General features: G+C 41.4%; 1 protein-coding gene across 1 annotated transcript; it reads right to left on the reverse strand.

Annotated features, from left to right (window-relative positions):
* Nucleotides 1-4,840: 4,840 nt before the first annotated feature.
* TSPAN16 (tetraspanin 16) lies at nt 4,841-38,268 on the reverse strand. Its single transcript, XM_056822717.1, has 8 exons — nt 37,737-38,268; nt 32,092-32,334; nt 30,986-31,192; nt 30,012-30,086; nt 18,360-18,467; nt 17,456-17,593; nt 13,443-13,526; nt 4,841-5,349 (listed from the first exon to the last, which is right to left on the reverse strand). The coding sequence occupies exons 2-8, from the start codon at nt 32,146-32,148 to the stop codon at nt 5,287-5,289; spliced, it is 732 nt and encodes a 243-aa protein (XP_056678695.1). The 5' UTR covers nt 32,149-32,334; nt 37,737-38,268; the 3' UTR covers nt 4,841-5,286.
* Between the last annotated feature and the right edge of the window lie 33,821 nt (nt 38,269-72,089).

Here is a 72,089-nt window from a genome sequence, read left to right on the forward strand (position 1 = left end):
TGTACTTCCTGTAGACAGGGGATACTAGGCAGGGATGTGGAAGGTCCCACCTCTTTACTTCCAGTATTGAGCTTGGTGGTGGTAAGGTGGGTGTTTGAACTGGCTGATCAGCCATGGGCACGTGGTCTTTATTTTGTATCTTCTTTATTCTTTGATTTCTAATGATCATTAACAAATCTCTCAAATATAATATTTTTTATCATTGAGATTTTAATTTTTACACTAACCCTTATCAGTCTTCTGCTTTAGAATCCGTGAAATTAGAATTCCCTCCCCGGGGACTCTCTTTCCCAGCTTCCCATGTTCCTACATGCTAATGTAGGGAGGATATAAGTTTTGTGTAGCTCCACCCTCACTTCTTCCAGAAACAAGGCTGTGGAGGTCCAGTGAGGTGAGAAGCAGAAGAATTTTACTCAGGTTTTACTTTTATTCTTTTTATTTCTTCTACTTCAAGTGATTATTAATAAACGTTATAAAATATAACACTTGGAATTATTGGATATTAATTTTAATCGTACAAACCAATACATAATATTGATTCTAAGGTGGAAGGTAAGAGTTTTAAAAAAATGTCTATGGGACATCCAATTTGAGATGTCCAAAAGGCATTTCAGAGATTAGAGGTCAGGAAAGAGATTAAGATTGGATATCATATGCAGTGATAATTGAAGCTGTTGGAGTTGATGGGTGAGATTGTATAGAGGAAGAATAGTGGGTGTGACCTAGAAGGTGTTCCAATCAAGAAAACTAAGAAGGAAGTCAAACAGATAGGACTAGAATTAGGAAAAGAGAGGTGTCATAAAAACTTTGAGAGGAAAGAAGATCCATCAGGAGAAGCTAATCAGCAGTCTCAAAGGCTCTAGAGATGTCAAAAGGATTGAGAAAAGCCCACTATATTTGACAATTAAAAGAACATTGGTAACTTTGAAGAAGACAATTTTAGTTTAATGATTAGGTCAGAAGCCAGATTGCAGAAGGTTTAGAAGAGAGGAAGGGGAGGGAACTATCACAGGCTGCTTTCTCCAGGATTTTAGCTGAGGAGAGGTGAATTATAGGCTGATAATAGCTAGAGGAGACAATAGGATCAAAGGGGGCTTTTTAAGACATGAGGTTACCTGTAGGCATCAAAAAAGATACAATTAGATAGGAAGAATTGAAGTCTAGAGAATGAATGGAGATAGCAAAGGGGACATCCTGCTGGAGAAGATAGGAGGAGATAGAGTCTAGGATGAATTTAGATAGGTTTACTACAGCAAAGAGAAAGTCCTCACTTCATGGGTGAAAGAGAAGACAGTGATGGAATGTTTTAGTGATGTGAGATGAGAAGGAAAAAATCAGAGGAAGTAATGGTTGCCAGGGGCTCCTCCCATGCTGCCACACCATTCAGTTTCAATCAGATGGGCCTTCCAAACCTTTTGAACTCATGAGGTCTTCTCTAAACCTAGATACATCGATCGCTGGATTAAATGCCTCAAATCAGAGAAGAAACACAAAGGAGAAACAAAGGCAGGGTTTGTTTTTTAGCTTTCATATGCTAAATATTGCATAAAAGTAGGGGTGGATAAATAGGCAAGTCACAGCTTCCTTGACCCCCTTGTCCAAAAGTACTGTCACAGTTAGAAGAAGAGCTGCTGAGCGAACAGCCCCTCCTTTTTATACATGCACTGAGTTATCAGTTCTTCCAGTCCATGAGGAGACACTTTCCATCTCAAAGTGTATCCATTTAGCCCTGAGTCCCATGTGTGGACAACAAACTTGGCTAAGCATTTATTACATTTGTGCCCTGCAATAAGCCATCCTAGTCAATCCCTGTCTTTATTTTGTATATATGGCCTGCAACTAGCCACTCTGGCTTTGAGTTGACCTACATTTGTATTTACCTGGTTTTTCTTAAACCTTTACCTTCCATCTTAGGATCAATACTATGTACTGGTTCCAAGGAAGAAACTGAGGCCAGATTCAAACCTAGTACCTTCTGTCTCTGACCTGATTCTCAATCCAGTGAGCCACCTAGCTGCCCCTTTGTTGTTGTTGAGTCGTTTTCAGTCGTGTCCAATTCTTCATGACTCTATTTTGGGTTTTCTTGGCAAAGATATGGGAGTGGTTTGCCAATTCCTTCTTCAGCTCATTTGACAGACAAGGAAAATGGAGCAAACAGCTTAAAGTGACTTGTCCAGAGTCTTACACCTAGTATATTTATTTACCCATTGAACATCTCCCAACCTTACTTTCAAGAATCAAGTATTATTGGACCAATGCTGCAAGCTGCTAAGGACACAAAGACAAAAGTGAAAGGGTGTTTACTCTTAAGGAGCTAACATTCTGACTAGGGAGACTACAGATATATATGAAAGAAAGACAAAGGAGTTTAGGTTGGGAAAGGAATATTATCAGTAGAGAAGGGGCAGGGAAAGGGTTGCATAGAATGTAGTACACAGTTTTTTATTGATTTTTTTTCAATTACACGTGGAAACAATTGTTTGATAATTGTTTTCTGACATTTTGAGCTTCATATTCTGTCCCTCCCTTCCTCTCCTCCTCTTTGAGCTGGTAAAGAGTCTGATATAGATCTACCACTGCTTTCATGCAATTCATATTTCCATATTCCCTGTGAAGTGATTGAAAATACATATTGCATAGACAATTAAAAAAAAACTCTTGAAGGGAATTGTGCATTGGCTATGGGAGGGGTGGGAGGGAGGAATAGAATATGAATTTTTGTAACCAAGGAATAATGTTTGAAATTGACCAAATTAAAATTTAAAAAAAATTTTTTTAACTCTTGAAGGAAATGTGCTTTGATCTGCAGTCATATTTCAGCAGTTCCTTCCTTGGTTGTAGATAGATAGTTTTGTTTTGTTTTGTTTTTGTTTTGTTTTGTTTTTTATCATGAGTCCCTTGGAATTATCTAGAATCTTGTGTTGCTGATAATAGTTTAGTCCTTCACAGTTGATCATTGTACAATATTGCTGTTACTGTATACACTGCTTTCCTGGTTCTGCTCACCTCACTTTGCAGCAGTTCACATAAGCCTTTCCAGGATTTTCTAAATTCATCCTGTTCATCATTTCTTATGGCCAAATACTTTTCCATTATTATCATTTACCACAGCTTATTCAGCCATTCTCCAATTGATGGATACCCCTTCAGTTTCCAATTATTTGCCACTCTAACAAGAGCTGCTAAACATATTCTTGTACAGGTAGATCCTTTTCCTTGGTACATAACTCCTTTGGCAAATATGGGATTGATTCTAAGGCTGTAGTGAGGCATGGGGAAGGGGAGAATGGGACAGCCAATAAAAAGAATAGGATAGAAATATGCAATGGAAATATGCAATGCATTGTGGATAACTAAAGACAGTCAGGTTGGAGTGTTTAAAGGGAAGCAGAGTATAAGAAGACCAGAAAAGTAGGTTGGAGTTAGGTTGCAAAAGGCTTTAAATGCCAAACAGAGTTTATATTAGATCTAAAAGTCATGACTATTGGAGTTTGATTAGGCAGGTGGTATGATCAGACCTGCCCCTTTAGGAAAATCACTTTAGGAATAGCAGTTGTATAAAGTTCAAGTTGGAGTGGGGAGAGGATTAAAGCAAAAAACAAAAACAAAACAATAAGGAGAGCATTGCAATAGTCCTGGAGAGAGGTGATGAGACCTGAATTGGACCAGTGGCTATATATAGGGAGGGCAACACACATGTGAGAACCTTGGGAATGTGGATGCATTGGAGAGGAGAAGTCCACGAAGCTGTTGGGCTGGCAGCCACAGGGAGTAGGGTGAAGCAGGATCATCCTTGGTGCCTCACCCAGTGCTTCTCCAACCCACCCATCCCAGAGGTAGCCGGGGGCCACCTCTCTGCATTTTATTCCCTCCCAGAGAGGGTCTTAGTCATGAGCCGATGGCAGGGCAAAAACATGCTCCTCTCTAGCACATCTGACCTCAGAGAGGGGCACCCCACTGGAAGAACCAAAGGACTGGGCATTCATCAGCAGTACCTACATGGAGAGCCCAGTCCAGCCCCCAAATGTCACCCAGCAGCTTCTAGAAAAAAACTAGAGGCAGCCAAGTGGGTCGATGGAAGTCAGTCTTTAGAGGCCCTATCCAGTTGCCAAGTGCCCACTGGTGCACTCTCTACCTACCCACCGTCATCCTGCCTCATGCCACTCAAGGGGGTATTTGGGCTCTCAAAGAACAATTGTGATCGCTTCACCCAATTAACTTGTCTTGACCGAAATTGAGGGAAAGGGAAGGAAGGGGGAGGTTATCCTCAAATGGAACAGTCCAAATGTTGTCCCCCCTCCTTCCAGAGTATCAGTTTTATCTACAAAAATTTCTGTTTCTGGCTCCTGTCCTTCACTTCCCCATCCTCCACCCCGCAAAACCTACCTTTCTGTCTGATCCACCCAAAGGTAAGACTTTGGCCGTGGGGTAAGGGAAAACTTCTCTTAACCAGTCATTTTTAGATTCAGAAAGAATGTGGTTCAAAACCTGCCACCAAGATGTGCTCTGGCTATGTGACCCTGGACAAAGCTCTTAGCTTCAGGGTGTGCATCCACAAAATGGGCATAATGATAGCATCCGCTTCACAGAGTGGGGAGAGTTACATGAGATCTTGTGTGTAAAGGTGCTTTGAAATCCTTAAAAAATTGTGTAAATGACAGCTATTATTACCTTGCAGAGTTCATCTGAGAATCAAATGACAACGTATTCAAACTCTCCATAAATCAGTGACTATAATAACTATTGTCTTCCACGCCACTCCAAATACTTTACCGCCAAACGACAATCCTAAAGTGCAAACGTTTTTGTTTTTTTTTTAAAAAGAGACTGACACTGTATATAGAAATTAAGCCCATTCATTACACCCAGAAGATGCCGGTCAGCACCCACTGATATTCCTTTACTAGACTTTGAACTTTCCAGAAGTCCAAAGAAAAGGCACACAAGAACACTTTCCAGTCCAAGAGAATGTTTGAGATAGCTCCATTATACTGTGCGTGTGTGTTTTTAAGAAGATGATGTTTAAATGATGTTAATAACTTTTAGTAAAAGAAAACTCTTACAATTTTCCAGTCATAGAGAATGGACATCAGATTCCATCAATGTCCATTATCTGGTGAAAAGAAATGCATGGTACCCATTCTTCAGCCCGTGAGGCTTTGCTGCTCTAAGCTGAATACATAGCATTATTTATTAATACAAAGTAGCATTTTTCATGCAGTAAATATCATCGCTTAGATGTGTGAGGTTCTCACAGCAGGGAGGGAGGCAGTACCAGCAGAGATCTCAGTCATATGAAAGATCATCAATTTTGAAAAATAGGATCATGGAGATCACCATGGCTGCCACCTGAAGAGGAAGAAGAGCACAAATACCATCCTCAGTGCTGGGTTTGATTTGTACTTGCAACTTGGACTAGAATTACATTGGTTTATTCTTGGAAAATGTGTCCTACACAATGAAAAGAATCAACCCCTACCCTCTAGCAATTTCTTCTATTCCTGATCCTTTTCAGACTGGATTCAGGCCCTATAAGTCTGCTGAAACTGTCCTCCAAGGTTGTTGATGAGCTTTCTTTAAAAAAGAACAAACAGGGGGCAGCTGGGTAGCTCAGTGGATTGAGAGCCAGTCCTAGAGACAGAAGGTCCTAGGTTCAAATCTGGCCTCAGACACTTGCCAGCTGTGTGACCCTGGGCAAGTCACTTGACCCCCATTGCCTAGCCCTTACCACTCTTCTGCCTTAGAGCCAATACACAGTATTGACTCCAAGAAGGAAGGTAAGGGTTTAAAAAAAAAAAAGAACAAACAACAAACTCTTACCTTTTGTCTTAGTATTAATTCTAAGACAGAAGTGTGGCAAGGGTTAGGCAATTAGGGTTAAGTGACTTTTCCAGGGTCACACAACTTGGAAGTGTCTGAAGGCAGATTTGAACCCAGGTCCTCTCAACTCCAGGATTGGCACTTTATCCACTGTGCTAACTAGCTGCCCCTATTGATAATGTCTTACCTGGTGAGTTCAATAACTTCCTCATATCCTTGACCTCTTTGAATTTTTTTATATTATTAACCCTTCCTTCTTCCTAGTCACTCTCCTCTTTTGGCTTCCATGACACTTCTCCCTCTTCCTTGTTCTCTTTCTGCATGTCTGATTGCTCCTTCCTTTTTTTTTATTTTAATTTAATTTTTTTAAATTTTATTTGGTCAATTTCAAACATTATCCCTTGGTTACAAAAATCATATTCTATTTCTCCCTCCCCTCCCTCCACCCCTCCCATAGCCGACTCGCAATTCCACTGGGTATTACTTGTGTCCTTGATCAGAACCTATTTCCATGCTGTTGATGTTTGTACTAGGATGTTCATTTAGAGTCTACATCCCCAATCATATCCCCTCGACCCATGTAATCAACTGATCGCTCCTTCTTGGGCTCCTCTGCTGGACTTAATTATTAATCCATTAATTTAATTAATTATCAATTAAATATAGATTAATTCATCTTCCACCAAGCTTGTGTCCTAGCAACTCTTCCATCACTATACCTTCTCTTGGACCGTTTATTAGCTCCCAGAGTCAAGTCTCATCTTTAGGCAAATCTATATATCCAGCCTCCATCTCTCCTGAACTCTAGCCGTGTCTCATCAAGCACCTTCTGGTTAGCTCCTTCCTGATTTTTGTCAAGAGTTCAAAACAACATGGCTAAAATGAAACTCATGTTTTCTTAAGCCTATCATTCAGACAGCTCTATGTCTGATGAGGGTACCACCTCTTCTCCAGTAATCCAGATCTGCAGTCATCCCTGACCCTTTCTTCTCACCTTCAGCTCCCAAATCCAAATTGTTGCCCTATTCCCTCCATGTTAACACCACAGCATTTCTCATAGCCATCTCCTTTTCTCCAGTACCTCCACTTAAAAAGCCACCACCTTATTTGGGCCAAACTATTGTAGTACTTTCCTAATAATCTTTCTGCTTCTAGCCCCCCACCCCCACACACACCCCTCCACCCCGCAACACCCCCACTCTCAAATGTATGCTCTACACAACTGCCAAAGTAATCTTTCTCAGGAATGAGTCTCACCATGTCACACCAGCCCATTCTCACCCTCAACCCTCTCAAATTTACTGGCTCCCATTGATGCCAAGATAAAATATAAACTCCCTGGTGTTGAAGGCCCTCTAGGATCTGGCTCCCATCTATCTTTTCCAAATTATCTCCTACTATTTGGCTTGAGAGGGGCAGCTAGATGGTGCAGGAGATAAAGCACTGGGCTTGGAACTCATCTTCCTGGGTTCCCATCTGGCCTTAGACACTTCCTAGCTGTATGACCCTGGACAAAACACTTAACCTTGTTTGCCTCCATAGAATGAGCTGGAGAAGGAAACGGTAAACTATTTCAGAATCTTTGCCAAGAAAACCCCAAATAGGGTCACAAAGAGTTGGATAGGACTAAAATGACTGAACAACAACAAACTCCCCTTGATGAACTCTAGGAAACCTGGACTACAAATCTGTTCTCTGAATTCTGCACTGTCCCCAGCCTCTATTTGCACAGGCTGGTTCCTGGACATGTTTGGACTGCACTCATTCATCTCTGCCTCTGAGGGACTTTGTTTTCCTTTACGGTTCAGCTTTATGTCCTCCATGAACCATTTCCTCAGCCTCCCAGGTATTAGAGCTCTTTCCCTACTGAGTTTCCATGAATAATATACTTATTTGTATACATGTTGTTCCCCCACTCCCAACAATACAATATAGGATCCTTTAGGACGGAGATGGTTCTGTTTTTTGCTTTGTATCTCTAGCACCTTGCACAGTTCCTTGCACACTTAATGAATGTTTGCTGAATTTATTTTAATTCTAAGTTCTGTTATTTAGCTCCATACTTCGATAATTCCCTTTAAATGAAATGATTAGCATGGAAATGCTATAAGGAACAACATCTAAAAGAAACAACAATCATGCAACCGACATTCCCAAGTGCCTCCAGAACCAAATTTTAAATGTAACTGGGGAATATTTAACAAAGAAAGTAAAAATACAACAAAATGTAGATAACACTACATTTTAAAATTAAGTCCATACCCTGCAGCAGGGATCCATATATCTGGATTAGTGACCCTAGGTTCTATTTGAGTTTGACACCTCTGCACTAAAGAGGCAAAGGAGGCAAAGACTATGCCCATGGAAAGCAAGTTCTAGGTTCACTTTCTTGCCTTTCCAATCAGTCAGTCAATGAGCATTTATTGTCTACTATATGCCAGGTTTTGTGTGAAACATTACAAAGAAAGTCAAAAGGGCAGTCCTATATTCAAGAGGCTCATCATCTAATGATTACAAGTAGTAGTAATAATAATAATAATAGCAGGACAAGCTAGGTGGCTCAATGGATAGAGAGCTGAGCCTGGGTTCAAATCTGAACTCTGACACTTCCTAGTTGTGTGACCCTGGGCAGACCACTCAACCCCAATTGCCTAGCCCTTACAACTGTCTAGTTTTTACTGGTCTTCAATACTTAGAATTGATTCTAGGGGGCAGCTGGGTAGCTCAGTGAATTGAGAGCCAGGCCTATAGACAGGAGGTCCTAGGTTCAAATATGGCCTCAGACACTTCCCAGCTGTGTGACCCTGGGCAAGTCACTTAACCCCCATTGGCTAGCCCTTGACACTTCCAAGACAGAAGGTAAAGGTTTAAAAAAAAAGAATTGATTCTAAAACAGAAGGTATGGGATTTAAAAATAATAATAGTATTTCTATATTATAAATTCACATATTTACATGTACTCTCAGTAGACCATTCTTTGACTTTAATGAGAAAACAAAAGTCATTTGTTGTGATCTCCTTCTTCTTTCCTATATTATATGCCAATACCACTTGACATTAATACTAATTTTCTCCCTCTTTGCTCCAGTCTCTGAAGAGAGGGCTCTCCTCTCCAAGGTGAAGCCCTCTATTTAGCCTCTTGATTCTATCCTTCTCATCTCCCCATGAAGTTTCACCCCTAACACTATTTTCAATCTTAACTCTCAGCCATTCTCTGAGAGCTGTCACTTTTCTTCTCCTCTATCTTATACCTGCCTGAAATCATCCTTCCAGTAGTTCTTCCTTCACTCCAAGTTCTAATGAAAGATAATTTTTCTCCTTGCCAAGGCCAAATCCTCTACATGTAACCTAATCTCTTCCCCCTCCTGTCTTCTCCAGTAGAACATACACGCTGTTTTTTTAATCCTTACCTTTTTTTAAATCAATACTATATATTGGTTCTAAGGCAGAAGAGTGGTAAAGGCTAGACAATGGAAGTTAAGTGACTTGCCCAGGGTCACACAACTAGGAAGTGTCTGAGTCCAGATTTGAACCTAGGACCTCCTGTCTCTGAGCCTGGATCTCAATTCACTGAGCTACCCAGTTGCCCCCTCATCTTTCTTTAGCACTCTTCCCCTTCTTGGTTCCTTCCCTGCTGCCTGCAAAGGCTCCCAAGTTTCTTTCATCTTTAAGAAACTCACTAAGTCCTCCTATTGCCTGCTATCATCCTATTTTTCCTTCTCTCATCCCTTCCCAATCATACTCCTTAAAAATACTGTCTACATTCATCCCCCCCCCATTTCCTCCTCTCTAGCCCTCTTCTGAAATCTGACTTCCAACCTCATCCTTCAACTGAAACTACAGTCTCTACAGTTATCAGAGATCTCTTAATTGCCAAATCCAAGGGTGTTTTCTCAGTCTTCATCATCAACCTCTACAGAATTTGACAGTGTTGACTACCTTCTCCTCTTACATACTGTCATAGGTTGATATCTCTGGGTCTATCTTGGATAAAGATCTGAGAGCCCTCCTCAGAGGTTTCTCAGTCTATCTGAGAACAGGTCGAGTGCCCTCACCTCTACTTTCTTTTAGTTTCCCATAACAAGATTGTTGACCATTCCATGAACCTCAGATGATTCCTGGAACCATTATCTTGCCCCAAACATTATCTTGCCAGCTGCACTATCTATATCCTTGTTGCACTTTCCCAGGGACCCGTCTTAATGGTATGACTTCATTCTTTGTGATCTGTACCTTTAAAAGTCCTTAGCTTCCTGCAATAAACTGTATTTTGTCTGCCATCAGTGGGCAAAAACCCTTCTGCCCTCACACTATGTCTGTTATTATTTTGATTCTTATCTTTTCCCTTGCCCTTACTTACAGGCAAGGTTCCTATAATTTCTACCTTTGTTATTCCTCTGTAATTTTCCTCAATCCTTACCTGTGGAACCCTGGTCCCAGTCTTGCCCCCCCCCCCCCCCGGGGCTTTAACAACATGCTTTCTCCCCTCAGATCTTCATGGCTTTGCTCCTTATTGGTCCTCCTCCCAGTCTGATTACACCATCTCAGTCTCCTTCAAAATATCATTACCCTATTCACTAACTATGGGTCTACCCCCAAACCTTTATCCTGGACCAATATCTTCTCTTACTCTTTAGATTCTCCATCTCTTTAATCTCATGGTTCCCGTCATCATCTCATTACCAATGAGTCCCAACTCTATATAGTAACTGTATTCTCTTTTAAGAGTTCTAGTCTTACAAGACTGCCATTTCCAACTAGATGTCCCACAGGAGTCTCAATCTCAGAGTCTTCAGAGTAAAGCTCATTATCTTTCCTCGCTAGGTCTTCCCCTCTTCCAGTCCTCCGTATTTCTACTAAAGGCACCTTGCGGGTCACGCAGGCTTAGAAACTTGTTGTTACTCCCTAGCTGCTCTCTCCTTGACTCCACCTCCAACCATTTAGTTGCAAATACTGGATTCTGTGCCCAGGAGATAACAACTCTCCTATAAGTCCCCTTCTCTCCACTCCCAAGGCACCACCATAATCCAAGCCCTCCTCACCTTTACATATGCCAAGAGTCTAGTAATTGACCTCCCCACCTACATTTTCTTCCCTCTTCAATCTATCTGCCACATAACTGCCAAATTCATATTCCTGAAGCACTGGTTTGACTGGTTTGAGCCCTTCCCCTCCCCCTTGAAAAAAAAATCCCAATAATTCCCTCTTGCCTCTGAGATAAAGCCCAAGCTTGGTTGGCACTGAAAACCCTAAACAGGAAAAAGCACTAGCAATGTTTGGGAAGTTTGTTGCCAGTTAGCTTTTTTAAGGCTTACTCTTATATCTTCACGCAGGACTCTTCTGCACATACTCTATGTACCAATCAAACTGGCCTTTAAAGAATAACGCTTTTATTTTTTTCTCAGTTGCATATAAAAACAATATTAAACATTTTTTTTAAATTTTGAGTTCCAGCTTCTCTCCCTCCCTCCTTCTCTTATCCCCTCCCTGTGACAGTAGGCAACTTGATATAGGTTCTCTCTCTTTCTCCCCCTCTCTCCCTCCTCTCCTCTCTCTGTCTCTCTCTCTCTCTTTTTCTCTCTCTCAATAGGAAATAAGTTCCCTGAGGCAGGAACTACTTGATTCTTTTCTTTCTATTCCCATTATCTAGCACAACATACATAGCAGGGGCCAAAAAAGCTTGTTCAATGAGTGAATAAATGGCACTAAATGTCTCCACACCAGTGTAGGCCCAGTTAAATTTAGAGAAGCTGATCACTGAAGGATTGACTGCCAACTGATAGATTTTGGATTCAGCAAGTTCTAGGAAGTGATAACTCTGTTGATGAAACTGGTGAAATTATAGATCATGGGATCATAGATGTAGAAAGGGAAGGGAAGGGGCAGCTAGGGGCATAGGGGATAGAGCACAAGACCTGGATACAGGAAGACTTGAGTTCAAATCTGACCTCAAGCACTTCCTAGCGGTGTGACCCTGAGCATGCCACCCAGCTGCACCTTGATTTTGTATTCTCAATACTTAAAAAAAATTTAAAGCACTCATCTTCTATACTGGAATCCATACTAAGTATTTGTTCCAAGGCAGAAGACCTGTAAGGGCTAGGCAGTTGGGGTTAAGTAATTTGTACAGGGGCACACAACTATGAAATGGCTGAGGCCAGATTTGAACCCAGAATATCCCATCTTTAGGCCTGGCCCTCTATCCATTGAGTCACCTACCTGCCCCTAAATAGGTTTTCAAATCCAAATTATGGGAATAGAAACACAGAAGAAAAACAGCTGCTTGATCACATGGGTCAATGGGGACATGATTGGGGATGTAGACTCTAAATGATCACCCTAGCACAAATATCAATAATATGGAAATAAGTCTTGATCTTGACCCAGTGGAACTGCACGTTGACTACAGGAGGGGTGGGGAGAGGGGAGGGAAAGAACATGAATCATGTAACCATGGAAAAATATTCTTAATTAATAAATTAAATAAAATTTAAATAAATAAATAAATTATCCAAATTATCTGATGTCAATAGTGCCCTAACAAACCCAAATTGTCTAGCCCTTGCCCATCTGAGTTGCTACTATATCAGAAAGCAAGGGGAAAGAAAGAAAGAAAGAAAGAAAGAAAGAAAGAAAGAAAGAAAGAAAGAAAGAAAGAAAGAAAGAAAGAAAGAAAGAAAGAAAGAAAGAAAGAAAGAAAGAAAGAAAGAAAGAAAGAAAGAAAGAAAGAAAGAAAGAAAGAAAGAAAGAAAGAAAGAAAGAAAGAGAGAGAGAGAGAGAGAGAGAGAGAGAGAGAGAGAGAGAAAGAAAGAAAGAAAGAAAGAAAGAAAGAAAGAAAGAAAGAAAGAAAGAAAGAAAGAAAGAAAGAAAGAAAGAAAGAAAGAAAGAAAGAAAGAAAGAAAGAAAGAAAGAAAGAGAGAAAGAAAGAAAGAAAGAAAGAAAGAAAGAGAAAAGAAGAAGGAAGGAAGGAAGGAAGGAAGGAAGGAAGGAAGGAAGGAAGGAAGGAAGGAAGGAAGGAAGGAGGGAAGAAAGGAAGGAAGGAAGGAAGGAAGGAAGGAAGGAAGGAAGGAAGGAAGGAAGGAAGGAAGGGAGAAACAAAGAAAGAAAGAAATGTAAGGATCTTCAGAGGGAATCTAGTACAATCCAGATGACAAAGCCCAAGATCTTATAGGCAGTAAATAGCAGAGACAGGATTCCAACACAAGTCTTCTAACTTCAAATCCAGCATGCTTTTCATCATATTATGTTGCTCCTTTTTGATTTTTAAGTTATGTAATTGTATATCTCAAAGTTCCTATAGTTGAGACAGGATTTAGGCCTCTGGATATTAGGTTATTAAAAGTCAGGAAGAGGCAACAATCAATTCTAAATAATAGTTTATCTTCCACAGGGCCTATTTTGATTTTTAATAATATCCCACTTTATTTGGTTTATTTCTCCATCCTAGAGAAGCTGTCAGTACTAATCTGAAGTTCCAGCTCCTATCCTTTCAGTGCCACTGGAAATTTCATAAGTACAAGGCAGAAAATCAATGGTCCCATTCCTAAGGTCTCCAACTAAACATGTCTCCAAAATTTTCTTTGGCAAACACAGACAAAATTTTGTAAGAAGAAAACAAATACCTCAAAGATTAAAATTCCCAAACCAACACCTCCAATCAACTTTTTGTTCTTTTGCAGGGATCTCTTCAGTTTATACAAGCATCCCTAGGAGGAAAAAAATGAATAGATCAATATTTTCTACTTCACCCCTAAGCAGATCATAACATTTGATTTTGTACTTTTAAAAAAGTCTTTCCTTCTCTCAAAAATCGATATTAAGAGGGGGTAGCTGGGTAGCTCAGTGGATTGAAAGTCTGGCCTAGAGATGGAAGGTCCTGGGTTCAAATTTGACCTCAGACACTTCCCAGATATGTGACCCTGGGCAAGTGACTTGACCCCCATTGCCTAGCCCTTACCACTCTTCTGCCTTGGAACCAATACACAGTATTGTTTCCAAGATGGAAGATAAGGGTTTAAACAAACAAACAAAAATTGATATTTTTAAAAATCGATATTAAGTAACATAAGAACAATAAAGACTAAGCAACAGGGGTTAAATGACCAAGATTTTGTTGTGGAAGAAAAACACCTAAGTTTGTAGTGGGGTCTCACCCCAAGAATGGGAAAACCAGGAGGCAGCTGAGTAGCTCAGTGGATTAAGAGCCAACCCTAGAGACAGAAAGTCCTGGGTTCAAATCTGATATCAGACACTTTTTAGCTGGGTGACCCTGGGCAAGTCACTTCACCCTCATTGCCTAGTGCTTACCACTCTCCAGCCTTGGAACCAATACACAATATTGAATCTAAGATGGAAAGTAAGAGTTTAAAAAAAAAAAGAATGAGAGACCCAAACTCCATTCAATCCAGAAGTAAAAGAAAGAATTTTATTTTAAGAAGAAGTTTATAGTGTTATAATAGCCTAAAAGCAAGTGGAATAGTCTGGAAGCCTTAGCTTCCAGGTAACCTTAGGGCTGATGGATAAGCCCAGAAACCAGTAGAATAACCTCTCCAGAGCTGATGGAATAGCAGCACTCCATGTGGGGAGTAGCAGCTCCAAGCTCTCAGGGTGATGGAGTAGCCCAATGGCTCCACCCTGCCACCAATCAGGGCTGGCATATTTATTAGGATCTCAGCTAGTCATCCCCCATTCCAGAGAAATCTTTACCTCTCCTGAAAACCCTGGAAAATGGGTATGGCCAAATTCAGGTGGAGGTGTGTTTTGGGGGTTTGACATGTCATAGGGAATAAGGAGCATGCGTGGGTTTGAGAGGTTCTTCCAGATTGCCGGAGTCCCCAGTGTGCAGGTCCCTTGTCCCCCATTGTCCACCTTGTCATCATTTATCAATGCGGGAGAGGTCTCGCTGCCCCTCAGGAATGAGAATATGGGGAGGGGAGGCAGTACATTAGAGAACCACTATAGCTAATTCATTAGGTCTTATAGTTCTGAACTAAAGTAACTATCAAACAACAGGAGTAATTAATAAAACAGATTAGGCACGAAGCTGATGCCCTGTATAGAATGTTTTGTACCAAGTAAGTACACAGGATGGGACTCTGTAATTCATGCTTGACTAATGCTGAAACTATGGATTTCGCAGTTGATATCTAACTAGTGCGAACTGGTGAGCAATACAAGATTTTAGAGTATAAGAGTCTTGTTCCTATTACTGCCCCTCACTGCCTGCTGTCTTCCCCCCATCGCTTTGTACCCAGATTCCCCTGTCTCCAGGTCTGGCTCTATAACCACTGAGCAACCTAGTTGCACCTGATTTTTTTTACTAAAATGGGCAAAAATTATAACAATATATTTATTTTTAAACCCTTATTTTCTGTCTTAGAATCAATACTGTTTCAGTTCTGAGGCAGAAGAGCTATAAGGGTTAGGCAATTGGAGTTAAGTGACTTACCCAGGGTCATCCAGGTAAGCAGTGTCTGGGGCCAGATTTGAACCCAGAATATCCCATCTTTAGGACTGGTGTTCTACCCACTGACTCACCTACTTGTCCCTAAATATGTCTTAAAATCCAAATTATCTAATGTCAACAGAGCTTTAATTAGCAGTTTTTCTATGGGGCTAATCTGGAACTTAGACACATATGGGTAAGAGTCAAAGCTTCCAATATATAAGATCATTTCCTACATTGTGATGTGCAGCATGATGTTTGAATGCCACATATCAAAGGAGATCAATACTTCTTTTTAAAAAATAGAAATCCTTCTTCTGTCTTTTTTTTTAACCCTCATCTTCCACCTTGGAATCAATACTTTGGATTGGTTCCAAGGCAGAAAAGTGGCAAAGGCTAGGCAATGGGGGTTAAGTGACTTGCCCAGGGTCACAGAGCTAGGAAGTGTCTGAGGTCATATTTGAACCCAGGACCTGGGCCTGGCTATCAGTCCCCTGAGTCACCCAGCTGCCTTCCCCCCTTACTTCTGTCTTAGAATCAATACTAAGTACTAGTTCTAAGGCAGAAGAGAGGTAAGGGCTAGGCAGTGAAGATCACATAGCTAGGAAGTCTCTAAGATCAGATTTGAACCCATGTCCTCCCCACTGAAAGGAAATTGCCTTTATTGCTTTTATATTATTAATAACAAACCAAGTGATCATATATAATCCTTCAGGTAGATATCTGCAACTATGATTTTGAGAGTTAGATTCAGTTATTAAATTAACTGTAGAAGGTATCAATTATAAGAACAGAATATTAACCGTAATAGTAGAAAGGATGTGGTTTGGTGTGTTAGAATATGATAACAACTAACTAAATGAAGAGCTTCTGTTGGAGGAATAAAAACTTCAAGTCTGTGGAGCTATCAAAGGACCCTGTAACTCATGCAGCCTTGCTCATTTGGAAGGGTGAATACACAGCTGGAGCTGTTATCCTAAAGAGATAATAGGGGGGAAGCTCAGTGGATTGAGAGCCAGACCGAGAGACAGGAGGTCCTGGGTTCAAATCTGTCCTCAGACACTTCCCAGCTGTGTGACCCTGGGCAAGTCACTTGACCCCCATTGCCTAGCCCTTACCACTCCTCTGCCTTGGAGTCAATATTGACTCCAAGACGGAAGGTAAGGGTTTAAAAAAATAAGAAATTTAGGGGGGCAGCTGGGTAGCTCAGTGGATTGAGAGCCAGGCCTAGAGATGGGAGGTCCTAGGTTCAAATCTGGCCTCAGATACTTCCCAGCTGTGTGACCCTGGGCAAGTCACTTGACCCCCATTGCCTAGCCCTTACCACTCCTCTGCCTTGGAGTCAATATTGACTCCAAGACGGAAGGTAAGGGTTTAAAAGAGAGAGAGAGAGAGAGAATAGGAAAACAGCCTTGGCAGATGCAGGTGTTATTTGATCCTGGAAACTTTCTACTCCTTACAGACTCCTCGGTTTTATAACCAGGATAGGCTCCTCTGACTAATTAAAATGCTTTATACTGTATCTTATCTTAACCTTGTACTGGACTGTATTAACTCTTAGCAAATGTAACCACAATGTTACAGCATGTTTCTAGCCTACTCTGAACATCTGGTCTTGTTAATTAGCTCTCAAAAGCCTATAAAACAAACTGTTGAACCTCTAAATGAGGTCTTTGCCACAGGCTGGGCAGGGTGAGACTTCGGACTGCATTTTACCCACAAAATAAAGCCGGATTCTCCAGCTCAGGATTATGGCCCAAATAGTTTCATTTCTAACACAACTCCACATCCGGCTCTCTAGCCACTAAGCCACCTTAGCTGCCACCGATCAATACTTTCCTTCCTGCCTTCCGTCAAGTCGCTAAGCCAGGACATACCCTGACCTTTGCTTCTTGCCACCCTTCATTGATTTTTGTTTTATCAACCTAGTTTTGCCCCTGTGTCTGCCTCCGACGCCTTGCTAGCTGGTCTTGGCTCATTCTCCAGCCCTCAATTTAGAAAAGAATTCTTGGCTCTTGTGAATTCTTCCTCTATCCTCTTCCCACTCTCCCACCCCAAATCAGGAGCCTCGAGTCAGCATGCAGATCAGGAAACAAAGTGCAGCCTGGGAGGGAGAGTTATACTACCTTTGCTTTTGAAAAAAAAATAACTGTTTTATTAGAAACCTAGCCTTAAGCCTCTGTACTTTACCTTCTTGTCATCAGCAATGTCAGGCTCCCGGCAAAGAAAATTTCCTTTGCAGCAAAAGACAGGATAAAAGCCACCATTTTGATCCTGGTATTTGGAGCCATTGAAGTCAGTATAGTTGTTAAATCCACAGCAATTCAGCTAAGAGGAAAGAAAAATGATTTATGGATCCCGAACTTCTCAGAAGGAGCTGGAGCCTCGTATACCGATTGTGTATCTTTTACTTAAAGTTTCAATCTGGTTATATTAGTAGTAGTAAAGGAGAAAAAGAACAAGTTGGCTTTTTTTAAACCTTTATCTTCCACCTTAGAATCAATACTAAGTGCAATTATCAATAATATGGAAATAGGTCTTGATCAATGACACATGTAAAACCCAGTGGAATTGCAGGAGGGGGGTGGGAGGGGTGGGGAGAGGGGAGGGAAAGAACATAAATCATGGAACTATGGAAAAATATTCTGAATTAAATAAAAATTTTCAATTAAAAAAAATAATCAATACTAAGTATTGGTTCCAAGACAGAAAAGAGGTAAGGGCTAGGCAATTGGGGGGGGGGGGTGAGTGACTCAGGCTTAAAAATAATGATAATAATCATAATAAAAAGTCTTACCTTCTATCTTAGGATCAATAATAAGTATCAGGTCCCAGGCAAATGAGCAGTATGGGCTAGGCAGTAGGGGTCAAGTGACTTGCCCAAGATCATACAACTAGGAAGTGTCTGAGGCCAAGTTTGAACCCAGGACTTCCCTTCTCCAAGCCTGGGTCTCTGAGCCACCCAGCTGCCCCCAGGATGATGACCATCTAGCAGGGCTCTTTCCATCAGTGTCCAATAGCTTTTGAGGCCAGGTCGGGACATTCCCTCCATTCTTGGCCATCAGAGAGACTCCCTTGGGATGGCTTAGCTTACCTCTTGCATGGTGTTATTCCACATCTTTGTGATTTCTTCATGCTTGCCATAGTCCTCCTGTAGCGAGCTGACTGCCCGGGAATTAATATGTGCGAACAGCAGGTTTGCCTGGGATGAAGGTACTAATTATGTGAATAATGACACATGTTGGCCATAAACAAATACATCACAACCAGCACTTGCAATTAATTAATTTAATTTAATTAATGATTTTTAAAAACAACACTTAATTATATCTATTGCATTGAATCAAAACAACAGAGCATCCTCTCTGAGAGCCAATGATTTCAGTAATTCAGTTCCACAGACACAGAGACCCACAGAAAACATTCCTAAGCCCTCAAGGAGCTTACATTCTGCAAGGTGAGAACCATTTAACCTCTATCGGCTCCCCTTTGCCGATCTCTGCCTTGGAAGCAATACGCAAGGCAGAAGGGGAGGGTTTTAGATACAGTCGTAGACATATATATCTTCAGAGTAAGCAAAAGGTGATGTCCATGAAAAGCCTATGTGAAAGGTAACACGTGAGCCCCCAAGGATACTAGGGATCAAGAAACAGATGTTACCATAAATGATTACAATTTAATTCAGCAGTGACTGTTAAATGCCTAACCAGCCCTGCATTACATAATAATAGCTCACATTTATATAGCACTTTAAGGTTTGCAAAGTGCTATCTTATTCCTAGCTGTGTGACCCTGGGCAAGTCACTTAACTCCAATTGCCCAGCTCTTGCCACTTTTGGGTCTTAAAATTGATACTAAGGGATCATGTAACATGGAAAAAATATTCCAAATTAATTAATTAAATACATTTTTTAAAAAAAGAGGGGGCAGCTGGGTAGCTCAGTGGATTGAGAGCCAGTCCTAGAGATGGGAGGTCCTACGTTCAAATCTGGCCTCAGACACTTCCCAGCTGTGTGACCCTGGGCAAGTCATTTGACCCCCATTGCCTAGCCCTTACCACTCTTCTGCCTTGGAGCCAATACACAGTATTGATTCCAAGATGGAAGGTAAGGGTTAAAAAAAAAAAAGAATTGATACTAAGGGGGCAGCTAGGTGGATCAGTGAATAGAGAGCCAGGTTTGGAGATAGGAGGTTCTGGGTTCAAATTTAACCTCAGATACTTCCTGGCTGAGTGACCCTAGTTAGTAGACAAGTCACTTAACCCCTATTGCCCAGCCCTTACTGCTCCTCTGCCTTAGAACCAATACATGGTATTGATTCTGAGATGGAAGATAAGGTTTTTTTAAAAAATAAAGAATTGATATTAAGACAGTAGGTAAGTTTTTTTAATGCTATCTCATTTTATTGTTACAAATTCTATTGCATTTTACCCTCATGATAACCTCAACATGTAGGTACTATTATTATCCCCATTTTGCAAATGAGGAAACTGAGGCTTCTAACCTTAAATTCCACCAAGACTTTCCTCTTCAAAGTTATTATTAATGGTCTCTGAGTTGCCAAATCCATTGGCCTTTTCTCAATCTTCATTCTCCTGCTGACTTTGATGCTGATGATCATGCCCCACTGCTTAATGCTCTCTTCTTAAGGTTTTGGGACACCCCCTCTTGCCTGGTTCTTCTCCTGCCTGTCTGACAGCTCCTACTCTCTCTCCTTTTCTGGATCCTTTTCCAAAAAGTGCCTTCTACCCATAGATGTCCCTCAGGGCTCTGTCCTAAGCCTTCTTCTCTTCTCCCTCAATCTACTTCACTTGGTGGTCTCATCAGCTCCCCTGGATTTAATTGCTATCTCTGATTTAATTACTATCTCTGTGCCGATGATTCTTAAATCGATCTTTCCTGCCCTAGCATCTCTGCCGACTCCCAATCTCGCATCTCAAACTGCCATTCAGACATTTCTAACTGGATGTCCAATGGGCATTTAAAATCAGTGTGTCCAAAACACTCTCTCCCTAAAACCTCCCTACCTCCTACCTGGACAATACCAGAATCCTGGATTCCTCATTACCTCTCAACTCCCATCTGTGGTCAGAGCCTATTGATGTCATCTCTCTCTCTTTTTTTTTAAACCCTTACCTTCTGTCTTGGAACCAATACTGTATATTTGTTCCAAGGTAGAAGAGTGGTAAGGGCTAGGCAATGAGGGTCAAGTGACTTGCCCAGGGTCACACAGCTGGGAAGTGTCTGAGGCCAGATTTGAACCCAGGACCTCCTGTCTCTGGGCCTGGCTCTCAATCACCGAGCCACCCAGCTGCCCCCGTCATATCTCTTGAATAGGACCCCTTCCCTACTTTGACATCGCCACCATGCCTGGTTTATTACAATAGCGCAGTCCAGTCTCTCCCCATTCCAATCCATTCAGCCACTAACGTGATTTTCCTCAAATGCAGCTCTGATCATGTCACCCTCTGCTCAACAAACCTTGGTGGTTGGTTCCCCTTTCGCCTCTAGGAGCAAATACAAAAATGCTCCATTTGGCATTCAATGCCCTTCATATCCTAGCCCTTTCCTGCTTTTCCAGTCTTTTTACATCTGACCCCTCCTCCCCCAGAACATAAAACTGGCCTCTTGATTGTCCCACGAACAAGACACTTCATCCCTGAGCTCTGGCTGGGCATTCTCTAGCTGACTCTCTCCAATCCCACGATGGACCTCCCTGGCTTCCTTTTAAGTCCCAGCTAACATCCCACCTTCTACAGCAAGCCTTCCCCAACCCTTCGTAATTCCAGCGCCTTCCTTAGGCTAGTGAATTATTTCTCATTTTTAATATTTCCAATAGACAGCTTGCTTGTTTCTGACGTTAAATCATAAGCTCTTTGAGGGCAGGGACTGTCCTTTGCCTTTCTTTGTATCCCCAAAGAAGGACAATTTATGATACTATTTATTAAGGCATGGAGTGATCAAATGTTCTGGATCCTTGAATAGAGTGTCCACTGAGGCCCTGATGAAATCATGGTTCTTTAGAAGTGCTGAAGTACTCTTCCATCATTATTGGGGGAGGCCAGTGTCTCATTTTGAAGAGAGTGAAAAAGAATAGAGGAGATGGAGGGACAGTAAGAGAGGAATTCCTCAAGTCAGTGAGAGCGTTGAAGGAGCCTGAGTCTTCTGCCTTCATTCTCCAATGTTCTGCCCACTAAGCTCTCTTCCCCCCACCCCCAGGCATCCCCATGAATTGTGGACAGCAGTCATTTCACAATCCACCTCTCTGATGTGGCTGCTATTGACTAGACAACATTACAAAGCCTCCAAAGACAGAAAATTAGTATACTGCACAATGTCTGGTTTGAAACATTAAAGATAGAACCTCAGGGAGGCCGAATGCCCTAGAATTCAGTCAGGGACAAAGTTTAATGCTCATACTCTTTTCAGAAAAAAAAAAAGACCCATGGAGCCTCTGATTTCACAGGAGGTGATATCTAGTTCAATCTCTCACCCAATGCAGAAATACTCTCCAGAATAAGGTTCTCAGCCTTTATTGTGTTCTGGATCTCTTTGACAGCCCATTGAAACCGATGGACCCCTTCTTAGAATAATGTTTTTATTCTAATACATAAAATACATAAAATTAGAAAAGAAACCCAGTTATATTGAAACAGGCATCAAAATATTTTTTTTTAAGTTCCCAGACCCCAAATTAAGAACTCCTGCTCTATCTATAGCTTCTTTGCCATCAAGGCAGGGGAGTTGAGCTGTGGGAATAGGAAAATGGCAGCTGCTATTTGTCCTTACAAAGCAATTGTCCTGAATCTCCTATGTGGAGGTTGCTTATGGACAGCCTATGAAGAAGCAGGAAGAGCCTGAGCCTCTGAGCTAGTTTCCACTAAACAGTTCTTTATATTAGAAAGCTGGCTGTGTGGGTAAGAGCCTGAGAGTTAAAAGGGAAACATTTTTGTGGCAGAGAAGTTTTCTTCGCAGCTCTGGGGGTGCTCTTTGATATCTCTGACCCTCTGTGGATTTGCATCTGGTTTCCTGATGTAATACTGCAGTGGGCAGTATTACAAGCTGCCCAAGATCTTAGGCACAGAAAACATTACTGGGTTTGGATGGTAAAGACTCTTTGTCACAAAGTCAGAGACAACCACATCCTTGGCAATACTTTCTGAGTCCATCCCTAGTCTCTTTGATGTACCTGTGTTGGAGGCTGAGGGAACCTTGACATGGTACTTGAATACTTCCAAAGATGGAAGAGCTCTATGCTTATCAGACAGCTCTGTGATTACAAAGCTCTTCCTTCTATGGAGCTGAAATTTGCTTTTTTATTGGTCTTAGTTCTAAACTCTAAAGTCACTGGAAATATCACCTCCCTCTTCCAAAGATACACCCTCAGTTTTCGAAGATAGCACTCATGTATCTCCTAAGCCACTGGATCACAGAATTTTAAGAGATGGAAAAGAAATCTATCTATGCAACTACTTTATCCATACCAAATTTGGAAACAAAACTCCTTCCTTCCTCCCTCCCTCCTTCCTTCCCTTCCCTTCCCTTCCCTTCCCTTCCCTTCCCTTCCCTTCCCTTCCCTTCCCTTCCCTTCCCTTCCCTTCCCTTCCTCTTTCTTTCTTTCTTTCTTTCTTTCTTTCTTTCTTTCTTTCTTTCTTTCTTTCTTTCTTTCTTTCTTTCTTTCTTTCTTTCTTTCTTTCTTTCTTTCTTTCTTTCTTTCTTTCTTTCTTTCTTTCTTTCTTTCTTTCTTTCTTTCTTTCTTTCTTTCTCTTTCATTTTTAAACTCTTACCTTCTGCCTTAGTATTTCTCCAAAGAAAGAAAAGTGGTGCAGGTTAGGCAATTGAGTTTAAGTAACTTGTTCAAAGAAATATCCACAGTCAAATTTGAACCCAGTCATTCCAACTCCAGACCTAGTGATCTATGTACCATGCTAACTAGTTGTCCTTAAAACACACTTTCTTTTTTTAATTGAATTTTTTTCAATTACACGTAGAAGCAATTTTTGACAATTGTTTTCTGACATTTTGCTATTAAGATTTTCTCCTTCCCTCTCCTCTCCACACAGGCAAGAAATAGTCTGATATTGACTATAGCAATGCTTTCATGAAATATATATTTCCATATTTTTCATGATGTGACTGAAGACATATTACATATACAATAAAAAAAACTCAGGAAGGAAATAAAGTGAAGGATGGCATGCTTTGATCTGCAAATGGATTCCTTCTTTGTCTATGGATAGTGTTCTTTTTTCTTTCTTAAGTCCCTTGGGGTTATCTTAGAACCTTGTTTTGCTGATAATGGTTTAGTCCTTCACGGTTGATCATCATATGACATTTCTGTTTCCGTATACAGTGTTCCCCTGGTTCTACTGACTTCACTTTGCATCGGATTATATAGTCTTTCCAGGTACAGCACACTTTTTAGATGTTTGTGGTCAACCCAACATGGGTCATCCAGGCTCTGCTTGAAGACCTCCAAGGAGAAAGAGTCTACTACCAACTGAGGCAGCCCATTCTACTTTTAGACAGTTCTGGTTGTTTGGAAATTTTCTCATACATCAAGTTTAAATTTGTTTCTTGATAATTTCCATTTAATATTCCTACTTCTGCCCTCTGGGGCCAAACACACCAAGTTCAGTTTCTTTTCAGAAAGACAATCAATCCTTTAAGAATTCTTTTAAAAGCTCTCATGTGTCTTCTCCTGACCAAGTATTACTTCATTTCCTTCAACTGACCTTCATAGGCATGTACTGGAGGCTTTTTACCACCCTCATTGTCTTCTTCTGAACAGTCTCCAGCTTATCAATGTCCCTCTTAAACTGTAGTGCCTCCTGCCAAAAAATGCACTATTTCATATGGGGTCTGATCAGAGCGGAGTATGAGGGGACAGGTGCCCCCTAAGGTATATACCTCTTCCCGTAGCACAAGATTACATTTATTCTTTTGGCCACCCTATCACAGAATTGGCTCAAATTGAGCTGGAGTTTACTAAACCCCCAGATAGATTTAAGATATATTGCTGTCTAACTGTACCTCTCCATTCGGTACTTACAAAGCATATTTATAAGACTTTATACTTACCTCCATTGAATTTCATCTTATTAGACTTGGTCCAGGGTTCTAACCTGTCGAGGTCTTTTCAGCTTCCAATTATTCCATCTACTGGAGTAATTGTCCCTCTTGATTTATATCATCTGTAAATATGATGACCAGATCACCTATAACTTTATCCTAGTCATTAGTAAAGATGTTAAATAGCACAGGATCAAGCAGGGATCCCAGGAGTACATCCAAATACAACTGTCCCTAGTTCCTTCACTTGTCCTCCATGGGATGTGGTATTCAGACCCTTCACCATTTAAGGAATGTCTCATGCCTCCTGAGTAACTTGCTTAAGGGACAAGAACTAGAAGTCAGATCAGCCAAAATAATCTAGGTAGTCTCTATTACACTGGACTTGACTTGATTGCTTAGCTCCCCAAACTAGTTCGTTCTGGGTGGAAGAGCCAGACCCAGCAAGCCACAATTCAGACTGATGTAGATAGCCATGGACGCCCTCCCTCACACTGTGATGACAACACAGGCCAAGGAGATGCCAAGTAAAATACCACACACTTTAGCCTCATGCTTTTACAGCCCTTAGGCATCTCTTCCCCATAAGAGCTCCCCACTCTTTCTCCACAAATGTCTTATTGCCACAGTGCTCTTTTTTAATTTTACTTTTAATTTTGAACTTAAATACCAAAAAAGAGCATATCTATAGTCTCAGTTTAATACAAAAAGAAGATTGCATCTGAAACCATAAATCTTCATTTCATGCTATTTGCATTTTTAAACTATATAATAATTCCATATTTTACTTTTAAAAATGTTCTGCTTGTCTAGGCTTCCTTCTAAATTTTCTTCTATTCTTTTCCATGGGTTTTAAAAAATGTTTCAATGATTCCATTTTAAAATTTTTACTATTATTAAGCCCACCTCTCCTCCCAAACCCCTCTCCCATTGAAAATCAAGAGAAAGAAAAGAAAACCTTGACACAAATAAGAATAGTCAGATAAAACACTAAGATTTAACATTGTAGTTTCTCATTTAAAATATTTTAGGGGGCAGCTAGGTGGCTCAATGGATGAGAGGTCTTAGGTTTGTTCAGAGCCCTCAGGCCACAATGTCTTGACATGGTCACATGTGGAAGCCAGGAGGTCACAAAGTGGCTCCTTTGCAGGATGGAATCATCCAGTCAGCCCCCTCTGTGTGACTTCTTTCATCAACATCCCTCATCAACATCAACTAATAGAATTGACATGATCATTGTTCTCTCCCTAGTCTCAGAAAAAGTAATACGAGACAAAATGCTTGCACACTATTTCCCCAAAAGACTATCATGGGTTAACTTTTGCTTAGGTATATAATTCCTAACAAAAGCTGTTCCCACAAAAATCATACCCAGAAATCCCCTACTCCCATGCACAGAAACTAATCCTGTGCCAGTATATAAATCACCGTAGGGAGAGGCTTGTACAATATGCCTTAGTACATCATGCCTTAGTGACTTGATTTACCAACCAAAACCTTCTTGGAAAACTCCCCCAACAAACTTTGAAAAATGATTAGTCTAATATTAAATCTGAATTGTGTTTTTAGTACCCCTTTGATCTCTCCACTTGAATATTATGTTTATTAATTGTCTCTAGAATTTCTGATTGATTATCTATTTTTTTAAACCCTTACCTTCTATCTTGGAGTCAAATACTGTGCATTGGCTCCAAGGCAGAAGAGTGGTAAGGGCTAGGCAATGGGGGTCAAGTGACTTGCCCAGGGTCACACAGCTGGCAAGTGTCTGAGGCCAGATTTGAATCTAGGATCTTCCATCTCTCGACCTGGCTCTCAACCCTGATTATCTATTTTTATTAAAGGTAATAAATGATTGTCCTTGATTGTCTATAAACTTAAGCTCCTCACAGGTTAATGAGAAATTTAAGCTACCTGTGATGAAATCATTTATCTTGCGCAAAAAACCTTTGTGTATCCTGTCAGAATCAATAATTACAATATAAGTATATAGAATGATCACAGAATGTTAATCAAATAATTTGTCAAAAGTTAATATGTCACTTACCCAATTATCTGCATTTGAACATGTATGTTGAATAATGTAGCCTTGTGCCAAGAAAATGGATATAAAAATAAAAACCAAACCTGGGTCAAGTGAAGCAGCCATTCCATACAGAGCCTGGCCCCAGGCAAACACATATACTATAGCTGTCTTCCATCATTCATTTTCTGCCCACATTGCTCCACCTGACGAGGACCCCTTCTCGGCATGGGTTCAAATCTGGGCTCAGACACTTCCTAGCTGTGTGACCCTAGGCAAGTCACTCACCGCCCTTCCCCCCCCCCCCCAATCTTTACCATTCCTCTGTCTTGGAACATAATACTGATTCTAAGATGGAAGGTTAGGGTTTAAAAAATGTCTTTTTAATGTTGTTATTATTTTCAACAAGTGAAAATCAGCTTTCTCTCTCTCCCTTTCTCCCCTCCCCTCATTGAGAAAGAAAAACAAAACTGCTGTTATACAAGTATATAACTAAGCAAAACAAATTTCCCCATCAGCCAGGAAAATCTGCACTCTGAGTCTACTCCCTCTCTTTCATGAGTTACATTACAAATCCTCTGAAATTTGTGGTTAGTCGTTACACTGATTAGAGTTCTAAAGTCTTTCAAAGGGGCTTCACTTAACATTGTAAAGAAAGTCATCTTTGAAAGATTCATGAAGTGGCCATATACAAAAACATGCCCAGAGTCCATCACCTCTCTGCCAAGAGGCACACATCATGCCTCATCATAGATCCTCTGGAGCCATAATTGGTCACTGCATGGATCAGATTTCTTAAAGTTTTCCAACTTGTTTTTCTTTACAACCAAATCATTTTACTTACTTCATTCTGCATCGATACCATCCAGGACTCCTTGAAATTATCTTTTAGGGGGCAGCTGGGTAGCTCAGTGGATTGAGAGCCAGGCCTAGAGAGGGGAGGTCCTAGGTTCAAATCTGACCTCAGACACTTCCCAGCTGTGTAACCCTGGGCAAGTCACTTGACCCCCATTGTCTAGCCCTTACCCCTCTTCTGCCTTGGAACCAATACACAGTATTGATTCCAAGATGGAAGGTAAGGGTTTAAAAAAAAAGAAATTATCTTTTAAAATTTCTTATGTGGTCATATTCCATTATTTCCATTTGCCACAATTTTCTCAGTCACTCTACAATTGATGGCCACACCTTACATTCTAGTTCTTCTCTTTTTTTTTTTTACCCCTTTTGATTCCCCTTCAGGATAAGGATATTTATGGGGTTTTTTTAGTTATTTCTCCCTCAGTATTATCCTTCCTCTTAACACCACCCTTTCCATCCCTGATTGTTACTCTATTAAGTGTGATTTATTTCTACATTAAACTCTTCATCATGTTTCTGTGTATTGACCACTCTTTGTCTATTTCAGATATATTAGATTCATTTGATTCCCAAAAGAGATATTTGCAAAATGCTTAGCACAATGCCTTGCACATATTAGATACTTAATAAATGATTATTCTCTTCCCTTCCCTACCCCTCCAATTATAAGAAATAGCAAGCCAGACCCCTTTTTCCTCTACACGAATGTATTCCATTTACCTTCCCTTCTCTTTCCCCTCTTAAAACCCTCAAGTAAAACTAAACCACCCCTAGGACCTTTTTTTCTTATTTAACTCCTTCAATACCCATAGAAGACATTAAAGTTCTGAAAGGAACACTGTCTCTTCCTCCCCATTAAGATGTTAGAACACCTACATCATCAGATAGCCTCTTCCAGATACTATAATAAATTTACTTTTTAGACTTCAACTTTTGTTTGGTTTTCAAAGTTCCTATTCAGTTTTTATCTTTTCATGAGAAATACTTGAAAGACTTCTATTCCATTAAAGATCGATGTTTTCCCCTATATAGTTATATTCAGCTTTCCAGGGTAAGTTATTCTTGGTTATAAACCTATATCTTCTGCCTTTGGAAATATTGTATTCCAAGATCTCTGATTTTGAGGAGAAGTTATCAGATCTTGTGCAATCCTAACTTACTGCTTGATGTATCAACGGCTTCTTTCTAGACGCTCATAATATTTTTTTCCTTTAACTTGGGGGCTTTGGATTTTGGATATGATACAACATTCTTGGGATTTTTCGATTTATTTTCAGGTGACGATCAGTGAATTTTTCCTATGCACATTTGCCATCTGGTTCTAATCAATCTCAAAAGTTTTCATTTATTCTTGAAATATGGTTTCCGGACTTTTATTTTTAAAAAATCCTGGTTTTCAAGGTTAATACTAAGTTGTACATTTTCTTCTTTTTTCAGTCTTTTGATTGGTATTTCTTCCTATTTGTATTCCTATACTTTCTAGTGTTTTCAATAGGAATGAGGGTTGTATTTTGTCAAAGGCTTTTTCTGCATCTCTTGAGATAATCATGTGATTTCTGTTGGTTTGCTTGTCGATTTGGTCAATTATGTGGATGGTGTATTTCTTCCTATTTCAATGAGCTCTTGATTTCTGTTTGGTCTATCATCATCTTCAGGAAATTCATTTCTTAGGTAAGACTTTCTACTTTCTCTACTAAGCTATTTATTCTCTATATACTTTTAATTTCATTTTTAAACCTCTTGCTTCATTTCCTCTAGGTATTTATATAGTCTATGTGGAGAATCATTTTTTTCCCCTTTGCTTGAAATTATCATAGGATTGCTCCTTATTCTGATAGAGCTCTAGATTGATGTTGGTTTTTTTCATATTAGTCAGTGTCTTCTTTGCTTTATTCAGCTCTCCAACTTTAGTTCCCGAGTTAGTGATTTGTCCTAGGACTAGTCTCTGCCCCCTAAAACACTTTTGGGTGGGGTAGCTGGTCCTTCTCGGCTCACATTAAGTCCTTTGTTTTTCTACGTTGATGTGCCCATTCTCACTGAAGCTACTGAAGCTACTGAAGATACAGGACAAGATACAATAACTACAGTAATAGAAGTGAAAATAAGACCAAAAGGCAATGTGAGTGGTTCATTATGATAGCATGCATAGGGAAATTTATAAACAATAGAACAAGCTCAGAATGTGAATTAATTTTCATTTTTAAAGATTTAATAGATAAGTACATTGGAGAATAAATTACTAGTCATGTAAGATAATAATAAAAATGGCTGCTCTCTGCCTCCATCCCTATTCATAACAACTTGGCACTCTCAAATACTCTCGTTGTAACACTGGTACAATATATCACACCCTTTATTAGCCATTTCCATAGAACTTTCCTTCACAACAAGCCTCCTCACCTCCCAGGTTTCCAGTATCCCAGACTCCTGATGAATAATCTCAGTCATATCCCACCTTCTCCCTACAGCTAGCCTTCCATAAGAACCTGTAAGGCATGTCAGCCTTGAAAACCGGAGAAGAAAATGCAAATGCACTATCCCCTCCTTATTTTTCCCAAAGTGGGGCACTATGAGTGTGGAACATTGTGTAGACTGTTAGTTTTGCTGACTTATTCCTTTTTTCCCTCTTTTTCTCTTTTTTTCTTCTAAGACATTGCTTACTAGGGGAACAGGAAGGGTATTTTCAGAAGTGAAGATGACATAAAAAGCAAAAGATTTCAATTAGTTAAAAAATTAAAAAGGAAACAAAGGGGGCAGGCTTTCTGTGCTCACCATGAAGCAAACACCAAACACTTACAATTGAGGAGAAGGCCAGGATGATAATAGCACTTGCTATCTTGACCAGGAAGATGATCAATATGATGACGAAGAACTAGTGGAAAAGAGATCTGGTTACTGCTCTTTGTCATTCATTGACTTCTAGGACCCCTACAGTAGGGTCCTACTCGTTGTCAATATTGTTTCTGAATGAATAAGAAAAAATAAGTCCATTGGCCAGATCCTCTAGGTCTCAACTGGTCTCCTCAGTGACACCATTCCTACCTGGATTCTGGAGATGGTCAACCAGTCATGGAGGGCCATAGGGATAGACAGAAATGACAATTGTCACTAGAGAAGGAAAGGGCTTGCCTTCTTCTAACATGGCTCCCCCAGAGCAGTACCTAGGAGCTTTTAGTCCTGGAGCAAGAGGCACAAAATATGTCCTCAAATCAACTTTTTAAAACAAAGTTCGGGTTAGGAGGTGGAGAAGGACTCTGGGACACTAAGAGCTGGTCAAGGGGGCAGGTGACAGGGCAAAGAAGATCTCAGCTGGGCATGGCCACTATAGAGAAGAAGTTTGGTCTTACAGATTCCTATTTTGACTAATTTTTTTTCTAAATAGGTATTAAGGTATTTCTATGCTCCTGAAGGGTTGCAAGTGCTGCCAGTGTCCTCTGAAGCAAAGTTTCAGTTGCCCCACTCTGGTTACAGCCACTGCCTGCACATATAAAGTACAAAGATGATGCTATTTCTCTAGCAGGGGGTGAACTACATTGACCCATCCTCCTTGGGTCCTGTGTCACTTTTTGTTTGTGAGGAAAAAATAATAATTTTATCTGTGAGAAAAATAGCTGATTGGCATTAGCAGGCATTGGAGAGGGACTCTTAGGGCTTAATAACAGTTTTCCTCTGCCCAATGCTACATGGGAATGGCACCTAGAACTTGCCATCAAATGCTAACCAGGTTCAAACCAGCAGAATTTTCAGATCCAACTTATTCCTTCTACCTACCAGCAACAGCAAGCTCTTGTTTTCCCTTACAGCTCCCCAGCAGCCCAAGAATCCAAGGAACGAGAGGATGCTTCCAATGATAATGCAGAGATATCTGATAACCATCAGTTGAGTGAATGATGAGACGGAAGCCCCCAGAAAATCAGTAAGGGCACTTCCATCTATTTTCAAGCACAAACCAATGCCCAGTAGTCCTAATCCCCCAAACTGGAGAGGAGAAAAAGGAGGCAAAAGAGGAAGAAAGAAGGGGAGGGGGATGACCCTCATTAGTATTTTGACACTGGAAAAAGAAATATCTTCAGCAGAAAACTTCCTATCTCTTTGTAGCTCTGCCTCCTTAAACTCCTGGTCAAAAGGAATTTTCCTTAATGCCCTGGGGTGGCACTGGGAGGCAGAGACAGCAACTTGTTGTCTGGGTATCCCCAGGGCTTTAGCAACTTTCAATCAGACTATCCAGAGAAAACTGGGCTCACCCCACCCCCTAATTCATCTTTCAACCCTCAGACACTTTATATTAGTCTGTATTGCCTACAACTATGTTGGTGAACCTGTGGCACATGTGCCAGAGCATGCTGGAGGGGGTTGCTCTCTTTCCCCTCTCCACTGCACCTGAGGACATTTCTCTCATGGTCCACTCCTCTGCCCAGCATTATAATGGGACGGCTTCCTCCCTCCCCTGTCTGAGGTAAGGCAGGGGGCTCCCATGCAGCATGAGGGTTGCAGTTTGGACACTCGGTCTCTAAAAGGTTCACCATCATTGACCTAGGACATTTTCCCAAAGAAGACCTCTAGGGGAGACAGTCAGGAGAGATGGTTAGGATTGGTGGAATGGAAACAAAGGATGGAGAAGGAATTTGAGAGGAATAGCCACCAGAGGGGTGTGAGCAGACTGTCCAATGACCCTAACCCGGAAGAGAGTGAACTCTGACAGATGGATTTCCCCAGCATCAGTGGACACCTCCTAGCTAAGCCAGGAAGAATCTCTATGACCCCCTCAGGCAGAAAGTAGGGTTATAGGGAAGCACTTGACCGAAGGGGCTTCTCAGAAATTTGCCCTCCCCTGGAATATGCCTGGTGGCAAGACCCCTTCTTTGTCTCATACTCACAAATATGATGCTGTTAAAAAGAAACATCAGCACTTTTAGGAGAGAAAAAAAAGTCATCTTCCTCTAATTCTGTATCTCCAAAGAGTAGCCTTTGACTTTCCAGGAAAGCTGCAGGATGGACAGGAGGCTTGATGGTTGTAAAAAGTCAAGGCTTGCAGCAGGGAGCCTACAGGGCTCTTGAGGAAGGCAGGACAGATGGGATGGTGACCTTCGGTTCTGTTCGTTCCTTCCCAGACCATCTACCTGTAAGATACCACACCCCAGGCTGGGCGATGGCCAGGAGCTCTCTGGACCCTGAGCTCCTAAACCTGTGCATGATCAGAGGTGCTCTTTTCCTAGGGGTGCTCCAACCCCACTAGAACGATGGGAGGGGGAGGTGGGAAGCCCTTCTCTTTGCTTTTCTCAGATTAAATGCCTAAATACAATAGGGCTAAAGATTCCTTTTTTACAGCTCTTGAGGCCAGGAACACATAAAATGGGAATCAAAAATAAATAATAGTATCAGCCATTTCTTGAGCATTTTCCAATTTACTAAGTGTATTTCTTTCAACAATCTTGTGAGTTTCTTAATAGGAATATTATCAGTCCCGTTTCACATATGGAAAAACTGAGGCGCATAGAGGTCAAGTGATTTACCCAGGGTCATGCGGCTATGAAGTATCAGAGCCAGGACTATAATTCAGGTCAAATGACCCTGTGACCAGTGTCCCATCCCCTGAACACTGTATACCTCACGTTAATATGATGCTGCAGAGCTCATTCACAACGGGTCGGGATGGTGCCCTGACAAGAATGCTGGATTTGGAGTCAGAAGACCAGAGTTCAAATTTTCCTTCTGTTACCAACTAACTGTGTGATCTTCCAGTCTCTGAGCTGCTCTAGGCCACTTGTAAAATTGAAGAGATAGACCCAGATGTCTGTCCTTTCAGCTTACTTCCAGCTCTAAACCTGCTCCTTTATTAATCAGGGGAGAAGCGTAAACTGCCCTGAGTTTTGTGTCTAAAGATCTAGGTTCAAATCCTGTGGCTGCTACTTTTATGATCCTTGTGGTCTTGGGAAATGCCTTCCACTCTCTGGGCCTCAGTTTGCTCAACTGTAAAATGGGTGAATTGGATTTCACTAGATGATTTCTAACCTTCCAGTTCTAAATCTCAGGACTGACATAGTCCCCGTCCAGACAGAGGTGAGATAAGAGGTATCCAGATAAGGATGGAATGAATGAATGAATAGAAGAGGCAAAGAATGGGATGAAGGTTCCAAAGAAGTATTTTGGTCCCTTGCGATTTTTTTTAAACCCTTGCCTTCCTTCCATCTTAGAATCAATGCCATTTTTTCGTTCCAAAGCAGAAGGGCAGTAAAGGGTTAGGCAATTGGGTTTAAGTGATTTGCCCAGGGCCACACAACTAGTAAGTGTCTGAGGCTAGATTCGAACCCATGACCTCCCATCTCCAGGCCTGACTCATCTTCCCACTGAGTCATCTAGCTACCCCTCCCCTGAGATTTTAATCTTTGTATGGAAACTCCTTCTGCAGATGCAGGTCAATTGCTTCTCCATAATTTAGTCTCTTCAAGAGTCAGAGTTAACTAGGTCAAAGAGAAGTCCTTAAACTGCCCAGTGTTACTGCTGGCATGTCAGAGACAGGATTTGAACTCAGGTCTTTGTGACTCGAAAGCCGGACAGCTATTCGCCACCCTACACTGACCCTCAGGAGATTCCACCTTCCATGGATGCAAACCCAGGGAGAAGCTAGGTCAAATCTCCATGCCTGGGGTGCCATAGGAAGGATCCTGGGCATCCCAGTTGTTGGCAAAACTCAGGAGGGCAAACCCTGTGCTTTGCCTTCACGCTGAGCTAACCTAAAAGCCTGGCTTGACATCATTGCTTGGGACAATTCTACGCCCTGCTCCAACTGCCCAGAGCAGGCTGGGTGCTGGGGGGGGATGGGGGGAAGAATAGCCAGCATTGTTTCTGTGGCACAGGCAGAGCTTTCTCCCTGGACAGCTCCTTGAAGGAAAGAAGGAGTGAGCCATTCCCAGCATCCCCAGCCAGCCTTGGGGGGGGGGGGGTAGAGAGAAGCAAGCAAACAGAGAAAAGGGGGAGCTCATTCCAAGAGCCCAAAGACCTGGATTCTGGAGCCCTGGATCTGTAATCAGAAGTCCTGGGTTTGAATCCTGGCACTAATTAGCTACATATATGAGTAAACCCCATTAATCCTGGCACTTGGGGGGCAGCTGGGTAGCTCAGTGGATTGAGAGCCAAGCCTAGAGACGGGAGGTCCTAGGTTCAAATCTGGCCTCAGACACTTCCCAGCTGTGTGACCCTGGGCAAGTCACTTGAACCCCATTGCCTAGCCCCTACCACTCTTCTGCCTTGAAACCAATACATAGTATTAACTCCAAGACGGAAGGTAAGGGTTTAAAAAAAAAATCCTGGCACTTGGTGCCTCAGTGGATAGAGTGCAGGACCTGGAGTCAGGGAGACCCAAGTTTGAATCCAGCCTCAGATATTTACTAGCTGGGTGATCTTGGGCAAGACATTTAACTTCTGTCCACCTCATTTTCTTCTCTTGTCGAATGGGGATCATAATGGCACCTACTTCCCAGGGTGGTTGTGAGTCTCAAATGAGATCATATTTGTAAGGAGTTGAAAACAGTGCCTGGCACATAGTAATCCCTTAATAAATAGTTATTTCCTTCCATCTTTTTGAAGCCACATTTGTCCAGCAAAGAGGTCGGCTGGATGATCTGTGAAGTCCTTCCTAAGTCGGACATTTAGGGATTCTGTGAAGTGGATTCAAGTACTGGTTCGAGTGCTTCCTGATTGAATAACTTTGGAAGGAGTCACTTCCCTTCTCATCGGTTTTCTCATCTGTAAAATGGGAATAATCCTTGGTAGATGGCTGGATGGGAAGTGTTTCTGGATGTCTTGCATCCCACCTCACATCATCCTTTATGTGCCATAAAGAAGGTGTGTGTGCGGTCTCCATTGCCCTTTGAGGGTGGAGGATGAAAGGACAAAAGGATGGAGCTATCAGTAAAGAAACTAGAACTGCGATTGTCCCCCTACATGGCAGAATTAGGTGCACTCAACCCACAGATTTTCACCATTAGTGAGTCATTCCTTTGAATTAGGCATAAGAGGAGAAGGAACAGGAAGAGCATAAAAACCAGGATTTGGGGGCAGCTAGGTCACACAGTGGTTAGAGAGACAGTTCTGGAGTCAGGTCTTGGGTTCAAATGGAACCTCAGAGACTTCCTAGCTGTTTGACCCCAATTGCTGCCTATTCCTTCCCACTCTTCTATTTTTTAACTGATACTAAGACAGAAGGTACCGATTTCTTTTTTTAAAAAGCAAACTAGGATTTATACATTTACAAAACTTTTTATATATGATATCCCATTTTATCTTCACAATAACCCTGGAAGGTAGGAACTATTATTACCTCCTTGTTACGAATAAGGAAACAGAGGCAGGCAGACATTAAATGAATTGATTCAGGTTACTCAGCTAATAAGTGGCTGAGGCTGAATCTGAATTCAGAGCTTCCTGACTTGAGGTCCAGAGCATTATCTCTTGCCCCAACTTTATAGAAAATCAGTGGCTTCATAAAAAGAACAATTAAAAATGACCCTGAGAGATATGATCGGGGATGTAGACTCTAAACGATCACCCTGGTGCAAACATCAATAATATGGAAATGGGTCTGGATATGGTCATGGATACATGTAAAACCCAGTGAAGTTGCGTGTTGTCTTGTAACCAGGGAAAAATATTCTCAATTAACTAATTAAATAAAATTGATCCTGTGAGCTGCTGCATTTATTATTTATTATCCATATTTTACAGAGGAAGAAATGGAAGCTTAAGTGACTTGCCCTGGATCACTCGTGTAAATGCCCAGGGAAGGATTTGAACTCAGATATTCCTCATTCCAAGTCCAGCTCTCTGTCCCCTGCACAGAAGGAAGGAAGAAGTATTTCTCTAGTGCTCCTATGAGCCAGGCACTGTGCTAAGTGCTTTACAAATATTAGCCCATTTGAGAGGAGAAGAGACAAGGGGAGGAAAAGCAATCCGATGGGATTTGGGGGTGGAGGAGGATGCCCCTGCCTCTTAGCCCTACCCAAGTCCTGCTTCTTAGTCCATGGCAGAGAACAGAAAGTGTCCTAATAATGGGGCCCCCGGAAGAACAAAGGGGAGCTGATCCCTCTTTGGTACCCTTTCAGAATCCCAGGGTGAGGGCCAAAGTCCAGCCCAGGGAATGCCTGGGACCAGGTGCCAATGAACAAGGAATTCCATTCCAGGATGCCACGAAGAGAGCAGAGAGCCAAGTCCCACTCAGACCCGGCTGGGCTGTGTGACCTTGGGCCAGTTGTTTTACCTGCCAATTCTCTAGGCATTTTTCTAAGACTAGAAACTGAAGAGAAGACCCTGACCAAAACTGGGAGGAGGAGCTGGGGGAGCTATCCATAAGAATAAAATCTCTGGCTCAATTCTCTATCCCTGTTGGAGTCAGGAGACTTTCACCTGAGGGAATCCCCTGCCCATCCCTGAGCTTCAGCTTCTTCCCTGCAAAAGAGAGGAGTCGGACTAGCCAGTGTCCATGGTCCCTCCTTTGAGCTCTAAATCGTACAAGTGCATAGTACACAGGAAGCTTTTAATAAATGCTTGTGGTAATACCCAGTGGAATTGCAGGCGGCTAGTGGGTGGAGGGAAGGGAGGAATAGAATATGATTTTTGTAACCAAGGAATAATGTTTGAAATTGACCATATAAAAATAAATAAATAAATAAATAAATGTTTGTGGGCTGATTCCTCTTAAGACTTTATGATGAGGCAGTTAGGATTAGTGGATAGAGCACCAAGTCTGGAGATGAGGGTGGGGGGTGGGTCCTGGGTTCAAATTTGACCTCAGACACTTTCTAGCTTTGAGACCATAGGCAAGTCACTTAACTCCCCATTGCCTAGCCCTTACAGCTCTTCTACCTTGGAACCAATACACAGTATTTATTCTAAGATGGAAGGTAAGGGTTTAAAAAAAGGGGGGGAGGGGGGACTACGACTGCATGAGACACATCAAACAAGAGGACCCCCAAGAAGAGATAGAAGAAGACATCTCCCCATCACTTCTTTGTAGGGTTGGGATCCAAGGGGGAAGAACACTAGATAACATTTGATTTATTCAATGTCGGTTGGTTTTACTAGGATTTTTTTCTCTTCTTCCTTTAAAAACAAATTCTCTGAACCAAGGAATAATGTTCTAAATTGACTAAATAAACTAATTCAAATGGGAAAAAAACAAATTCTCTGTTAGAAGAGAAGGCTTGTAACAAAATGGGGGAGAAGGATACAAGGGAAAATCTGAGTAATGGACAAACAGAAGATGAAAACACAAATCTGTTCTTTAAAATACAGGAACCACTTTCATGCAACCAAGAAGTAAAACTTACCCCCCAAACACTCATGGAATTTTGGTTTTGGCATCCTAATCCCTTGTGCCTTCTTTCCACCTTCCCCATCACTGGGGACGCTGCTTAGACATCCCAAAGACAACTGGATTTCAGATTTTAAATTGCCATTGCAAGACCCTGTTCCTAGGTAGCTTGTGGGTTTGGCGAGGGGCCCATGAGCATCCTTGTTTGCTTACCTCCTTCGAGGGATCCTGGAGCTCAGGAGGGATGCAAGGACCTTCTGAAGTCTGCTTGGGTCCAGCTTTATCCACGGCTTTTTTCCTTGTGTGCTCTGGTCTCTGGGTGCACCCACCCCCCACCCATTAGGAGCTGTGGTTTGAAGAATATTTCTCTTACTTCCTCAGAGAAGGCCCAATAAATGTGGTTCTGGGACTATGTGAATTCCCTCTGGGTTTCTTCTGGTGAACTTGTGCATCAGAGGAGAGCAGCTAGGAAGCTGAGAGCTCTTAGTCTCTCTCCTCTGACGCCCTAGGTTTAACCCTTTATCTCTCCTCTCTCTCCCTCTCCCCAGGACCCGTTGCAGAGCCAGGGGACCCTTGGGAAGCTAAGGCAGAGGAGGCAGATGTCCTCTCCCTCTCTATTTGTCCCTTGGGCAGTCAGTGGGCTTCATTCAGGGCAAGTGGGGCGGATGGGGAGGGTTATATGTACAGTGGCTCTGCTGTGTCCACAAGGAGACAGACATAGACGGTTGTGCCCCGGACACTGAAGGGCCCTGTGAAAATCTATTTTCTTTATCAAGAGAGAAGCTTTTCCAAGAATCAAGACATGGGCCAAATTCAGCTGAGAAAAACCCCCATTTGTTAAAAGTGGATCCCTTCTTTCCAGCAACACATACAAAATGTGGAGCCTGGTGCTGAGCTCTGGGAGAGGTCCAAAATGTATACAGGAGACAAGCCTGCCCTCGTGGGACTCGTCCTCCCGTGGGGGAGCGGGGGATCTTAGATGGGAGTACAATTAGCTGTAATATATAACGTTACATCAAAAGTGCTTTGTGCGGTAAGAAATGGAGTAAGATGCCACTGAACGGTAAAAAATGAAGGCTCTGGGGGATGCAGAAAAATTTAGGGAGACTTACATGAACTGATGCCAAATGAAGTAAGCAGGACTAGAACCATACACACAACCACTGCAATAATGTAAATTAAAATAACTCTCGAGGCAGCTGGGTGACTCAATGGATAAAGAACCATGCCTGGAGTCTGGAGGTCCTAGGTTCAAATCTGACCTCAGACACTTACTAGCTGTGTGACCCTGGGCAAGTCACTTAATCATTTAATCCCAATTGCCTATTCCTTACTGCACTTCTACCTTGGAATCAAGTATCGATTCCAAGACAGATGGTAAGGGTTGTTTGTGTGTTTTTTTAACAATAATTCTCCCCAAAAAAGTAGTAATTCTAATGACCATTCTTGGTCACAAAGAATAAAAAATGCAATATACCTCCTTCTTCATGACAGAATGGTGGGGAACTGGATGGGGAGTGGGGCAAATCAGGAAATGTATAAATTAGTTATTGCTGAGTTGTTTTTTCAGTCATGTCTGACTCTTTATGACCCCATTTGGGGTTTTATTGGCAAAAATACTAGAGTGGTATGCCATTTTACAGATGAGGAAACTGAGGCAAACAAAGCTAAATGACCTGCCTTCCTAGAGAGTATCTAAGAACAGATTTGAATTCACAAAGATGAGTCTTCCTGACTCTAGGCCCAGTGTTCCATCCACTACCCCATCTACCTAGCCATGGTTAATGTATTGATTTTTTAAAATGTTTATTGATATATTTTATTTATGCATCTCCTTCACTTCCAAATACACTCCTCTTGACTGCACTACCATCTTTTATTAGAATGAAATGAATAAAATAATATAGAATAAGAAAAAAGATAAAGAAAAAAAGCACTTACAAACACATCAACCAAGACTAAGCATATTTGACATTCCACACTTATTATTCTCCATCTCTGCAAGAAAGGGAATGTGGGTGCATCATTTCGGTTCTTCTTGGTTATTTTAATTATATCATTATATTTTAATGATTATATGTTAACATATTTTATTATATAATTATATTATAATTATGCATTCATTTAGAGTTTTTGTTCAATTGTTGCATCGTACTGTATGTTGCCTTCTTGATTCTGCTTATATCAGTCTGCATCATAGAACTCATATTCATCATTCCTAATAGTACAGTAATGTCCCATTATGACCTCAGGCCACAGTTTGTTTAGCCAGTCCCCCATCTACCGGCATCTACTTTGTTTTGAGTTCTTTGCTAGCCTAAAAGCTACTCCTATGAATGTTTTGGCACATCTGGAATCTTTCTTTCTATTTTTGACCTCCTTGGCATGCATGACTAGCTGTGAAACCTCCAGGTCAAAAAAATATTAATATATTATTTGCTTCTTTTGAGCATTATTCCAAATTTCTGCCCAGAAGAGTTGGATCAGTTTATAGATCCATCAACAGCATTTAATGGGCTTACCTTTCTACCTCTTGTTTGGGCCTAAAGTCTTCCCTTATCCATAGATCTGACAGGTGGACTATTCTATGTTCCTCTCATTTGTTTTTGGTATCACCCTTTATTTTGGATCGCATAGCCATATTGTCAGCCTTATGCTGACATATAGTGTGAGATGTTGGTCTACTTGTAGCATCTGCCATGCCATTTTCCAATTTTTCCCAACAGTTTTTGCCAAACAGTGAAATCTTGTCCCAAAAGATTGGATCTTTTGATTTATCAAATGCAAAATTGCTCTGGTCATTTCTTTCTGGGTTTTGTGTACCTAGCTAATCCACTCCTCCACCATTCTATTTCTTTGCCAGCATCCGATTGTTTTGATGACTACTGCTTTATAAAACAGCTAAAGACCTGGTACTCGTAGGCCACCTCTTTCACAATTTTTTCCCTCCATTCAATGAGCCTATCTTTCAATAGATCTGCCAACAGAGACTTTCCATATTTTTGTTTCCTTTGCAGGGCATGAAATCAAATCTCAAAGTCATTTTATTTGTAGTGTTCTTGTTAGTAGTAGCTGTATCTGTAGTAGTAGCTGTGATACTGTAGCAATATCACACGGTTGTTTTCAGTTCTTTGCAGAATGGCTTGAATCCAATGGTATACCGACTCCTACCAGCTCATGAGAGCTGAGTGTTAAATTTTCAGTATGAAAGTTGGTGAATGGTACAAATTTGGGTTTAATTTTTTATTTTGTTAATTGTCTAGATTTTAGGAAAGTGAGAGAGAAAATGTGAAGAATGCAAATTAAACTCTAAAATGGGTCATGAACACTTTTTCTTTCTTTTTCATTTCTTTCTTTCCTCCTTTTCTTCATTTACTAGCATACCCTTGCTTGTGTCAATTGTTTACTTTCCTTTGTCACAAGAGAAGGTTCGGGAGCTATAACCAGGAGTCCTCACACCTGGGAAAGATCCATTTGGGAGACTAAAGATGACTTCGTGCTCCTTTGCAGAGACTATAGATAGAGATCATGGAACTTGGGGGGGGGGGAGCAGGGTCCTTGGAAGGGGGAAGGGGAAGATGGAGGAGGAAACTATGAGTAACACACTGAACTTATTACTGTGGAAATGGAGGGAGTGGGAAGCCCAGAGATGACAGAAACAAGGAATTGAATGAGATGGAGTGAGCTTTAAAGGAGAAGTGTTGCTTAGTAACAGTAGCAGAAGGAGCATCCACAAGTTGTGGGGGTGAGGGATAGGATGATGCCAATTTGCTGGTTTCCCTGACTCAAGTCTCTTCCCCACTCCAGTCCATCCTCCACTCTGCTGTCCAATTAATCCTCCTAAAGCGTAGATCTAACCATATTATCTCCCTTTTCCTCTACCTCACTCCATTCAGAAAACTGCAGTTACTGGAGTAGCTATGTATGAAACAGAGTAAATAGAACCCCAGACTCAGAGATGGGAGGTCCTGGCTTCAAATCTGGCCTCAGACATTTCCTAGCTGTGTGACCTTGGACAAGTCACTTCACCCTATTTGCCTAGTCCTTCTGTTCTGGAATTAATACTAAGTAAGGGTTGGGAGAAAAATAAAAAACAAGACCTCTAGTTGCTCCTCGTCTCCTCCAGGATAAAATATAAAATTGTCTGTTTGATGTTCCAAGCCTTTCATAACCTGGCTCCCTGCTCATTTTTCCAGTCTTACTGACTCTCCCTTCACCCTTTTCCATTCTCAGTACCCTATAGTCCAGGGACACTGACCTCTTTGCTGTTGTTCATACAAATTATCCATCTCCTGACTGGGCATATTCACTGACTGTCTCCCACCCCTAGAACTCACTCCCTCTCCCTCCTCATCTATGCCTCTGGTTCTTCCTGGTTTCCTTCAAGTCCAAGAAAAAAATCCTATAATCCCACATTCTAAAGAATTCTTTCCTGATCTCCCTTAATGTGCTCCCTCTGTTGATTATCTCTAACTTCTCCAGAATACATCTTGTTTGAACATAGTTGTTTTTAGATTGTCTCCTCCATGAGACTGTGAGCTCTTTGAGAGCCAGGAGGTTTACTCACTTATTTTTTTTTAATCCTTATCTTCCAACTTAGAATCAATATTGTGTATTGGTTTGAAGACAGAAATGTGGTAAGGGATAGAAGATGGAGGTTAAGTGACTTATCCAGGAAGGGTCTGAGGCTAGATTTGAACCCAGGATCTCCTGTCTGACCTTCTCCACTGAACCACCTAGGTACTCCTGTTTACTTGGGTTGTTTTTGTTTGTTTGTTTGTTTGTTTTACCCTCTGTTTTGCAGGCAGCTAGGTAACAAAGCAGGTGGAATTTAAGACCTGGAGTCAGGAAGAACTGGATTCAAATCCCACTTCAGGTACTTCTAATACTCAGATATTCCAATGGCCACAAAGGTGGTGGAAGCAGTTTGGTCATAGAGGAAGTCAAGGTTATCCACTGCATCTAAGCCATAGCCAATCATCTTGACATCTGTCTTGCCAATAGATTCCAATGAGTGGAAGAGAAAGGAAGGGCAACAACTTGGCTCCATTCTGCTTCATTTAATCCAATTTATGCTCAAGTCACAAGACATTGATTTGATCCTCTTGAAGTACCCCCCCCCAAAACCCTAACCTTCTGCCTTAGAATCTAAGGCAGAAGAGTGGTAAGGGCTAGGTAATGGGGGTTAAATGACTTGCCCAGGGTAATTTCTTTGTAAGGTTGGGATATTATAGATATTTGGGATAATTGGGAACATTATAGATAACATTAGATTTATTCAATGTTGGTTGATTTTATCTTTCTCTTCTTCCTTTATTTTTTTTTAAACCCTTACCTTCCGTCTTAGAGTCAATTCTGTGTATTGGCTCCAAGGCAGAAGAGTGGTAAGGGTTAGGGTTAACATGGGTTAAGTGACTTGCCCAGGGTCACACAGCTGGGAAGTGTCTGAAGCTAGATTTGAACCTAGGACCTCCCGTCTCCATCCACGGTGCAGCCCCCTTGGGGAAGCTCTTTTAATCCCTCTCTGCTTCTGATCCCTCCTCTATAAAATAAAGACAACAATACTAGCATCTTCTTTTCAGGATTGTTGGGAAGACAAAATGAGATCGTATTTGTGAAGTACTTTACCAACGCTAATGTTCTCCAGGAAGGCTAGCTATGATTATTTTTGCATATCTCAATAGGAGAAAAGGGGAGAAACTGGAAAGGAAGAGAACTAAGAGGAAGGAAAGTTTGAGAGTAACGAGGGAGGGTTCCAGAACCTTCCCTAGGCAGGGCAGGGCAGGGCTAGGGCTGAACAGAAGGTGCCTTTGCCTCCCTCCTCTCTTCCCTCTACAGGGCTTCCCTCCAGCTCCAAGCCCCTGGGGGAGCCTCAGGATGGCAAACCCGGGATTGTAGGGGGGGTGAAGTGGGAAGAAGATAGTGGCTCCCCCATAGTGGCTCCCCGCACCGTCGCAGCACCCTCCTGGGCCTTCCCTATGATTCTGCTGTGAATAACAAAGGACAAATAAGAGATTCCTTTTAAATATATTACGGAGGCACGAACCCCGCCCCCCTCCCCCCCAGCGTCAGAGAGAGGTGTCTGGCGGGGTGGGCAGAGCGATGGGGAGAGGAGGGAAGCGGCCCCCCAGGTGATGGGACCGCAGGCACCCACGAGGAGGCCAGAAAGGGCAGGGCGTGTCTGGGGAAAGAAAACAGTTCAGCCTGGCAGGAGCCTAGAGGGAACGGAAGCTGATCGCCTTCGCCCGGGAGAAAGCGGCAGAAGGCCAGGCGGTGGCAGGCCGCGAGTGCCCGGCCAAGGAGCCGGAAGGAGGCACGAGATAAAAAGTGAGCGAGCGCGCTGCCTCAAATCTTTTCAGCAGGAGCAGAACGGGGCCAGAGCAGTGCCCATCCCCGCTTAGTAAAGGGCTGGAGGGGGGCCGGAGGAAGAGGCCGGAGATCCCGGAGAAACCAGCAGGGGGCTCCGACCCTCCGCCTGACCGGCCCTCCCACTCAGCTCTGTGTACTGAATACAGGGTCACGGGGCCAGGATGGTATGGGCCGGTCCCTCCCTGTGGATCACCAAACGAACGTGTGTGTGTGGGGGGGGGGGGGGGGGGGAGTGACGTTTAGGGCCTTCCCACACCGGGAGCGAGGGCCGAGGGAGGCCCAAAGCCTTCTTTACTCCGCATTCAAGCCCTGCCCTGCCGATGGCCCTGCCTGGGGACCTGGGGTGCTCAGGAGGGACACCGGGTGTATAAATAAATAAATAAAGAGAGAGAGAGAGGGAATAGGCACACTTATGTACTGTATGGCGTCTATACATGCATGCGATGTAGTGTGTGTATATATGCATGCATGTAACATGCAGTATACACACATGTGAAAGCATGTACACAACAATACCGCATCATATATCCATACACATTTCGGGTGGTGTGTGCATGTATATTATGTAGTATGTAAACACACATTTAGACTACAGAAGAGCTACCCACACATGCATGTTCTGTAATACAGACACACATATATTCTATAGTATCATATAGTAAATATAAACACATTACATAGCATACGATTATATAGTCTATACACAGACATACTCTATATGCATACACACATGCTATATAATATACACACCTACACATCATATAATAAATGTATGTACATAGATAACATACATGCTATGTGTCTAGACACATGCATGCATATTTACACATACATGCTACATGGTATCTACATATACATACATGCTCAGTGGTATATGTGGTATATATAGTGTAAAAATTAAAAATTATATCTCAAATAATAACACTATTTTAGGAGGTTTATTAAAGAGCATTAGAAATCAAGGAATAAAGAGGATACAAGGTAAAGACCACCTGCCCATGGCTGGGTAGCCATTTTCAAAATCCCCACCTTACCGCCATCACTGCTGATTGCTGTATCAACCCTAAAAAAGGATGTGGGAGGAGTTACCACCAGTTAAACACCAATAATGTGATCCCACCTATTTGGAGACACAGGAGAGATTATAGGGGATTTGGGGAAATACTAAGGACTTCTGGGGAATGAAGTCAAAGGTTCAAAATCTCCATTTATACAATAGCACGTATATGTTCTAGATAATCTTTACTCGTATAGACACTACACATAGAAGCACACATGTATAAGTATGGATGTACATGTGTATGTGTTTAGCCCCGGGCTTCCTGGAGTAAATGCATGATGACATGCACAGACATGAGAGTGCATATATAGACCATCTATGGACAGGACTACATAAATAGATGTGTACATAGAACTGTGTATGTTACACATGTGTGCATATAAGCACACACATGTTTATATGTGTGTGATCATACATGTGTGCCCACTGGTGACATAATAAGTATATAACATCTGTCAGGTAGAGCGGGTGACATACAGTAACCTTTTTGTACTATGTACAGCAGGTGGTGACTCAAGCAGCCCTCTTCCTGCCCCGCCCCCTCCGGCCCTCCAATCAGAGGGTGGGATGGGGTGTGAAATAAACCTGCACATGTGTGTACCTATCCAGGGGAATGTGAGGTAGAAGGAATGAAGGTAATAGGTGTCTTCTATAACAGATAGAGCATGCTGCACTTACACAGGTTCTAGATTATCTGTAATTATCTTTCTGTAACTTATTTTCTGCCTTAGTAACAAGTCTAAGACAGAAGAGCAAAGGGGAGGCACACAGGGTTGGGTGACTTGCCCAGGGTCACACAGCCAGTCAGCGTCAGAGATCATATTTGAACTCGGGTCTTCCTGACTCCAGGCCAGGCTCTCGACCCACTGAGCCCTGGAGCTACTCCGGCTCCATAATGATTATTTCTGTAGGGGATCCTTTTAGGTCCTGGCCCTCCATCCCACCGCCTCCAGGCCACACCGGGCTCTGGGTGCAGGGGAGGCTGGAGAGAGCTGATGGTCAGATTCTGAGAGAGAGCATTTACCCCTCAGAAATCAGCAAACAAGGCCAATCGGGGCTTGATTGACTGTTTTTGGATGATCTAGACTTAAGAAAAAGATGGAGAAAATGTGAATAATGCCAATTGAATTTAAAAGTGTCATCGTACATTTTTTTTTCCTCAAAAAAGTCAATTGTTAAACACTTACCAACAAGCAATCTGAATGTTAGGTTTGTCAACTGGGAGGGCTGGGTGGCTCAGGGACCATAGCCAGCCCTGGAGACAGAAGATCCTGGGTTCAAATTTGACCTCAGATGTTTCCAAGCGGTGTGCCTCTGGGCAAGTCACTTCACCCCAATTGTCTAACCCTTGCAGGGCTCCTGCCTTGGAATCCATCATCCTTAGTTCCAATTCTAAGACAGAAGGCAGGGTTTAAAAGTAAAATAAGACAAGTTGGGAGACCTCAGTTGAAATCCTAGCTTTGCGAAGCCTTTTTCCCTTTGTTTCCCTGGACCTCAGTTTCCCCATGTGTAAAATGATACTGTTGGATGAGATGCCCCCCAGATGCTCCCACAGCTCTTCATGTAGGAGCCTGGCTCAGTTCTCTCAGAATTTGGAATAGAGGACCTCGAGGTCCCTTCCAGGTTGAAATCTCTCCAACCTCCTGTGCCTATGGAGTTTTTCCATTTCCTCTTCTCTTCTGAACATAGTCTCCTCTAGCCACAGCTGGGAAGGCCCCTTGCCTCACTGTCTGCTCCCTCTTTTACCCCGGGGTTCCCTGTCCCTTTCCTGAAGTAGCTAAGGGTGGCCTGGGAGTATTGATCCTTCTGGAACTGTCATTTTTTACTCCATTTGGACTCAAATCTAGAACCCCACAGGGTTGTCTTGTGGGTCTACACCTAACAGTGAAGAAGGACAGAGGAGTCTCCATGGGAGAGGAAACCACCGAATGACTCTGAGGATATTCTCAAAGTCTGCTGACTTCAGCTCAAGGATTACCTCCAATGTATAACCCTGCACAAGTTGGTTAAGCTCTCAGTGTCCTGGGTTCCTCACTAAAAATGTTACATGGCAGAGACAGTGAGGGAGGGAGCAAGTGAGAGAGGGTGCCAGGCCTGGAGTTGGAAGGATCTGGATTAAAATCTGATTTTCAGACACTTTCTAGCTGGGTGACCTTGGGCAAGTCACTTGATCCCCATTGCCTAGCCTTTACCCTCTAGTGCCTTGGAACTAATTCATGGTATTTATTTTAAGATGGAAGTTAAGGAAAGAAGAAGGAGAGGGAGAGATAGAGGGAGAAGAAGGAGAAGGAGAAAGAGGAGTAGAAGGAAGAGGAGGAGGAGGAGGAGGAGGAGGAGGAGGAGGAGGAGGAGGAAGAGGAGGAGGAGGAAGAGGAAGAGGAGGAGGAGGAGGAGGAAGAGCAGGAGGAGGAGGAGGAGGAAGAGCAGGAGGAGGAGGAAGAGGAGGAGGAGGAGGAGGAAGAGCAGGAGGAGGAGGAAGAGCAGGAGGAGGAGGAGGAGGAGGAGAAGGAGAAGGAGAAGAAGGAGAAGGAGAAGGAGGAGAAGAAGGAGAAGGAGGAGAAGAAGAAGAAGAAGAAGAAGAAGAAGAAGAAGAAGAAGAAGAAGAAGAAGAAGAAGAAGAAGAAGAAGAAGAAGAAGAAGAAGAAGAAGAAGAAGAAGAAGAAGAAGAAGAAGAAGAAGAAGAAGAAGAAGAAGAAGAAGAAGAAGAAGAAGAAGAAGAAGAAGAAGAAGAAGGAAGAAGAAGAAGAAGAAGAAGAAGAAGAAGAAGAAGAAGAAGAAGAAGAAGAAGAAGAAGAAGAAGAAGAAGAAAGAAGAAGAAAGAAGAAGAAGAAGAAGAAGAAGAACAACAACAACAACAACAACTGGCTTTTTGTATCTCTAATGCTTAGCACAGTACCTGGCACATAGAAGGCACTTAATAAATGCTTATTGAGGTTTGGGGGTGTGGAGGAGGGGATTTCTCACTGGTGAATTTCAGAGACACTGGCTTCCTTGTTGTTCCTCACACAAGACACTCCATCTTGGCTCTCTACCATGTCTGGGATGCTTTCTCTGCTGCCTGGCTTCCTGCAAACCCTAGATAAAACCCCAAAAGAAGCCTTTCCCAATCCCTTTTCTTTCTAGTTCCTTTACCCTATTATTTCCTACTTGTCCTGTCTATAGCTGACTGGTACAGAGTTGTTTGCTGGGCTCCCCCTCTCCACGCTGAACTCTTCCAGGACAGGACCAGGCTTCCACACATACATACCTATGTTGACACCATTCATGTTGTCTCCCTCCCCTCTTCCCTCCCCCCTCCCAGAGATGAAAAGCAATTCCACTGGGTTTTACATGTATTATCACTCACAAATACATATTATTCATTTTTGTAGTAATCTTTTAAAACCAAAACCCCAAATCATATCCCCAGATAAACAAGAAAGCAATCATATCTTTTTGTTCTATGTTTCTACTCCCACAGTTCTTTCTCCTTCTGTGTTTAGCATTCTTTCTCATACTACGTCCCTCAGAGTAGCAGAATCAGTCTTTTTTGCCTTGTCCCTCAGACCCAGGCTTAGCACAAAGTATGTCACATAGCAAATATTTAATAAATGCTTATTCGCTATGTGAACTGGAACAACCTCCAGGAATTGATGCAGAGTGAAAGGAACAGAACCAAGAGAACAATGTACACAGAAACTGATACACTGTGGTACAATCAAATGTTTCCATTGTGGCAATGCAGTGATCCTGAACAACTTGGAGGGATCTATGAGAACGAATCTTATCCACATCCAGAGGAAGAACTGGGGGAGCAGAAACACAGAAGAAAAACTACTGCTTGACTACATGGGTCGAGGGGGATATGGTTGGGGATGTAGACTTTGAATGAACATCCTAGTGCAAACATCAACAACATGAAGATAGGATCTGATCAAGGACACATGTAAAACCCAGAGTAATTGCTCATGGGCTACAGGAAGGGGTTGGGGGAGGGGAGGGAGGGAAATAATGTGATTCTTGTAACCAAGGAATAATGTTATAAATTGACTAAATAAAATTTAAAAATAATAATAAATGCTTATTCAGTGACTGACTCTAATGAATAAGGTGCTGATTGGCTTTGGGGGAAAAAGAGTTTATCACCTGGGAATTCCCTAAACTAAACGAATCACAGATGGGGTCCCAATCTGCCCTGCAATCATTTATGGTGCTCTTCATCTTTTTAACCTTATGACTAAACAAGATAAGACGGAACCCCAGCCAAAGCATTACAAAGCTGGGAGCTCCTAGAGATCCTGTAACTCTCGGCACACAGGGAGAGAGAGTGAGTGGCCTTCAGCAGACAGCCTCAGAGATCAAAATATGGTCCGATTGCTTGTTCATGGATTCAGGTCGACAGTTCTGGTTCATAGATGTAGGGGAGGGACTGAAAGGGGCCAGGAATCAGAAGTGGGTGCAGCTTGAGCTTGGAATACCACCTGGTGGCTTCTGCAGAGATTGCACTCTGAGGAGTTATGGTAGAACCAACCTGCACACCCACCCCTCCTTCCATCCTTTGTGCCCAGATCAGTTTGATGCCTTTGGGAAGGAGAGAAATCTCGTGCCTTATACTCTTAATGGAGAAGTTTTAGATCTTAAGGGTAGACCTACACTCCAAAGAAATCTAAAAAAAAAGGAAACAGCATAGCAGATCTTTTTGGATAGTGGCAAAAAAAAAAACAACCAAAAAAATGGACTCCTTACACAAGGAATATCTGACTGAGCAAATTGTGGTATATGCATATGATACAGTAGTATTATGCTATAAGAAATAATAAATGATAAATATATAAATGCATAACAACAAAACTGGCCATCCAAATTAAGTGAATGAATATTTACAAAAATAGTAATTGCCCAGATTAACAGAAGAGGAAATAGAATACTTAAATAATCTCATTTTAGAAAAAGAATTTGGGGGCAGCTAGGTGGCTCAGTGGATTGAGAGCCAGGCCTAGAGATGGGAGGTCCTAGGTTCAAATCTGGATTCAGACACTTCCTAGCTGTGTAATCCTGGGCAAGTCACTTAACCTGTCATTGCCTAATCCTTACTGCTCTTCTGCCTTGGAACCAATACACAGTATTGATTCTAAGATGGAAGGAAGGAAGGAAGGAAGGAAGGAAGGAAGGAAGGAAGGAAGGAAGGAAGGAAGGAAGGAAGGAAGGAAAGAGAGAGAGAGAGAAAAAAAAGAAAAAGAAAGAAAAAGTTGAACAAGCCATAAATGAACTCCCTACAAAAAAAATCTCCAAGATCAGATGGATATACACATGGATTCTACTAAACATTTAAAGAACAATTAATTCCAATATGTTTTACATGATAAGACATGTATAACCCACATCAAATTGCTCACCAGCTCTGGGAAGAGGGAGGAAAGAGACAGAGGGAGATGATTTTGGTCATATAAGTTCAGAAAATTTATGTAGAAAATTGCTATTACATGTAATTGGTCAAACAAAATATCTTTACAAAAAATAACTACTAGATAAGAAGAAAGAACAATTAATTCTAATACTATATGAAATATCTGGAAAAATAAATAAATATTACCAAATTCCTTCTGTGTCACAAATACAATTTTGATACCTAAACCAGGGAGAGCAAAACAGAGAAAAAAAATTTCCCTAATGAATATTGATGCAAAACTGTAAATAAAATAATAACAAGAAAGCCACATTAATATATCCCAAAGATCACACAGGAATGTAAGACTGCTTCAAAATTATATTAGAAAAAGTCTAAGCATAACTGACTATATCAATAACAAAAATAACAAGAATCAGATGACTATCTTAATAGCTACCAAAAAGCTTTTGTCTTTTTGACCCATTCCTATTAAAAACACTAGAAGGCATAGGAATAAATGGAGCTTTTAAAAATATATATATTGAGGGGCAGCTGGGTGGCTCAGTGGATTGAGAGTCAGGTCTAGAGACAAGAGGTCCTATGTTTAAATCTGGCCTCAGTCACTTCTCAGCTGTGTGACCCTGGGCAAGTCACTTGACCCCCATTGCCTAGCCCTTACCACTCTTCTGCCTTGGAGCCAATTCACAGTATTGACTAAGATGGAAGGTAAGGGTTTAAAAATATATATATATTGATTTGCTTTATTTTTCCAGGACTGTTTTGTTTTTCTACAATTAAATGTGAAAGAAGTTTAAACATTAATTTTCTCACATTTTGAGTTCCCAATTCTTCCTCTACCTCCCTCTTTGTTCTTCCCCCCTGTAAATCTTGAAATCTCTCAGACTTGTGAATGTTAAAAATTTCCCCATCAGGGAATTCTTAATTGGAACAAATTCCCTCCTGAGAAACATTTCCCATTTTGATGTGAGAACTCGCCAGGATCAGAAATGGGAGGACCTCTACTCCATCCATACTTAAGAATGCTTTAGGGCAGAAAACTCATTGCTAAACAAAGAAAGTACTTGGATCCATGCTTATGGTGGGGCAAGGAGTTCTTTGAGTCATGACTGTTTTTAGAATTGATACAATGGGATGCTAAGTGCCTATAAAGGTGGGGCAACTTGTAAACTACTTAGACCTAAAAGGTGAAAACTTACTCAGAGGTTTTCTCTTAATGAAATTTGTTGACACAGCAGCATTTTTTTCTGACTTACTAAAGAGATTAAAACTACTCAGCTGTGAATTCAAAATGGGTGGTCCTTTAGAAACATCTACAGTGATTGGTAGATGTAAGGACTTAGGGGAGGTGACAGAGGAGATTTTGCCCTTAAAAATAAGAGTTTGGATCTCATTCAAGGATCTCAATTTCTGATTATCATTCTGGAGGATCTCATTCTGTGAGACTCATTTCCTTGAGGACTGATGCTTGAGGGCTCTTTCCTTGGAGACAGATCTCTTTGAGGAGAAGTGCTCTTGGAGGAAATCTCATTCTGAAGGAGAACTCCTTGAGGAGCTCCTCTGAGGGGCTCTGCCCCTCTGGGGTAGGAGCTCTGGAGGCTCTTGAGAGAGGCCCTTTGAAACAATCTCTGGCTGGAAGTCTCTTTGAGGAAGGACGCTGGCCTGGTGTCACTAGTATCCTTGTTTAGTCAGACCTTGTGGTGAGTGTTAAAAAACTGACTGATTTCTCTGTTAAGACTCAGGACTAGGCCATATTGGCTTGAGGCCCTTCATACTTATTCCTTTCTTACTCTCTCTCTCTTTCTTTGATTTCTCATTGTATTGTTAATTAAAATCTCTATAAAACCCAATTGACTTGGGTATTTGAATAATTGGGAATATTTCCCTGGCGACCACCTTATATTTGATTTTAAAACCCAAGACACTGTAGTGAAACATATTTCTGCGGTCAAATTTACTCACCCTCTCTTATATCTATCACAATTTATATCTTCCACTATTTTAATCACTACAGTTTAAGACCTCAACCATTTTAAATCTCACACCCCCAAGATGTTAAGCAATTTGATACAGATTGTACATGTGCTAACATGAAATACATACTTCCATATTCTTGTCGTGTTGTGGAAGAATATATATATATCACTTTTTAAAAACTTGAATAAAATAAAGTGAAAAAATGGTCTGCTTCAATCTACATTCAGACTTCATCAATTCTTTCTCTGGATCGGATAGCTAAATGGAGCTTTTCTTAAAATCAAAAGTATTTTCTATCTAAAACCAAGAGCAGGCATTGCCTATAATAGGAATAAAATAGAATTCTTCTAATAAGAATAAGGATGAAGTGAAAAAACTATTAGCACTATTATTTGTACTAGAAATGTTAACTGTAGCATTAAGATAATAAAACAGAATAAAAGGAATAAGACTAAGCAACAAGGAAACAAATGATCACTTTTTGCAGATGATATGATGTATACTTAGAGCACCTTAGAGAAGCAACTAAAAAACTAGTTGAAATAATTAGCAGAGTTCCAAATAAGCCTACATAAATCATTAGCATTTCAACACATTACCAACAAAACCCAGCAGGAAGAGATTGAAAGAAAAATTCCATTTAAAATAGCTTCCGATAGTATAAAAATAATTGGGTGTTTACTTGCCAAGACACACCCAAGAATTAAATGAACACAATTACAAAACACTTTTCACATAAATAGACAGGTCTAAACAACTGGAGAAATAGTAATTGCTTACAGATAGGCCAAATCAATCTGGTAAAAATGACAATTCTACCTAAATTAATTTACTTATTCCGTATCATTCTAATCAAACTACCAAAGAAATATAGGACTGGAAAAATAATAACAAAATTCATCTAGAAGAACAAAAAGTCAGGAATATCTAGGATATCAATGGGGGGAAATGGGAAGGAAGGCAGCCTAGGAAAACCATATTTCAAATTATTTTACAAAGTAGCCAACAGAACAATCTGATACTAACTAAGCAATAGAGTGGTTGATCAGTGGAATGAATTAGGTACTGTTGTAAGGAAAGTGGTGACATTTTGCAGAGAAGTGGCATGAGACCAGCAGGAAGATTCTAAAATTTTGGAAGGGGTTTAGGCTGGGAGAAGGATAGTTGGGGCTCTCTGGAGAATCTCTGAAGCTGCAGTTTTCTTGGTGGCTATCCTTTCCTGATTTCCTGTTTGCTCTTTGTCATCGAGGCAATCCCTGGTGAACCTGATCCAGCTACAAAGACTGTGAGATCAAGTCTCGGTCCTTTTGGATCTAAGACCTTCCCTGGCCTTAGCAAAGCCTCACACAGACCCTTTCCTTAATTCTAACAAAGGGAGGTATAGTTGAGGGTGTTGGTTAAGATTAGGGACTATAGATTTGGGTTAGGGAGAAGTAGAATAAGAAGTTCTCTAAAATGAATTCCCTTTGCAGGGATTATTAGATCTGGTGGGGCTAGATAGATTAAAATTAGATTAGATAATCCCAAATCCCCTTTTCACCTTTCCCTTATGTATTAAATCCAAACTGTTCTGTGTTTATATATATTGTCTGTGTTTATTAGCTCAGGGTCTGGCTCTGCCTGCCCTGAGCTTGGCTACCCTTCCCAAACCAGATTACTGGCCCTAAATATCATACCTGAACCTAAAGTTAACCCAGTTATCTCAAATAGCATATATTAGTTATAAAATTGTTATATCAGTACACAATATATAGAAGTAAATGACTATAGTAATCTAGCGTTTGATAAACCCAAAGATGCAAGCTTCAGGGGCAAGAACTCACTATTCAACAAAAACTGCTAGGAAAACTAGAAAATAGTCTGGCATAAACTAGGCATCAACCAATATGCCAAGATACATTTAAATTGGGTATATAATTTAGACATAAAGGGTGATAGAAGCAAATTGGGAGAGAAGGGAGGAAATTATCTGTTTGATCTGTGGATAAAGGAGGATATTACAGCCAAACAAGAGCTAGAAAGGATCACAGGAGGTAAAATGGATAAATTTGATTAAATGAAATTAAAAGGGTTTGACACAAACAAAACCAATGTAGCCAAAATTAGAAGGAAAACAGGAAACTGAACCAAAAAAAAATTATATACCAAGTTTCTCTGATAAAGGGCTCATTTATCAAACATGTAAGGAAATGAGTCATATTTATAAAGATAAGAGCCATTCCCCAATTGACCAATGGTCAAAGGATATGAACAGGCAATTTTCAGAAGAAATCAAAGCTATCAATATTATTAAAAAAATACTTGCTATTGATTAGAAAAATGCAAATTAAAACAAACCACTTCACACCTATCATATTGTCTAGCATGAAAGAAAAAGAAAAATGATAAATGCTGGAGAGAAATGAAAAATAAGTATACTAATGCACTGTGGTTATGGAGTTGTGAACTGGCCCAACCAATTTGGAATGATACTCAAAGATCTATAAAACTGAATGCTTCTTGTCCCCGTAATATCACTCGTAGGCCTGTATCCCACAGAAATCAAAGATAAAAGGGAAGGATCTATAGCTACAAAAATATTTATAGTAGTTCTTTTTATGGTGGTCAAGAATTGGATATTAAAGAAATGCCCATCAATGGGGAATGGAAGAACAAGATATGTTATATGATTGTGATGAAATATTCCTGTACTATAAGTAAGGATGAGGGGGATGGTATCAGAAAAATCTGGGAAGACTTATATGATCCACAACAATCCCAAAGGATTCATGATAAAAAAAAATACATTTGGATTTTGTTTTATGCAAACTCAACACACAAGAATTCAGTTATACATGACTAGTGGTAAGAAAAAATGCAGAAAATTAGTTACACACTAAATCCAAGCCATTTTCCCAAGTGGGATAAAGTTCTACAGCAGTTGTCTCAATCATTGTCACTTTTTTTTTTCAATTTGAGATCTCTTCCACAATTATGCATGTAAAATCTATATCAGATTGCTTACCATCTCAGGGAAGATGGAAGGCAGTGATGGGAGGGAGGGTCAGAAGAAGGGAGAAAATTTGGAACTCAAAACTTTAAAAAGAGAATGTTAAAAAAATTTACATGCAGTAGGGGGGAAATAAAGTATTTTTTAAAGTCATAAAGTGCCCAGGTATGTTAGTATAAGAAATTCATATTAAATAATAGAGTTTACTATTATGCACAATTTTCAACTTATGCAAAGAGTCCTGATACATATTAGTCATGTAAATTGAAATCTTACTATATTATTCACTTCCAAAGAGAACTGATAATCTGAGTGCATATTGAAGTATATTTTTCTTGCTTTTTTTTCAACATGGCTAAAGTGAAAATATGTTTTGCATTACTTCACAAGTATAATAGGTATCATATTCCTTGCCTCCTCAATGGGTGGAAAAGGGATTCAATGGAGGGAGAGAATTTGGAACATAAAACTAAGAAAGTTTTTTTAAAAAGAAATGATAAAAGCAATGGCTCAAAGAAACCTATGAATTGATATTGAGAGAAGTGATCAGAAGTAGGAAAGCAATATATATATTAGCAACATCTTAAAGACAAACAATTTTGAAAGACTTAAGAACTCTGATCAACACAATGGTCAATCACAATTCCAAAGTACCCATAATACATGTTACTCACCTACTAACAGAGAAATGAAGGTTTCAGAGTGCAGAATGGGGCAGGGGACATAGCTACTACAGTCACTTTTGTTCAATTATCTATATTTATTTGCTTACAATCTCTGAAGTGGGGATTTGGATCTTACAGTTGCAGGAAATATGTTGAAAATTGTTATTATATGCAATTGGGAAAATAAAATATCTTTGAATAAAAATTATGTATGTTTGTAAAAAAAAATTTCTTTTTCTTTTTGAGAGGAGGAGACTAAAAGGAGAGAAAATTAGTGGGGTTTTTTTTCCATTGAAAACAATTATATTTTTAAGAAACTATCTACAGGCCACAACAATCCCTGACCAGCCCTCTGCCTCTGCATAGAGCAAATATGATGGTAAGATTTTAATTCCATCTTTGACATGTAATATATATGGCTAACAGCCACGTTTCCTTTGAGCCTCGGGTTTTTCCCAGAATAACTCTTCCCAGAATTGAACAACACCCCCCCCCCCCAGTCTCCAAGTCTTATTCATAGGCTGCCATCCCTCATGCTCCCTCTCTCCTCTACCTCTCAACACCTTGGTTTCTTTCTAGAGTCAGATCAAGGACCATATCTTTTAATGAAGCCTATAGTTGTCTCTCCTTTCTCAAATTACCTTGTCCTTGCTTATCTGTTATCCTCCTTCCTTCAATAGAATATAAGTTCTTTGAGGGCAGGAACTGTTTTTTGTGTTAGACTTGGTATCCCCCAGTTGTAACAGGACCTGATACCTAGAAGCTTTGTGAAGCATTTGCTCTGCAAGTCTTAAAATACTTTTTTTTTGCCCCACTTTAGCCCCACTTTGAAGTCTTCTGCTAGCTCAAATCTACATATAGTCCAATAAACTGGAGGTTCTTCTGTATGAGAACTCCTTCCATTGGTGCTGATTGCAACATGTGTATAATTTGGAGGCATAGAAAGTCTCCTGAAGTTCAGAGAGGTTGTGACTTTCCCATGCCAAAGATGGAAGTGTCAGAGACAGAAGATGAACCTGGGTCTCCCTAACACCCAGTCCAGCACGCTAACCACCACCTACTGTCTTTTTGCCTTACACCTAGAAAGTATTTAATAAATGTCTGTTAAAAGGACAACTAGGTAACTCAGTGAGTTCAGAACCAAGTCTAGAGACAGGAGATCCTGGGTTCAAATATGACCTCAGACACTTTCCTGAGAAAGTAATGTAATTTAACCCCATTGCCTTACCACTTTTCCACCTTGAAACCAATATACAATATTTCTAAGTGTAAACCTTAAAATTTCTCAGACTTATGAATGTTAGGGATTTCCCCCATTGGGGAATCTTCTACTTAAAAAAATTCCCTAGCAGATGGTGAGAACTCTACTTGAGTGTGGGGGCGCCTAGCTATGGGAGTGTCCCTGCTCCACCCTACTTAAGACTGCTTTAGGACAGAAAACTGCTTGCTAAACAATGAAAATACTTTGATCCATGCTTATGGAAGGGACAGGAAGTTCTTTGAGTCATGACTGTTTTAGAATTGATACAATGGGATACTAAGTACCTATAAAGGTAGGGCAACTTGTAAACTACTTAAACCTAAAAGGGTGATAACTTATTCAGAGGTTTTTTCTTAATGAAATTTGTCGACACAGCAGCATTTTTTCCTGACTTACTAAAGAGATTAAAACTACTCGGCTGTGAATTCAAAATGGGCAGTCCTTTAGAAACATCTACAGTGATTGGTAGATGTAAGGACTTAGGGGAGGTGACAGAGGAGATTTTGCCCTTAAAAATAAGAGCTCAGAGAAGAGAAAGGGATCACGATTTCTGATTATCATTCTGGAGGATCTCATTTTATGAGATTCATTTCCTTGAGGACTGATGCTTGAGGGCTCTTTCCTTGGAGACAGATCTCTTTGAGGAGAAGTGCTCTTGGAGGAAATCTCATTCTGAAGGAGAACTCCTTGAGGAGCTCCTCTGAGGGGCTCTGCCCCTCTGGGGTAGGAGCTCTGGAGGCTCTTGAGAGAGGCCCTTTGAAACAATCTCTGGCTGGAAGACTCTTTGAGGAAGGACGCTGGCCTGGTGTCACTAGTATCCTTGTTTAGTCAGACCTTGTGGTGAGTGTTAAAAAACTGACTGATTTCTCTTTTAAGACTCAGGTCTAGGCCATATTGGCTTGAGGCCCTTCATACTTATTCCTTTCTTACTCTCTCTCTCTTTCTTTGATTTCTCATTGTATTGTTAATTAAAATCTCTATAAAACCCAATTGACTTGGGTATTTGAATAATTGGGAATATTTCCCTGGCGACCACCTTATATTTGATTTTAAAACCCAAGACACTATAGTGAAACATATTTCTGCGGTCAAATTTACTCACCCTCTCTTATATCTATCACAATTTATATCTTCCACTATTTTAATCACTACAGTTTAAGACCTCAACCATTTTAAATCTCACATAAGACAGAAAGTAAAGATTTGTTTGGTTTTTTAATACAATAAATATCTGAATTGTCTGAAATAATTTAACTGAATTGAATTACTGAAACTGCTGTTATAGTAACAAACTAGGAAGGTTTAAAGGCCTTGAGTCATCCAGAAACTATGATTCATGCTACTTGACTGTAGAAAGGAGAAAAGGATAGTCATTTTCTGAATTAATTCATCTTAAACCTATAATAGGCACCAAAGCCCCTCTAAAATCAGTTCTAGGAACTGAAAAGACCTATTTAAACTGATGCAGAGTGAAATAAGCAGAACCAGGAGAACATTATATACAGTAACTGAAACATTGTGGGATGATCCAATGTAATAGACTTTGCTACTAACAGCAATATAATTATCCAGGACAATTCTGAGGGACTTATGAAAAGGAATGCTATCTGCTTCTAGAGAAAGAATTGTTGGAGTAGACATGCAGAAGAAAATATACCATTTATCACTTGTTTATTTGGGTATATGATTTAGGGTTTTGTTTTTTTATTACTCTATTATAAAAATGAACAATAGGAAAATGGGTTTAAAGTAATAATACATGTATAACCCAGTGAAACTGCTTATCAACTATAGGAGGAGGAAGAGAAAAGGGGAGGGAGACAATGAATCATGTAACCTTGGAAAACTTATGTGTAAATTAGTTACTGAAATAATTTTTGAAATAAAATCAGTTCTAGATTTCCTCTGCTCATGAGCCAGCATATAGGCATTCTGTGTCTTTGCTCATGCCTATCCTGCACTTCTTCTTTCCCTATTATCCATCTAAATCTTCCCCATTATTCAAAGTCCTCTTCAAGCCCCAATGCTCACTATTGTCCATTGCAGAAGTCTGCACTTTATGGTTTGAAATTTAGACCCTCTCCAGTTTGGTATCTCTACTTCTCCCGACCTACCTTCCACTCCTCTCCAGCTTCATGCTCCACTCTCCTCTCAATCCTGTTAACACCCACATCCCACCTCCCCATTGAAATGATTCTTCCCACCTGGAAGAAGAATGCTGGCAAATATTTAACAACTGGGTCTTAGTGAAAAGTATATACACAATATACTTTTTAACCTTAATGTGCATTTAAAAATTTTCTGAATCTCTTTCTTTAAAAGGAGAAAAAAAACCTTTAATCTTCCATCTTAGACTCAATACTATGTGTTGGTTGCTTGTGGAGGCAATGGGGTTAAGTGACTTGCCCAGGGTCACTCAGCTAGGAAGTGTCTGAGGCTAGATTTGAACCCAGGTCCTCCCATTCTCAGGTCTGACTTTATCCATTGAGCCACCTCACTGACCGGTATCACTTTCTTAAGTCCAGAGTACAGTCCACAAAATAATACATCTTGAGGAAGAGCATTTGCCAATTTCTGTTTTCAACATGACAATTTCACAGCCCCTCTCTTGAGGAGCCAATGGGAAGGGTCCATCAGCTCTGGACCTCTGTCCTGGCTCCCTACTATCCACCTAAATCTTTCCCATTCCCCAAGTCCATCCCAAACCCCTTGTGATCCTGGCAGCTTTTCCTGTGGCCCACTGCGACCTCTCCCTCCTCTGAACTCATACAGACCTGTCTCTATTTCACAGTGAGCTTCCCCCTGCCCTGCTCACACCACAAATGCAGGAATGCGTGTGACACTGGAAGCCCCCTTTCAGGAAAGATGTACATGAGCTGGAGCTCATACCGGGAATGGCTACGGAAAAAGCGCCATCAGCCCCGCCTCAGGTGTGAAAGAGGGCCTCCATTCACCTCGATTTGCCTCTTTGGCCCTGCAGGACCGATAGTAACAGACAAGTCTCTGGACCTGACTGTTTTAAGTTCTTGCAAAGCTTCCCTGACCTTCTAGGCGCCAGGGACTGGGCACAGATGCTTCTTCCACTTTTCCAGCCCGAGGTAACTGTTTAGTCACTGAGTAGCTCCAGGTTTCTCCCAAGAAAGCTGGGGGACCCCTATGGCCAGTCAGGGGACAGGATCGGCCGTCCCTAAGACTGGCACTAGAGGGCGCCATGCCCTTACGTGAAATCACCTTCCAACGCCAGGAGAAAGCAAGGAGTAAAACTCAGTCTAGTAATCCCGTCGCGTGCGCGCGCGCGCGTACACATACAGAAGGGACAGCCCTCCCTCATCACCGCCGCCGTTCTCTTCCGGGACTTTAGTCTCCGTCTATTGTCTTTTGTGACCTCTGGGTCAGCAGCCGACAAAGGGAAAGAGGAATGAGACAACAGATGTTGGAAAAACCTGCCGGGACAGCTGGCCTGCTGGCGAGCCTCAAAAGATTGGTCCGAGGACCCGTATGGGCGGAGGGGATGGAGAAGGGGGAAGAGGGGAGCGCCGCACTGATGAGCCGGGGAGGCCGCTTTTAATGTGCCGCGTCCGATTTAAGTAGGGTGGGGGGAAAAGTGATTGACCAAATTGTTCTTTTCTCGAATTTTCCCAATTTATGTGTTATGGCACCCCAGAAACCATCTACTCCAATCATTGCACAAGTGACAGTGGGTGTGGATGGCTTGTGGGCTTAGGAGTTGTTCCAGGTGACCCTTGAGATGCAGTCAAACCATTAATATTCCAAGTCCACTTCATTCCCTATTTTCTAAAAGCTTCTAGAAAAAAAGGTAGTCTCCACATTATTATTATTAATTTATTGAATTTAAATTAATTAAAATGTAAATATAATTTTTAAAATTTAATTTAAACTTAAAATTTAAATTTATTGATTTAAATCATTAAAAGCAACTAAATTAACATAATATCAATTAACTAACCAGCAAGCTAATTTAAATAGATACCAACACATATGTGTGTAAATTTGTATATATGTATATGTGTGTATGAATATATGCATACAAATACGCATGTATATCTAGCAATAGGAAACTTGATACCAGACTTGATTCTCACTATCAAGGAGAACTCAGCTGATGAAAATGATGGAAATCCTCTGGGAAGTGACCAATAATCTATGATACAGAAGAGGAGAAAATCCAAGCCTAGTGTCAAGTTCACCCTTGGTTTGGGGAAAGCAGATTTCTGAAGATTCAAAAAGAAAAAAAGTAGGACTTTGTGAACTTTAGCCCCCATCCCTATTCTCTGGGGAACCTACTTCCCTCCAACTATTCCCCAGTCAATTTATATTACACAAGCAATCCACACTGTGACTGCAGTTGCTTTATTAGGCCTAGTACAGTAAAACTGTAAAGAAACTTCCTCATGAAATCCTTCCCCACTGCTTAACTCCTATCCCAGCAGGCAAACTGTGGGAAAGAATCAGGGAAGGGACTTAGAGTCTGGAGCCCTACAAGATCAGCTCTAGGAACAATCAGAGGAAACTGGGGGGAAGCCCTGGGTTGGGGAGGGGAAATTAGCCAGCTGGCACAACCTAGACAGCAGCTAGTTTCTCCAGCTGCAGCTAGCCCAGCTGTCCCTCCCTGCCTCTGGCACCCTCGTGCCTCGGCCCCAACTCCACTCTAGGGTCACTGCACAAGCCATCCAGGTTCCCCAGGTTCTGTCACAAATCTGCTTTTGCTAACTCCACTGTAGCAAAGGTAACAATCATTTCCTTCTGTGTCTCAGCCTTTCTACTCCTAGACACATGGAAGTAAGAGAAGAGAATGGGTGGATTGGCAGTCCCTCCCTGGCCTGAAGCCCCCACCCCAAAAGGAGAGCAGAACTGAGGTGCACATATGCACAGGAAATCAGGCTCTGTTTCCTGCTCTCCCAAAGCTTTATCCCCATCCTGAGCCCATGCTCAGGATGTCCTACAGGCTCAGTTTTCTCTGTCACATCCTTCAGAGGTCCATAGGTTCCTACAGAGATGACCAGGCTTTGTAGACCCCTATAGATAGGGGAAACTGAGGCTCTTGTAGGTGACATTTGCTCATTGAATAAACCAGGTAAAAATATTTGCCCATCTTCACAGGGCTAGTTATTGATAGAACCAGAACAGAACCCAGGCTTGCTGACTCCCGGAGCAGAAAGGAGAGAAGGGAACAGGGAAAGAGAAAGGGGGAGGGAATCTGAGCAGAGAAGAGGAAGAGTTGGGTAGTGCAGGTTGTTAAATATTCAATGTGAGAATCTACACCACAAAAGTTGTCCATAGCTACCAGCCAGAGTTTGGTTTATTGTTTTGCTAATCATTAAGACTTAACAAAATGATGGGAAAATGTTAATGTTGATTAAATATAAAAGTGTGTGGGTGGGTGGTTTTTTGTTTTGTTTTTGTTTTTCAGAAATTTGGTTGTTAAACTTTGGTCAGCAAGCATCAGGTTTATATTTCAAATTTACAAAGTAGTGAAAGTAACTAATATTCTATTCCCCGTATATTTTTTAACAAAAGTAAAAAAAAATAGCTAAAAAGCTTAAGCGAGAATGGGGAAGGGAAGGGAGGGGAAAAAAGAATGGAAAAAGGTAAGTGACAAGACAGAAAAAGAAAAGGTGGGGAGGGAAAAGGAGAAGTCAGACTCAGAAGAGGGAGAAATGGGGGTGGGGGAGAAAAGAAAAGGGAGGAAAGACAGAAAGGTCAGGACAGAGGAAAATGGGTGAGGGGGTGAAAGCCAGGCTGAGGAACCAGAAGGAAGGGAAAGCCCGAAGAAAAGTGTAGGAGGAGATGCAGGCCGGGGAGACAGGATAAAGGAGAGTAGGGGAAGTTGATCTTCACAATCCTGACCTCTCCCAAAGCTTTATCAAAGTCCAGGTGCCACAGAAGCAATCTGGGCCTTTGGGAAAGAGCCACACCTAGATCCTCAGTACCTGGCTCTGCACTTCAAACCCTTAGAGGGGAAGCTCTTCCCAAACCGCATTTGCCCTGCTCCAGGCCCTGGCACAGACCACACCCAAGCATGGAAGGAAACAGGCTCTTCTTCTTCTTACATGCCCACCCCACCCCCAGCCTCCTCCCACCCGGTGCCCCAATTTCCCCCAGTATTCTACTCCCAGGGATATTTCCCATTCCTTACTGTAGGGTGTTCTGCTTGGCTCCAGCCACAACCCATCTTCTTCCTTTTTTCCCCACTCTAGGCTTGGGTTAAATAAAACTGCTTAGGGTTCTCAGACTCACAGGACCAGAACTTCTGGCCTATTTAAAACAGGCTTTTAATTAACCTCCCTGTGCTTAATTTGTCCTCTCCCTTTTTTTTTTTAACTTTACTGGACTCTTTTCTGGGTCCAAATGCTACCATTCTACAGAGAGCCTGTGGGCAAGTTCCCAGAAATTATCCTTATGTCCAAGGACTTATACTGAGGAGAGCTACCATATTGCTCTGGTTTGTTGTGTATTGTTTTTGAATACAACTGTCCAACTCTTCATGATCCCATTTGGGGTTTTCTTGGCAAAGATACAGGAGTAGTTTGTCATTTCCTTCTCCAACTCATTTTACAGATGAGGAAACTGAGGCAAACAGAATGAAGTGACTTTGCCCAAGGTCACATAGCTAATAAATATATATGTGTGTATATATATGTATAATTTTACCGATTACATGAAATAACAAATTTCCACATGTTTTCCTAAGTTATATGATTGAACTTATCTCCCTTCCTCCCTTCCCTTCCCCCTCCTGGTGCTAGCAGGTGATTCAGTCTGGGTTATACATGTATTATCTCGCACCACATATTTTCTTATTGTTCGTTTTTGTAAGTGAGTAATCTTATAAAACCCAAACCTCAAAACATAAACCCAAATAAACAAGTGAAAAATCATCTTTCATCTGCATTCCAACTCCAACAGTTCTTTCTCTGGAGGTGGATAACATTCTTTGTCATAAGTCCCTCAGAATTCACAAGGCTAGAAATGAACTATTAAGAGAACCAGAAGGTCTTCAGTACATTTAGGGAAACAAGCTGGCACAGTAGAATGAGTAGTAGTGTAATATTTATTGGGAAAGATGTGGGTGGATATGAAAAAAACAGGGGATAATGGAAGGTTTGTAGCAGGGAATGGAGGAGTTGAAGGGAGAGAGGGAATATTGCTGCTGGTGAGGCAAAGGTGAGAGATGCCCTCTGCCAAGAGGCAGCAGCAGGGGTCCGATAAGGACTGTTTGTAATTGGATGACTGAACTGAGGTTCAGCTCCCTCTATGCCCCAGAAAAGAAATTCCACTTATCTGACTACAATATTCAAATAAGATAAATTTTAATAACCAGTTCGGATTGGAGAGGTATCAGGGAAAAGAGAAGAGAAATGTCCCTAAATAAGGTCGGAGTCTTTCTCAGTTTTGGAGCTGAGGCCAGGCCTCACAGGCTGGTGGAGGGTTTCTCCTGATCCTGTCTATGCTATATCTGTGCTAGTTTTCTTAATTTCAGAATCTTAGCAATAGACAGTAAGCCAACAAGAACAGTTCTGACCTTCAGAGCTGATTGGGCCTATATCTTCAGCTGAAGCAAGTAGAGGCACCTCAATCCTGAGACTCCACAGAAAACCCCCTTGCACTACCCTCTGCCAGGAAGGAAGTCCTAATCACAAGACTCACTGCCACTCCCAGTTGCTCCTTCCCCTACCAACTGTCAGTCTTGAAAATTTCCTCTCTCTAATATTCTCACTGTTGCTTATTCCAACACAATGGCAGAAAGTTCAGAAATTGTTCTTTTTCCTTTCCACAGTAGTCAGGAAGAATGGAGTTCAAATCCTACTTCAGGCAAGCACTGTGATCTTGGGCAAGTCTTTCAACCTCTGCCTCAATTTCCTGAACTATTAAATAGGGATAATAAAAGCATCTACTTCTCAGGGTTGTCACAAGGACCAACTGAGTTAATATTGGCAAAGCTCTTTGTATTTAGCATGCTACCTGGCATAATAGCCACTTTAAAAATGCTTGTTCTCTTCTCCCCTTCCATATAGGATTGAAGATCACTTCAGCCTTTTTTACTTGCCATATCACCTTCCTGACTTATATTGAACTAGTACTCCACTGAAACCTCCAGATCTTCTTCAGATAAACTGCTTCCATGGAAATGTAGCTCCACCCACAAGCTTTCAGAAAAAAAAATCAATGACTTCCTGGGAAAGGGAAGAGGTTTTATATTTCACAAAAGCCAGGACTCCACCCTTGATTTCGTTTAATGGTCAATAAAAGTATATAAATATCTTAAAAAGCTTAAAAGAGAATGGGAAAGGGAGGGGAGGGAAAGAAAGGAAAGATATTAATATAATATATAATTATAAATATCTTATGAGCTCTTTTGTTTGTAAAGCCGGGCCTGACACATAGTAGGTACTCAATAAATATGCTTGTTCCCTTCTTCCTCTCCCCACTCCACCCCATCACCCAATACATTTCAAGGTTGAACTCTCAAGGACAGAATTTGAACAGAGCTTGGGGTTTTCTTCTATCTCCAAGATAACTAGGAGCAAAGGGGAAAGACACCAGAAGAGAAAGCTCCACCCCCCACTGCCCCAGGAAGGCAGAGATTGGACAGTTCTGGGTTTGGCTCCGCCTCTTTCTGGTTGGGAGGGGTGCGAGTATGGAAGCTGATACAGAGACACCTAGGGGTTATGGAGTTACCAACTGTGGTCAAACTGGAGGCATTTCAAAAAACCTCATAGAATCCAATCATAGATGAGCCTTCCTGTGTCCTCAAGTGTTCAGCCCCAGGCCCGTCCTCCATGCCCACTACCATTTTAGAGACAGGGCTATATTTACTTAGCAACAGAACCAGGATGAGAACCTAAGCTTTCTGATTTCTAGTCAGTCAATAAACATCTATTAACCATCCACAATGTGCATTGTACTAACTGCTAAAGGATAGAAAAAGAGATAAAAAACAGGCTCTCTCATGGAGGAGTTCACAATCTAATGGGGGAGACAACATGCATACAAATATATACAAATATACAATATACAAGATAAAAAAGAATTAACAGTGTGAAGGCACTAGAATTAAGAGGGATTGTAAAAGGTGAGCTTTTAGCTGGGTCTTGAAATCCAGGGTTTTTTTTCCCCACAACAAGCTTAGAGATGGAAATGAATTCTGGGAGAACAGTGAAAGACAATCTAAAGGGTGAAGCTGTGTTTTGGAGGCATAGAGAAAAGAAACCCAGGAGGAATGGGGAAGGAAGAAGAGATTTTTAAAATTGTTTTCCTTAATATTTTATGGAGGTTTTAATTTTTAAAGATATTATATTTTACCAAATACACATAACAATTTTCCACATATTTCTGAAGTTGTGAATTCCAAATTGTCTCCCTCCCTCCCCTTCCTCCTCTTGGAGATGGTAAGCAATTTGATCTGGCTTATATATGCATTATCATGCAAAGTATATTTCCATATCTTTCATTGTTGTTAGAGAAGATCCATATAAAAACAAAACCCCAAAATAAAAACACAAATAAAGTGAGAAATCGTTTGCTTTGATTGGCATCTGACTCCAACGGTTCTTTCTCTGGAGGTGGATAGCATTCTTTGTCATAAGTCCTTCAGAATTATCCTAGATCCTTGTTAGTGACGCCATGGCATGGGTGCCGGGGTGGCACCAAGAGGGCTGTTCCATTCACCCTCTCCACAGTGCCCAAGGACAATTTTACATGCCCCACCCCTCTGTCCAGCTGCCCAATGCAAACATTTTTTCCCTCTGCTGTCTGGAATAATGCCAGGGGCTCATAGGCAGCTTGAAGTTGTACTTTGGGCACCTGATCTTGAAAAGGTTCGCCAATACTGTCCTAGATCATTGTGTTGCTGAGAGTAGCTGAGTCTTTCACAGTTGATCATTCACAATATTTCAGTTAGTGTGTACAATGTTCTCCTTGTTCTGTTTATTTCACTCTGCATCAGTTCATAGAGGTCTTTTCAGCTTTTTCTGAAATGATCCTAATCATCATTTCTTACTGCACAATAGTATTCCATTACCATCGTATACCATAATTTGTTCAGCCATTCCCCAATTGAGGGACATCCCCGAAGTTTCCAATTCTTTGCCAACACAAAAAAGAGCTGCTGTAAATATTTTTGTACAAGAAGGTCCTTTCCCCCCTTTTTTGTATCTCTTTGAGATATAGACCTAATAGTGGTATTACTAGATCAAGGAGTATTCACAGTTTTATAAGGAAGAGATTTTTAGGAAAGGATAGAAAAGGCATTTACAATACTTGGATCTGGAGCAATCCTGTCAGAGCTCAACCTAGGACAAAATAGTTGGATCACTTTGGGGTGTGTTGTTGACATGTGGGCGTCTGGGCTCACATGTGTACATGCTTGAATGTAAACAGACCTGCTGGGTTAGCCAACTGAGAGGCCAGGAGGACTGTACAATCAGGTTCTCTCAAGCTCTGGACTATAGAAAAAGCTGTAGATTTAATATGAAGCATTTAAGTCCTTGGTGGTCCCTAAGTAACATCAATATATGTCCCTAATACCCTGTCCCAGGTATGTCTGAATTGAGGAGAGTTTGCTAGGAGGTCTCTTCCAGAATCGCTTCGACTGGACTGGATTTCACATATAAATACCTGGTGATTTCTGGGATGCCTTTGAGCTCTGGATGAGTTATTCTGCCTTTAGAATCCTCACTGGAACATCCTAAAACAGTAGTTCCCAGTGGAAATAGCCTTTAAAAAAACCAAACAAACAACTTATTTATATCTTTTGTTTTCACATGACTTCATTTCTGAATATATCCTTCTTCCATCCCCTTATAAACAGATCATCCCTTAATATCTAAAATTTAAAAAGAGAGAGAGAAGGAAAAAAAGGAATCCAGGAAATCCAATCCACATATCAACCGAGTCTGACTGTATATGTATATGTTCCATACCCCTGACCCCACAACTGCCCAAAGGAGGGAATTGTATTATCTCATCTCTCTGTAGGGTCCAAGCTTAGCTATTAAGTTCCTGTTTTTTCCACAAGAATTCAAGAGTTGTAACGGAGGTTGTGTTTTGTAGTCAGTCTAGCATTAAGGTCTCAAGGTCCAAAGAGCCATCTTTGAGAGTGACCTTTAAGACCCCAACCCAGCCGTAAGACTCAACCAGCAGTGATTAGGACTTTGGACATAAATTTGGAGGGCCTAATGTTATGCAGGAGTTAAAAAAAAAGAGAAGAAAAAAGTAGGTACATAATAAATGTTTTTTGATTGATGAGAATACAGTCCAATGTCCTTATGGTTAAAACTCTACTGTAAATCATTCAGTCTTTGAGGATTCAAAAGCACTCCCAGAGTGTACTAAGAGGAGGGGGAGCAGGATGACTGGTGAAGAGACATTAAATCGGATTATACAAGGATCCTGGGGAAGGAAGTGGCACAGTGGATAAAGTACTGGGCTTGAAGTCAGGAAAACTCATCTGAGTTCAAATACAGCCCCAGACACCAACTTTTCAGCTGCCTATCATGTGTAGTGTTCCTCCACTAGATTGTAAGCTCCATGAGAGCAGGAATTATTGTTTTCTTATTTGTATCCTCAGCAGTTAATGTGGTGCCTGGTACATAGTAGGTGCTTGATAAATGTTTACTATTGAGTATAATGAAAGGGGAAAAGATGAGATGTTCTTATATATAGTCATCCATTTCTACTCATCCTCTCAGTTTGGGGAAGTGTCCAACCCACCCATACCCACAGACCATGGGAAAAGCATGAGAGATAAAGAGAGAGAGTACTGTATGACCCTGGGCAAGTCACTTAACCTCAGTTGCTTAGCCCTTACTGCTCTTCTGCCTTGGAACCAATACTGATTCTAGAACAGAAAGTAAGGGTTTTGTCTTAGAAACACTACTATACATTGGTTATAGCACAATTGGTTATAGCACAATAGTATTCCATCACCATCATATACAATTTGTTCAGCCATTCCCCTATTGAGGGACATCCCTTTAGTTTCCAATTCTTGGCCACCACAATTAGAGCAGCTATAATTATTTTTGTATAAATGAATCCTTTCCCATTTTTTATTATCCCTTTGGAATACAAACCCAGTAGTGGTATTACTGGAACAAAAGATATGCATTTTTATAGCCCTTTGGGCATAATTCCAAATTGCCTTCCAGAATGTTTGGATCAGTTCACAACCCCACCAGCAATGCATTAGTGTCCCAATTTTGCCACGTTCTCTCCAACATTTATTATTTTCCTTTACTGTCATATTGGCAAACCTGCTAGGTGTGAGGTGGTGGCTCAGAATTGTTTTAATTTGCACTTCTTTAATCAGGAAGGATTTAGAACATTTTTTTAAAATCTGAAAACTGTCTACTTATATTCTTTGACCATTTATCGATTAGGGAATGACTTGGATTCTTATAAATTTCACTATTCCCATTATGCAAAACAGCAGAGGGCAGTCAGCTAGCATTCATTAAATGTTTGGTGTATACCAGGCACTGGGCTAAAGCACTGAAGGTACAAAGAAAGGCAGAAAGCAGATCCTGCTCTCAAGGAACTCACAATCAAATGGAGGAGCCAGCATGCCAAACGCTCTGTCTAAGCAGCCTCAATATGGGATAAATGAGAGAAAAAAGGGAAGAGAGCATCCTAACAGTTTATTGCAGTAAGTGGGACTTTAGCTGAGATCAAAGGAAGTTGAAGAAGGCAGGAGAGAGATGAGGAGGGAAACAGTCTCTCCTGGAGGCAGGCAGTGACAAGTCTTGGACTTAGGAGATAGAGTGTCTAATAGGAGGACCAGGAAGGAGGTCAGGGTCACTGGGAGTTAAGGTGTAAGAAGGATGGAAAGATAAGAAGAGGCATGGTTAGGAAGGGCTTTATAAGCCAATCCAAGCATTCGGTATTGATCCTGAAGGCAATAGGAGACTACTGGAGCAGATTGACAGGGGTACGGGGGGTCAGGGTCAGATCTGAACTTCAGAAAAATAAAACTGACAGCTGAGCAGAGGATGGACTAGAGTAGGGGAGGGGGTGAGGCAGAGAGATCAATCAGGAGGTTAATATAAGTAGTAGTCCAGGCAGGAGGTAATAAAGATCTGTACTAGGGTGGTGGCAGTGTGAGAGGAGAAAAAGGGGCATATAGCCATATAGCAGAGATATTATAAAAATACAATCAATAGAACTCCTTGGATATTAGAGTTGGGGTGGGAAGGGAAGGAAAGAGAGAAGGTGGGAGTATAGACAGAGACTGAGGCAAGGGAGAGAAGAAGGGAGGGGGATCAGGAGAGAGAGAGACAGAGAGACTGAGGGGGGGGAGGGAGGGAGGGAGGGAGGGAGGGAGGGAGAGAGTTTAAGGATACCATCTAGGTTCTTAATTTGGTGGTGACTTCAGCAGTAATAAGGAAGTGAAGGGAAAGATAATGAGTTCATTTTTAGAAATGGTGAGTTTCAGATGTCTGCAGGATATCATGTCCATCATGTCTTAAGATTCAGTCTCAACCTACCTAGGAAGACACATTTTCTCTTGCCATGTGTTTGTAGGCATCATTGCTGTTGGGGGCAAGAGATGAAAAGAAATCCTCTGATTCCCTTTAATGGAAGTCCATAGGAGATCTTTCAGAGTTCCACAATGATAGAAGGGTCCTCCACTAGAGTCCATCCCCCATGCTGCTCTGTGGCTAATCCTCTTTAACACAAACCCTAGTCACAGGCCAGAGCATACACATGACTTCAAGAGAAATGCTCCAATCCACTCCTGCTCCAAATTAATCAATCAGAAAACATTTATTAAGCACCTACAATGAGCCAGTCTCACCTGTGACTCCAAGAAGCTATAACAAGTGCAGTGGTCATAACCTGACAGAATTGTCTCAGGAGACAGCCTTAGTCACTTTGAGGATAGCCAATAGGCTTCAAACCCATAGCTGAGTTAGGGGGATATCCACTCCTAGTGTGTGAAGACTTATCCTTACTGGAGGGACAAATTAGAACAATTCCTTCCAATAGCCATGAAGCAGAAGAAGCAGATTCTGTGGAGCCCTTAGAGCTTGGTCAGACAGCGAACATGCCAAAGTCATCCACTGCATCCTGGGCCAGCACCAGTTATCCTCACTTTTGTCCTGCCATTGGACTTTGACGAGACTCTGGAAGAGAGAGTGAGGCTGTCATTTTGTGCAACTCTGCCTCACTTAAATCAAATCCACACTTGAGTCAAGACATCACCCCATGACATTGTTGGTCTTCTTTGAAAGGAAGGATGGGAACAGCTACAAGCCATTCTACCAAGCATTGGGTTTACAAAGACAAAACTGAAATAATTTCTGCCTTCAGAAAGGGTATTCTATCAGGGATGCCAAGCCTATGCACAGTAAATATCTGGTCATTTCTGTGAAAGAGGCATCAGCAGCTTGGGAGATCAAGAAAGATTCATATTGGGGCTTAGTGGATAGAGGGCCAAGCCTTGAGCTGGGAGCACCTGAGTTCAAATTTGGCCTCAGACACTTCCTAGCTATGTGACCCTGGGCTAGTCACTTAACCCTGTTCACCTTGCTCTCACCACTCTTCTGCTTTGGAACCAATATTTATTATAGCTGAGCTTTGAGGGAATCTGGGGGCTCTAAGCATAGTAGGTGAAGAGGGAATGTATTCCAGGTCTGGGTACTGCCTGTGCCAAGGCCTTGATGATGGGGGACTATGTAAGGAACTGAAGTATATGAAGGAGAGTAATGTTCAAGGAGTTTGGCAAGTTAGGCTAGAGCCCAATTATGAAGGGCTTTAAATGCAAAGTAGCAGCTAGTAACAGTGGATGTAGAGAAGATCTCATTTCATATCTGACCTCAGACACTAGCTGTGTGACTC

This window comes from Monodelphis domestica, chromosome 3 (genome assembly GCF_027887165.1).
Source record: "Monodelphis domestica isolate mMonDom1 chromosome 3, mMonDom1.pri, whole genome shotgun sequence".
Classification (NCBI taxonomy): Eukaryota; Metazoa; Chordata; class Mammalia; order Didelphimorphia; family Didelphidae; genus Monodelphis; species Monodelphis domestica.

Excerpts from the sequence above, each read along its gene's own strand:
- TSPAN16 (XM_056822717.1), bottom strand. The coding sequence starts at position 32,148 with ATGACTTTTTTTTCTCTCCTAAAAGTGCTGATGTTTCTTTTTAACAGC. Across the intron at positions 30,087-30,985 it reads ACAAGAGCTTGCTGTTGCTG|TTCTTCGTCATCATATTGAT; the intron begins GTAGGTAGAAGG and ends CTTTTCCACTAG. Across the intron at positions 5,350-13,442 it reads TGGGAATTTTAATCTTTGAG|GTGGCAGCCATGGTGATCTC; the intron begins GTATTTGTTTTC and ends CTTCCTCTTCAG.